We start from the raw sequence: 72,089 nt of genomic DNA on the forward strand, positions 1-72,089 counted from the left end.
CTGAAATGCAGTACTTGGATGCAATCTCAAAAACAACAGAATGATCTCTGTTCATTTCCAAGGAAAACCATTCAACATTACAGTAATCCAAGTCTATGCCCCAACCAGTAATGCTAAAGAAGCTGAAGTTGAATGGATCTATGAAGACCTACAAGACCTTCTAGAAGTAACAACAAAAAAAGATGTCATTTTCATTACAGGGGACTGGAATGCAAAAGTAGGAAGTCAAGAAATACCTGGAGTAATAGGCAAATTTCAGAGAAGGCAATGGCAACCCACTCCAGTACTCTTGGCTGGAAAATCCCAGGGACGGGGGAGCCTGGTGGGCTGCTGTCTATGGGACTGCACAGAGTCGGACACGACTGAAGCGACTTAGCAGCAGCAGCATAGGGAAATTTGGCCTTGGAGGACAGAATGAAGCAAGGCAAAGGCTAACAGAGTTTTGCCAAGAGAATGCACTGGTCGTAGCAAACACCATCTTCCAAAAACACAAGAGACAACTCTACACATGAACATCCGCAGATGGTCAATACTGAAATCAGATTGATTATGTTCTTTGCAGCCAAAGATGGAGAAGTTCTATACAGTCAGCAAAAACAAGACTGGTAACTGACTGTGGCTCAGATCATGAACTCCTTATTGCCAAATTCAGACTTATATTGAAGAAAGTAGGGAAACCACTAGACCATTCGAGTACATCCTAAATCAAATCCCTATGATTATACAGTGGAAGTGACAAATAGATTCAAGGGATTAGATCTGATAGACAGAGCGCCTGAAGAACCATGGATAGAGATTCTTGACATTGTACAGGAGGCAGGGATCAAGACCATCCCTAAGGAAAAGAAATGCAAAAAGGCCAAGTGGTTGTCTGAGGAGGCCTTACAAATAGTTGTAAATAGAAGAGAAACAAAAGGCAAAGGAGAAAAGGAAAGACATGCCCATTTGAATACAGAGTTCCACAGAATAGCAAAGAGAGATGAGAAAGCCTTCCTCAGCACTCAGTGCAACGAAATAGAGGAAAACAATAGACTGGGAAAGACTAGAGATCTCTTCAAGAAAATTAGAAATACCAAGGGAACATTTCATGCAAAGATGGGCACAATAAAGGACAGAAATGTCATGGACCTAACAGAAGCAGAAGATATTAAGAAAAGGAGACAAGAATACACAGAAGAACTATACACAAACCAGAAAATCACGATGGTGTGATCACCAACCTAGAGCCAGACATCATGGAATGCTAAGTCAAGTGGGCCTTAGGAAGAATCACTATGAACAAAGCTAGTGGAGGTGATGGAATTCCAGTTGAACTATTTCAAATAATAAAAGATGATGCTGTGAAAGTGCTGCTCTCAATACGCCAGCAAATTTGGAAAGCTCAGCAGTGGCCACAGGACTGGAAAAGGTCCGTTTTCCTTCCAATCTCAAAGAAAGGCAATGCCAAAAAATGCTCAAACTATCACGCAATTGCACTCATCTCACACACTAGTAAAGTAATGCTCAAAATTCTCCAAGCCAGGCTTTAACAGTACATGAACCATGAAGCTCCAGATGTTCAAGCTGGATTTAGAAAAGGCAGAGGAACCAGAGATCAAATTGCTAACATCCACTGGATCATCAAAAAAGCAAGAGCATTCCAGAAAAACATCTACTTCTGATTTATTTACTATGTCAAAGCCTTTGACTATATGGACCACAACAAACTCTGGAAAATTCTGAAAGAGACAAGAATACCAGAGCACCTGTCCTGCCTCTTGAGAAATCTGTATGCAGGTCAGGAAACAATAGATAGAACTGGACATGGAAAGACAGACTGGTTCCAAATCGGGAAAGGAGTACATTAAGGCTGTATATTGTCACTCTGCTTATTTAACTTATATGCAGAGTACATCATGAGAAACGCTGGGCTGGATGAAGCACAAGCTGTAATCAAGATTCCCAGGAGAAATAACAATAACCTCAGATATGTAGATGACACGACCTTTATGGCAGAAGGTGAAGAATAAAAGAGCCTCTTGATGAAAGTGAAAGAGGAGACTGAAAAAATTGGCTTAAAACTCAACATTCAGAAAACTAAGATCATGTCATCTGGTCACATGACTTCATGGCAAATAGATTGGGAAACAGTGGAAACAGTGACAGACTATTTACTTGGGCTCCAAAATTACTGCAGATGGTGACTGCAGCCATGAAATTAAAAATGCTTACTCCTTGGAAGAAAAGTTATGACCAACTTAGACAGCATATTAAAAAGCAGAGACATTACTTTGCCAACAAAGGTCCATCTAGTCAAGGCTATGGTTTTTCAGTAGTCATGTATGGATGTGAGAGTTGGATTATGAAGAAAGCTGAGCACCGAAGATGATCCTTTTGAAGTGTGGTGTTGGAGAAGACTCTTGAGAGTCCCTTGGACTACAAGACCCAACCAGTCCATCCTAAAGGAAATCAGTCCTGAATATTCCTTGGAAGGACTGACCCTGAAGCTTAAACTCCAATACTTTGGTCACCTGATGTGAATAACTGACTCATTTGAGAAGACCCTGATGCTGGGAAAGTTTGAAGGTGGAAGGAGAAGAGGACGACAGAAGATGAGATGGTTGGATGGCATCACCGACTCATAGACGTGAGTTTGAGTAAACCCCAGGAGTTGGTGATGGACAGGGTGGCCTGGTGTGCTGCAATCCATGGGGTCTCAAATAGTTGGACATGACTGAGCCACTGAACTGAAGTGAATTTATGTGGTACTAGTGGTAAAGAACCCACCTGCCAATGCAGGAGACATAAAAGTTGCCAATTTGATCCCTAGGTCAGGAAGATCCCCTGAAGGAGGGCATGGCAAACCACTTCAGTATTCTTGTCTGGACAGAGGAGCTTGGTGGGCTACAGACCATAGTTCCACAAAGAGTTGACCACAAGTGAATCAGCTTAGCACACACACACACGCACACACACACACACACACACACACATATATATATATATATACACACACACATGTATATATGTATTTGTCCTTATGTATATGCATCTATGTTTTTATATGATATTTATGGGTTTATGGGTTTGTATGTATGCATGTTCTTGAGCAGGACCTGTGTGGATTTCCTTTTTGCACCACTGCTTCCTTCCAGCTTGGTCAAACCCAAGGTACTCGTGCACACTGTGCTTAACAACATCATTTTTGGAGACATACAGATATGCATTTGAATCTTATTTAGGTAGCTCTACACAGGTAACTGATTTCACTATTCTGGGCTTCCGTCTCATTTTTAAAATGGTGACTTGTGCAATTCATTCACAAAAAATCTTTATTGAGTATCTATTATATGCTAGTCACTGTCCTAGGCACTGGGGACATTGTAGCAAACATGTCTTCATAGTGTTTACATTCTAGATTGGAGGACAGACAACAGATTATAAATATACAATCTGCCAAGTATTGGCAAGTTCTACAAAGAAAAAGAATAATAGCATGAGGAGGAATAGAGTTACAAAAGAGACACGAGAGTGAGTACAATAATACCAAAATACCTACCTAGGAGATTGTAGATACCCAAAGAAATAGTCTGCACTAAGTGCTTAGTACAGTGCCTGGAAAAGCAAATGATTAAGAAACAGGGAATAAGTGTAAATCTATGGCTGATTCATATCAATGTATGACAAAACCCACTGAAATGTTGTGAAGTAATTAGCCTCCAACTAATAAAAAAATTAAAAAAATAAAAGAAACAGTAGCTGTCATTATTATACTTGTTACTGTAAGTATATTATAGTTTGATTTTTGAAGATCAGAAAAGATACAAATATCAAGTTTAGCAGTGCTTATGTTATAGTTGGAGAAGTTGAGGCGCAGAAAGATTTAACTTGTCTAAAGTCTCAGAAAGATGCAGAGTCAGGTTTGTCTCGAATTTCTAACTTCACCTTCAATGGAATTTCTAAGTTCCCTTCAATGTCCTTCTTTCTCAACAGAGTTACTGAGCCTACTGCAGGACTGGAAGTCTTCCCCAGAGAAATGTTGTGCATGCTCTTGAGGACATTTATTTATGTTCAGATCTAGGAGATCCTAACAAGAGGCAAGAGGCAATTCAATAATGCAATCACCAGGCCATACAGAAATTGACACCAGTCCAAGGGGGCATGGGGTTTCAGCTCTTCATCAGGAAAAGACTGTGTAGGTGAAGAGGTGTGTGTGTGTGTGTGTATGTGTGTGAATAGTGGTGATGGTAGTAGGATGTTGGTTGGAAAATACAAAAGCAGGTTTCTCCAAAGTTCAGGGTTCCCTGAGTGAGGACCTGATGGGAAAGAATGACTAAAAGTTCCAGTGAGGTAGACTAAAGGAAGTAACCAAAAAGCAAGGGACAGCCAGACAAGGGGGACTGAATTTGGAAGCCAGGAGGGGTGGGGGGGGGACTTAACAGAATCCCATGTGATAATGGCAGAATCTGAAATGCTAGAGTCTCCTCTTAGCCCTTGTCCAGCCTCAAATCATCTGTATGTAACCACTCCTTGACAGGCACTGGGGTGGTTACACACAGGAATGGAGACAATGTTTCTCTTTGGAGACCCACTTCAGTGTGAATTTGTTCGGTGTATTTTTCCTCTTGGAAGTGTTTATATTTTCAAAGGTTAGTGAATTGTTAGCAGTGCCAAACCTAGAGGCAAACTTCTGGTGGACTTAAAGTCACCCTGAAGTCTGTGAAGAGAAGTAATTAAGCTTCTCATAAGGCTTAATATCTCTCTTTTATGGGTCAGGTGTATGTACCAGTGTAAAACCATTAAAAAGGTCAATCTAATAGAGCATACCACTGTCAAATCAATTGACAAGTACACTGGATGCCAGACCTAACTTTTCAACTAAATAAATAAATAAAAGGTTCCTTATGAGCAGTAATGGAAACTTTACCCTTACCACCAAAGAGGCAGAGCTATCAGAGAAAGCTTTCCCTATAGGAGATGCAGGGGTGTATTCCCCCATAACAGCATTATTCATGAGCTTACAAATTATGTAAGCACTGATGTATACAAATATCTTTCATAAACTTAATCTCCTGCATTCTGAGGCCCATAAATACCCATCTCCAACCCTTTGTTTATTTGCATAGACTGAGTAGACAGGGGTTAACAGTATGACTGCTAAATATTGCATAGGCCAGCAAAGTTGACCTATTCTACCTGGGCACATCAGAAAGGAAAATACTCCCATAGTGGAGGGAGCACACTCATCCCAGATGTTATTCCTCAACCTCATCTTGTTGAAGAAACACAAAATAAACACAGCTTGGGAAATCAAAGACCAGAAACTCCTATTGGCTCCAGGGAAAGTCAAGTCAATACTTTAGCAAGGGGAAGAATTGCTTCACTCACAGTTAAAACTCCACCCCCAGGTAGGGTAGGGAGGGGGTGCTCATGTGACTGGTACTGAAATAGGGAAGGACTGGTACTGAAATAGGGAAGGAAGGGGAATGTTAGATGAGACTGGGAGTCCGTGTGAGAAATATAAGGAAGAAAAGGAAGTAAGCAAGCACAGACTCTGGAAGCCATCAGGAGTTCATCTTTTTAATATCAGGAGACCAGAAGAAAGGACAGAAGTGGCTCTGGCTGTGATGGGGCTGTTACTGGGCCTGCTGCTCCTGAGCCACCTACTGGTGGTCATATATGGTAAAGTAGCAAAAGGGGGGGCTGGCTGCCACTTTTGGCACAGGCAAAAATGGGGGAGTGGGGAGAGGTGGGACTGAATGCCTACTGAGGAAAGCCTACTCCTGCTAAATGAGTGACTGTTCTCAGCCAATGCTCCAGATTCTCTCAGTTTTGGGCAGAAGGGAGGGAGGTGGTTGGAGGTTATTGAAGAAGCCAGGAGATAAGTTTGGGTAGAAACTGGAAAGGATCCTCTCCTATAAAACATACATGTTATTTTCTAGTATTTGTTGTATCTCAGGGACATTAAAAATGTTCCCAACACCACTCATTTCCCTTCCCCATTTATTGCCCTTCACCTGAAATTCTACCACTATACGTTTACCTCTATGTGCCCCGGTTTGGATCTTTGTTAAGATATACCGCCTCTGGATAAGTAATGTTGTTAGGAGCTAGATGGGACCTTAGAAGTAACCTAGATCCACCATTCAGTGTTATGAACAAGTACTCAGAATATTTGTTCACATACTTGCAGTGACTAAGAATCCACTACCTGTCCAGACCATATAGTCTATCCAATCAACTGTTAGAAAATACTTCGTTGTGTTGAACTAAATCAATTCCCTTGTGGCTTCTATCAAAGAATCCCAGCCCTATTTCTTGGAGACACAAAGAATATATCTTCTTCATATTGTGACAGGTCTTTAGAATGCTATGGACATAAACCATGTTCCTTTGATTCATCTCTTCTCCAAGTTAAACAGCTTTAGCTCCTTCAACTGTTCTTCATGGGACTTGGATTCTTACCATTTCCTGGGATGACTCACTTCCCTGTGGACATGGCCCAATTTGTCTAGGGTAATGTGTCCAGCTTAATGCTGGACTTATACACCAAAAGAGGATTGACTGTCTCATAACAGCATTATTTTGTGAAATCCTACTGTATCCTCATTTATACCCTTGAGAACTGAAATAGCCTTTTAGGAAACTGCTGCTGCTGCTAAGTCACTTCAGTCATGTCCAACTCTGTGTGAACCCATAGATGGCAGCCCACCAGACTCCTCTGTCCCTGGGATTCTCCAGGCAAGAATACTGGAGTGGGTTACCATTTCCCTCTCCAATGCATGCTAAGTCTCTTCAGTCATACCTGACTCTGTGCGACCCCATGGACAGCAGCCCACCGGGCTCATCTGTCCACAGGATTCTCTTAACAAGAATACTGCAGTGGGTTGCCATTTCCTTCTCCCTTTAGGAAACTAAGCCTGAGTAATAGCTAAGTGAAGGTAAATAAGGTAAAAGTATCCTTGATTCATCCCTGCTTATTCCATATCCTTAGAGGGAGAGACTAGATGAGTGCTAACTTGGTGCTATTTGTGCGGTTAGAAAGAATTCAACTTTCCATAAATGACTCAGATTAAATCACCTTGTCCTGGAGCTCCGTCATCCATCAAATTCTAGAATCTCAGAGTTAGAAGAGACACTGAATTAAGTCACTGAAGAAGGAAAATAACTTGCTCCAGGCCACAGAGCATTAGCAGCAGAGTTAATGCTCCTAAAAATTAGTGTTCTTTCTACAAATACAATATTTTCACTCTCTAATACATTTTAGAGTGCACCTCTCTACTTTCTCCAAATCAGTTGATTTGATCTGGGAATTAAAGAGACAGGACTAGAGCTCAGAGGACCATTTTGTAAATGTTAAATGTAAATCATGTGTGTGTGTGTGTGTGTGTGTGTGTGTGTGTGTGTATTGTTCCCTCCACAGCTTGTGGAGGTCATTTAGACCTAGAAGCAGGTCTCTCATTTGTGTTGAGAGTCTTACACTACAGACCTGAGACTGGGAACAAACTGAATGGCCAATAACACCTTCCTTCTCCCTTAATCTCAGTGTCCCCTGCTCATCTATATAGTGAGGAGATCAGTTTGGCTGATCTCAAAACACCCTGCCAAGTGGACAGCTCTGGAGGACTGTGGCTTCATTTCTAAAAAGCCGCTTGATTTAAAACATATGTTGAAAAAATAAAAATAAATCCTAACATTTGCATTTTATAAACACTATAAACATTTTTCAAATATCTGTTATGTAAGCTAATCCTCTATTGAGTGGGCATTCTAATAGGGGGAGAGAGGCCAGGCACAGATGTTCAGGGTCATCAGAAGATCTCACTGCCTGTTTGATGATATGAGGAAGAAAATTTTAAATGGAGCCCATAATGGAACTCATAAAGGGGCTTAACCTCCCACCCAAACCAGGCCTTTCCTTGCTTTAGGATCATCACACAAGCCACAGCTCTCTTTACTTCTTAAATCCAGGTCCCAGGACTAGTGTGGGCCCCAGTACTAGCCTTTCTCTCTCAAGTCAAAACATTTTCCCACAAAGCCCTTTGAGTCAATGCCCAGCCCTTTTCTTTCTTCTGAAGGGATGAAATATTTGAATAATATTCAGTCTCCTGAGGGAGGAGAGCTAAGCTCTGAAGTTCTGGAAAAGATTTCTCAGAAAGCAGATGGCAGATGAGAGAATTATTTTTTAGGCTGTCAGGAGGATATTTTCCAGCCCTAGGATAGCACTGTTAAACCATATCAAATAGGCCCAGATAAGGTTCTGGCTTCAGTTGGGACTATAGATTAATCAGTTTAAAAAGTAAGGAGGCAGTGTGGCATCTGAAAGACTTCATTCTAGTCCTCCAGGCCTGGCTGTGCCCCTACTTTCTGTATAACTTTGAGTAAGCATCTTTCTTTCACTGAGCCTCAGCTTGTGCATATGTACCATGAGGGAATATGACTAGATGGATTCCAAAAGCCCTTCGAGCTATGCCATACTGGAAGTCTCCAAATTCCATCCTGCCTGGTACTTCAAACCCTGTTGTACCAAATACCTCACCATTTGGTGGTTTGCAAGGATACACAATGGGCAAAGTGTTTCCCCAAGAGTTGGGAATTTCCTGAAACAGATTTTCCCCTACCCAACTTTCCAGGAAAGTGATGAGTATTTATTAATTTGACCTACATTTCACATTGGCTGACAAGCTGTCTTGTTGCTAAAGTGTCCTCTCTAGTTTCCCTACAACCAAGGGATGACCTATTACCTGTCTATAACTTGGTAGGTCCCAGCAGGTTTTAAAGGAGTTGTACTAGAGTCTCTTTTGAGGGCACAGACCAAAGGCTAGACTTTAGCATTCCCATTGATAGAAGCCCTGGTATTTGGTAATACATTCTGGGAGCTAGAACACATGCCCCCACTCTCTCTTTCATCTGCTTGATTAAAGCCTGGGAATCTTAGGTTATATAAAAATCTTTTATTTGTTGAGGGTTTCCCTGGTGTCTCAGACAGTAAAGAATCTATCTGCAATGCAGGAGACTTGGGTTTGATCCCTGGGTCAGGAGCATCCCCTGGAAAAGGGAATGGCTACCCACTCCAAGTTCCTTATCTGGAGAATTCTATGGACCAAGGAGCGTGGTGGGCTACACTCCATGGAGTTGCAAAGAGTCAGATATAACTGAGTGACTAACTCTTTTACTTTCTACACTTTGAAACTACCTCTCCTAAGAGAGATATAAAGACATATCTAAATGCAATCCCTCGTTCCTGACTCCAGTTAAATAAAACACAAAATCTTCAAGATATGAGCTTATGGATGGAAATTGTTGATGGAATGTGGTGTCTCTCTCAACACCCCCAACATTTCCCTCTTAGTTTCCTTTCCCAGCAAGCCAAGAAAAAAATCACCCTTTGGCCCTACCTCCATTCCTACCAGTCAACTCTAGGATTATATTCAGAACCTTTTCCCTTCCAGATAGTTTCCTCTCCATTCCTCCTCAGAATAAAATTTTCCAATGTACTTTTTCTGAGATCTCAGAGAAACCAAAAGGAAGATAAAGAAAGGATAGAAATCAGAAAAAATGTCAAGCTTACAAATTGCATGTTTTTAACATTTAACAATAATGATTTCGCTAAACAGAAATGCATCTTATACAAGTTTCCACCCTGAGAATTGTCCTTTGCCTACCTCTTTCTTCCCTTCCAGAAAATAATTTTAATGCAAGGACCCAATCACTGAGCATTTCTGAGGGAGCAGTGAGGAATAAGCAGGGTAGATAGTCCTTTCTTTCTGAACCCTGAAGCCACCGCTTTTCTCCAAGTGCATAATTACATGCAGTAAAATAGCTCAGACCTGATTGCTCAGCGTTTGCTCCCATACTTCTTTTGGAAAATGTTGAAAGAGATTTTTTTCGTGGATTTACAGAATATTAGAGTTTGTAGGATACTTAGCGATCATTCCAATCAGAATTTCTATATAATACATGAAAAAAATAGGTCTACCATGGTGTAAATTGACTTACACAGGGTCACTTCAAAGCAAGGCAGTGACAGGAAAAGAACTTGAAACTCACAAGTGCTAAAAAAACGTTAGGGCTTTCCTTCTAAGGACTGGTTCTGATTGATGAGAGAGCTGGCAGAGAACAAAAGATCATGGGAAATCTGAATGTATGAGTTAAGGGTGTGTTTCTCAGAACCCTCTTGAAGCCTGTCACTGCCATCTTAGTTCTCAGATGAGTGTACCATCTGTGTCTTCTTCCTTCTTCTCTTCCCCGTTCTTCAGGACATCCCATCCTGGAAGTGCCTCAGAGTGTGACAGGGCCTTGGAAAGGGGATGTAAATATTCCCTGTACCTATGGTCCTCTGCAAGGCTATACACAAGTCTTAGTAAAGTGGCTGGTAGAACGTGGATCTGACTCAGTCACCATTTTTCTACGTGACCCCTCCGGAGACCATATCCTGCAAGCAAAGTACCGGGGCCGCCTGCGTGTAAATCATGAGGTTCCAGGAGATGTGTCCCTCCAACTGAATACCCTGGAGATGGATGACCGGAGCCACTACACATGTGAAGTCACTTGGCAGACCCGTGATGGCAACCGAGTTGTGAAAGATAAGATCATTGAACTCCGGGTCCAGAAACGTGAGTCACTGTGGGTGTTAAGAAAGTACTGGTAAGCAAAGACTCAATAAAGGACTATAATCCTAGAAAATCCTGAGAAACCCAGAGTCCTTAGTTTACCTCTACATAGTCTCTCTTCAATGATATGTGCTAATCAGAGGTAGTGAACAGGATATTCTCAGGGTTATCACTCTCGTGGCAGAATTTAATAAATGTTGGGAAGGTTTTCTGGCCTTCAGATCTCTACTCCTTCAAGTGTCCCAGAAATTCCAGCACCCATAGCCTGATTGTATCCTTGGACTCTCTTAAAACTCATAAAAATAAGTATATCTGATAAGGTTATCAGAGAATGGATAAATGTTGGCAGAGAAATTCTGCGGAAGGTTATGCATGGATTAGTCAAGATAAGCTTAGCCAGCTTGACAATTTTACAAAATATGACCCCTGCTAATCCAAAACTTCAGATAAACCAAAAACTCTGAACAAAAACAAGCAAACAGAGCAAAATGAAAAACCAAACCAAAACAAAAAAACTGTTTGGGCTTTGTTTTAGTCAGTTGATTTTTTTAACTCCAGATAGCACAAATCCCCAGATAATACAAAATGATACCTACTCTTTCCAAGGAAATTCTTTTTATTTAAGTTGTCTTATTCCCTTTTGTTCCCCACATCAGCAGCCCTTTTTAGTTCCCTTTGCAGAGATATTCATAACCCTAGACTCAACATGGATGACAGCCTTGTGTTCTCATATCCTTGTAACTTCCCAGAGCCTCCTCTTTTGTCTTCCCTTTGCAGTATCTGTTTCTAAACCCACACTGATGACTGGCAGTGGCTATGGCTTCACAGTACCCAAAGGAATGAGGATTAGCCTTCAATGCCAGGCTTGGGGTTCTCCCCCGATCATGTTTTATATGTTTATACAAGGAATGTTTTATGTTTTATACGTAATGTTTTATACAAGGAATAGACTAGCAACCAAGTACCCATCAAAGTAGGAATCTTCAGTATCTTACTTTTGAAGTCTGCAGTGGTAGATGACTCAGGTTCCTATTTCTGTACTGTCAAGGGCTGGTTAGGCTTTGAGCAGCACAGTAACACTGTGAAATTTGTGGTCAAATGTGAGCAACATTCTTTCTTGGTGAGAATCTCAGTGGACTAAATTGTTCCAGAGATATATCAACATAATGTACTTATCCCAGAGAAAATCGATTGGGGCAGAGTGGGGAGGGAGTCCTGGGTTGTTCAATTACTAAAGAAAAATTCTGGACTGGCACAATAACACTGGAGACTTTGCCTGTCATGATATAGGTTAAGTAGATGAAGATGGTAAAGGGAAAAGTAATATTTACTAAGTACCCTTATTTGCCCTATACAATGCACAAGAAGTTGGCACATGTTTTCTCATTGAATCCCACAATTATCTCATGAGATAGCTATCTTTACCCTTATTTTACAGAAGAAGAAACTACAAGTCAGAAAGGGAAATCTACTTGTCCAGGGGCTTACTGCTTGGAAGTTCAAGGAAGGATTTGTACTCAGATTTCATGTTCTTCCACTATGTCTGATTGCCTTTTGTGATTGAACCTATACCAGTTCCTGGGCACCTTTTGGGATAATTTTTATTGGTTTGTTTTTGCTGTGCTTTGATGGGGTTTTTTGCTGTTGTTGTTTTTATTTTGTTGGTTGGTTATTCAGTTTTGCTTTATGAAATAAAGCCCTCATCTCTGCATAGTTTCTTTAAATCTCCCCTCTTTTTCCCTAAAGCCAAATGCAAGTTCTGGTTGACGTCTAATCAAGACTTAAATGTTTATTACAGAATTATTTGGAAACCTGCAAACTGTGTACATAAAGATTGTAGACTGGGATTTAAATGAACAGCCCAGCAGTGATATGGCCAAATGAATCTTGTTGCCCTTCAAGAAATCTCCTTGGAAGGGAAGATACTTATTCCAAGAAGGTTTTTATTTCCCAAAACACATTGAGGGCTAACTTCCTTTAGGAGATTATCCTCAGAGCCTCCTGAAATTTTTATCCTCCAAGGATATCTCGGTGTAACAAAAGTAAGCACTTGGGTCCCCTTCCACTTGGGTTAGGAGGCTGATATTGGTTTGAGACTCCTGTTTGGCCTGCAGGGATTTGTTTGCCAAAGTTTAGATGTAGTAAGGACGTGTGTGCTGTAAGTTATGGTCTGTTAGTTTAGGAAGGAATAAGGGCAGCCTCATCCTGAGAGACATTTATGGACACTGGTCCAGTTCTTTGAGAGATGACAATCTGGTCAAGCAGAGAAAGACATGGCCAGAAAGTAAAAAAAAAAAAAAAAGTGTGTGCTTCATAAAGAGACAAGTTGAACATTCTCACCTTTCTATAAGTGCATTTCTAGCCCATTTGGGCATGACCTTGCTAACAACCAATCAACCTGTCTATTCCTTTTCCAGTCCATGTTTACAGGCAATAAAACTCTTAGGCAGTGCTCACAACTGACCTCTACTGACGGATAAGGAAATTGAGGACCAGAGAAGTTATGTCCTTTCCTGCTCTCTGTTCCAAGTTACTTTCTCTTGGCTTCTTCTACCTGCCTTCTCTTCCACCTCAACATGGTTCCTTGAGTCTGGTCACCTGATTCATCTCTGTCCTACATATGCTTCACATTCTGTGTTATTCTCCAATTCTAGAAAAAGTACAACTTTGCTGAATATAGAACTACTGATTGATAGAATATGTACTTTGAATGGGGCTTCTCATTTGGCACTAGTGGTAAAGAACCTGCCTGCCAATGCAGGAGACATAAGACATGAGAGTTATATCCCTGGGTGGGGAAGATCTCCTGGAGGAGAGCATTGCAACCCACTCCAGTATTTCTGCCTGTAGACTCCCATGGACAGAAAAGCCTGGTGGGCTACTGTCCACTGGGTTGCAAAAAACTGGACACAACTGAAGCAACTTAGCATGCACATACTTTGAATATGTAAGCCCTCTGCCTCATGACCTCCATTGTTTTCAATAAGAAATCAGCTACCTTTTTTTTAATGGTTGCTAATATTTTATTTAGGATTTTTGCATTGATTTTATTGTGGTATAGTTGGTGTACAATATTAAGCTTCTGGTGTACAATGTAGTGATTCACAAATATTAAAGGTTATACACCCTTTACAGTTGCTATGAAATAGTGGCTATATATTTTGGGGTTCTACCATATATCCTTGTAGCTTATTCATTTTATACATAATAGCTTGTAACTCTTAATTATCTACCCCTTCTTGCCTGTTCCTCTCCCCATTCACACATTCTTTAATCCATTTATCCAATAATGGTCATTTAGGTTCTTTCCATGTCTTGGCAATTGTAAATGGTGCTGCAATAAAAATTGGAGTGCATTTTTTTTCTTCAAATAAATGCACAGGAGTGGAATTGTTGGGTCATATGATAGTTTTATTTTTAGTTTTTTTTTTTTTTTTTTTGAGAAACGTCCATGCAGTTTTCCACAGTGGCTGTAACACTTTTACGTTCCCTTCAAGAGTGTGCTACAGTTCCCCTTTCTCCATATCATCATCAACACTTGCTATTTGTGATTTTCTTCATAATACCCATTCTGATAGGTGTGAAGTGGCATCAAATTGTGGTTCTAATTTCCATTTCTTGGATGATTAAAGATGCTTAGCAACTTTTCATGGGACTGTTAGCCCTCTGTGTACTTCTTTGGGAAAAAGAAAAATGACCATTCAGATCTTCTGAAGGGAATGGCAACCACTAGTACTCTTGCCATGAGAAAGCCATTAAATAGTATGAAAAGGCAAAAAGATAGGACACTGAAAGATGAACTCCCCAGGTTGGTAGGTGCCAAATATGCTACGGGAGAAGAGTGGAGAAACAACTCCAGAAAGAATGAAGAGATGGAGCCAAAGCAAAAACAACACCCAGTTGTGGATGTGACTGGTGATGGAAGTAAAGTCTGATGCTGTAAAGACTAATATTGCATAGGAACCTGGAATGTTAGACCCATGGATCAAGGCAAATTGGAAGTGGTCAAACACGAGATGGCAAGAGTGAGCATTAACATTTTAGAATCAGCAAACTAAAATGGACTGGAATGGGTGAATTTAACTCAGATGACCATTATATCTACTACTGTGGGCAAGAATCCCTTAGAAGAAATGGAATAGCCATGACAGTCAACAGAGGAGTCTGAAATTCAGTACTTGGATGCAATCTCAAAAACAACAGAATGATCTCTTTTCATTTCCAAGGCAAACCATTCAATGTCACAGTAATCCAACTCTATGCTCTGATCAGTAATGCTAAAGAAGCTGAAGTTGAATGAATCTATGAAGACGTACAAGACCTTCTAGAACTAATACCCAAAAAAGACGTCTTTTTCATTATAGGGGACTGGAATGCAAATGTAGGAAGTCAAGACATACCTGGAGTAATAGGCAAATTTGGCTTTGGGTGAAAGAATAAAGCAGGGCAAAGGATAATAGAGTTTTGCCAAGATAACTCACCTGTCATAGCAAACACAGAGAAGACTCTACACATGGACATCACCAGATGGTCAATACCGAAATCAGATTGACTATATTCTTTGCAGCCAAAGATGGAGAAATTCTATACAGTCAGCAAAAACAAGACCAGGAATTTACTGTGGCTAAGACCATGCTCTCTTTATTGACAAATTCAGACTTACATTGAAGAAAGTAGGGAAAACCATTAGACCATTCAGGTATGACCTAAATCAAATCCCTTACGATTATACAGTGGAAGTGACAAATAGATTCAATGGGTTAGATCTGCTAGACAGAATGCCTGAAGACCTATGGATGGAGGTTCATTACATTGTACAAGAGGCAGTGATCAAGATCAACCCCAAGGAAAAGAAATACAAAAAGGCAAAGCGGTTGTCTGAGGAGGCCGTACAAATAGCTGTGAAGAGAAGAGAAGTGAAAGGCAAAGGAGAAAAGGGAAGATGTACCTATTTGAATTCAGAGTTCCGAAGAATAGCAGGGAGAGATAAGAAAGCCTTACTCAGTGATCAGTGCAAAGAAATAGAGGAAAACAATAGAATGGGAAAGACTAGAGATCTCTTCAAGAAAATTAGAAATACCAAGGGAACATTTCAAACAAAGATGGGCACAATAAAGGACAAAACTGTCATGGACCTAATAGAAGCAGAATATATTAAGAAGAGGTAGCAAGTATACACAGAAGAACTATACAAAAAGGATCTTCATGTCCCAGATAATCACAATAGTGTGATCACTCACCTAGAGCCAGACATCCTGGAATGTGAAGTCAAGTGGGCCTTAGGAAGCATCACTATGAACAAAGCTAGTGGAGTTCATGGAATTACAGTTGAGCTATTTCTAATCCTAAAAGATGATGCTGTACAAGTGCTGCAATCAATATACCAGCAAATTTGGAAAGCTCAGCAGTGGCCACAGGACTGGACAAGGTCAGTTTTCATTCCAATCGCAATGAAAGGTAATGCCAAAGAATGCTCAAACTACCACACAATTGCACTCATTTCACATCCTAGTAAAGTAATGCTCAAAATTCTCCAAACCAGGCTTCAACAGTACATGAATGATGAATTTCCAGATGTTCAAGCTTGATTTAGAAAAGGCAGAGGAACCAGAGATCAAATTTCCAACATCCGCTGAATCATTGAAAAAGCAAGAATTCCAGAAAAACTTCTACTTCTGCTTTATTGACTATGCCAAAGCCTTTGACTGTGTGGACCACAACAAACCCTGGAAAATTCTGAAAGAGACAGGAATACCAGAGCTCCTGTCCTGCCTCTTGAGAAATCTGTATGCAGGTCAGGAAGCAACAGTTAGAATTGGACATGGAACAAGGGACTAGTTCCAAATCGGGAAAGGAGTACGTCAAGGCTGTATATTGTCACCCTGCTTATTTAACTTATATGCAGAGTACAACATGAGAAACGCTGGGCTCGATGAAGCACAAGCTGGAATCAAGATTGCCGGGAGAAATATCAATAAGCTCTGATATGCAGATGGCTCCACCAGTATGGCAGAAAGTGAAGAACTAAAGAGCCTCTTGGTGAAAGTGAAAGAGGAGACTGAAAAAGTTGACTTAAAGCTCAACATTTAGAAAACTAAGATCATTTCATCTGGTTCCATCACTTTATGGCAAACAGATTGTGAAACAGTGGAAACAGTGAGAGACTTTATTTTTGTGGGCTCCAAAATCACTGCAGATGGTGACTGCAGCCATGAAATTAAAAAATGCTTGCTCCTTGGAAGAAAAGTTATGACCAACCTAGACAGCATATTAAAAAGCAGAGACATTACTTTGCCAACAAAGTTCCATGTAGCCAAAGCTACGGTTTTTCCAGTAGTCGTGTATGGATATGAAATTCGTACTACAAAGCAAGCTGAGCACTGAAGAATTTATGCTTTTGAACTGTGGTGTTGGAGAAGACTCTTGAGAATCCCTTGGACTGCAAGGAGTTCCAACCAGTCCATCCTAAAGGAAATCAGTCCTGAATATTCATTGGAAGGACTGATCCTGAAGCTGAAACTCCAATACTTTGGCCACCTGATTCCAAGAACTGACTCATTTGAAAAGACCCTGATGCTGGGAGAGATTGAAGGCGGAAGGAGAAGGGGACAACAGAAGAAGAGATGTTTGGATGGCATCACTGACGTAAAGGATATGAGTTTGAGTGAACTCCAGGGATTGGTGATGGACAAGGAGGTCTGGCGTGCTTCAGTTCATGGGGTTGCACAGAGTCGGACATAACTGAGAGACTGAACTGAACTGACCATTTTCCAATTGAGTTATTTTTTGCTGTTGTTGTTTTATTGAGTTATATGAGCTCTCTATATATTTTGGGCATTAACACTTTATCATTCTTAGTTGCAAATATTTTCTCTCATTCAGTAGGCAGTCTTTTGTTTCATTGATTTTTTTTTCTGTACAAAAGGATTTAATTAGGTCCCATTTGTTTATTTTTGTTTCTTTTGTTTTAGGAGACAGATGGAAAATAATACTGCTATGTTGTTATTCAGTTGCTAAGTCATGTCTGAATCTTTACGATGAGACCCCATGAACTGCAGACTACCAATCTCCCCTGTCCTTCACTATCACCTGGAGTTTGCTCAAACTCATGTCCATCGGATCGATGATGCTATCTAACCATCTCATCCTCAGCCACTCGCTTCTGTTTTTGCCTTCAATCTTTCCCAGCATCAGAGTCTTTTCCAATGAGTTGTCTTTTCACATGGGGTGGCCAAAGTATTGTAGCTTCAGTTTAAGCATCAGTCATTCCAATGAATATTCAGAGCCAATTTCCTTTAAGATTGACTTTTTGATCACCTTGCAGTCCTAGGGATTCTCAAGAGTCTTCTCCAGTACCACAATTTGAAAGCATCGATTTTTCAGCACTCAGCATTCTTTATGGTTCAATTTTCATATTTGTACATGACTACAGGAAAAACAATAGTTTTGACTATACAGAAACTTGTCTGCAAACTGACGTCTCTACTTTTTTATATGCTCTCTTGGTTTGTCACAGCTTGCCTTCCAAGGAGCTAGTGTTTTTTAATTTCATGATTGCAGTCACCATCACCAGTAATTTTGGAACCCAAGACAATAAAATCTGCAACTGCTTCTACTTTTTTCCCTTCTAATTGCCATGAAGTATGGGACCAGATGCCATGATCTTTGTTTTTTGAATGTTGAGTATTAAGCCAGCTTTTTTATTCTTCTCTTTCACCTTCATCAAGAGGCCTTTTAGTTCCTCTTTGGTTTCTGCCATTACAGTGGTATCACCTTTGTCAGTATAGTGATGTCTCTGCATTTTAACACATTGTATGTGTATTTATTTAACTTCTATGCAGAGTACATCATGTGAAATGCCGGGCTGGATGAATAACAAACTAGAATCAAGATTGCCAGGAGAAATATCAACAACCTCAAATATGCAGGCAATATCACCCTAATGGCAGAAACCAAAGAGGAAATAAAGAGCCTCTTTATGAAGATGAAAGAGGAGAGTGAAAAAGCTAGCCCAAAACTCAGTATTTAAAAAAAATGAAAATCATGACATCCAGTCCCACTCTTTCATGGCAAAGAGATGGGGAAACAATGGAAACAGTGACAGATTTTAATTTCTTGGGCTCCAAAATCACTGTGGATGGTGACTGCTGTCATGAAATTAAGACATTCTATCCTTTGAAGGAAAGCTCTGACAAACCTAGACAGTGTATTAAAAAGCAGAGACATTACTTTGCCTGCAAAAGTCTTTTTAGTCAAAGCTATCCTTTTTCCAATAGTCATGTACAGATGTGAAAGTTGGACCATTAAGAAGACTGAGCACCAAAGAATTCATGCTTTTGAATGATTGTGTTGTAAAAGACTCTTGAGAATTCTTTAGACAGCAAGGAGATCAAACCAGTCAATCCTAAAGGAAATCCGTCCCAAATATTCATTGGAAGGACTGGTGCTGAAGCTGAAGTTCCAATACTTTGGCCAAGAAGACTCATTGGAAAAGACCCTGAAGCTGAGAAAGGTTGAGAGCAGGAGGAGAAAGGGGTGACAGAGGGTGAGATGTTTGGATGACATCATGGACTCAATGGACAAGAGTTTGAGCTAGCTCAGGGAGATAGTGAAGGTCAGGGAAGCCTTGTGTGCTACAGTCAATGGGGTAGCAAAGAGTCAGATGGGGCTGCAGTCAATGGGGTTGCAAAGAGTCAGACACAATTGAACAAGAATAAAAAAGTAACAAAAATAAAAATGTCAATAAAAAATTGAAATGTCAAAAGTTTTGACATTACATAGCATTTTAAAATATTTTGTCTATACTTTTCTATCCTCTTCTATAACTTCCATTATGTGTATATTGGTGCATTTGATGGTGCCCTGCAGTTCTCTGAGGTGCTGGTCATTTTCTTTATTCACTTTCCTTTCTGTTTCTCTAATCTGCTAATTTCAACTGTCACCAGTTTTACTTATTCTTTCTTCTGCCTGTTTAAATCTATTTTAGTGAATTCTTCTTTTTAGTGGGTTTTATTCTTTCAGCTGGGGCTTCCAGGTGTCGGAAGCGGTAAAGAATTCAACTGTTAAGTCAGGAAACATAAGAGATGCCAGTTTGATTCCTGGATCAGGAAGAGCCCCTGGAGGAGGGCATGCCTACCCACTCCAGTATTCTTGCATGGAAAATCTCATGGAGGGAGGAATCTGACAGGCTACAGTCCATAGGATTGCAAAGAGTCATACATGACTGAAGCAACTTAGCATGCATGTTTTCAGTTATTGTATCTTTCATCTCCAAGATTTCTAGTTTGTTCCTGTTTTACAATTTTTGTTTAATAACATTTTCTACTTGGTTTGAAGTTTGTAACATTGCACAGGGGGAAGTGACCAAAACTACCCCAAAGAAAAATAAATGCAAGAAGGCAAAATGTTTGTCTGAAGAGGCTTTCCAAATAGCTGAGGGAAGAAGAGAACTGAAAGGCATGGGAGAAAGGGAAAAATATACCCAACTGAATGCAGAGTTCCAGAGAATAGCAAGGAGAGATAAAAAGGCTTCTTAAATGAACAATGCAAAGAAGTATAAGATGACAGTAGAATGGAAAGACTAGAGATTTCTTCAAGAAAATTGGAGAGGTCAAGGGAAAATTTCTTGCAAGGTTTGTCATGATAGATGACATAAACGGTAGGGAATTAACAGAAGCAGAAAAAGTTAAGAAGTGGCAGAACTCTACAAAAGAGGTCTTAATGACCAAGATAACTATGATGGTGTGGTCACTCACCTAGAGCCAGACATTCTGGAGTGTGAAGTCAAGCGGGCCTTAAGAACATGACCACAGACACAGCTAATGAATATGACGGGATTCTAGCTGAGTTATTTAAAATCCTAAAAGATGATGCTGTAAAAGTTCTGCACTCAATATGTCAGCAAGTATAGAAAACTCAGCAGTGGCCACAGGACAGGAAAGGCCAGTTTTCATTCCAATCCTAAAGAAGGGCAATACCAAAGGATGTTCAAACTACCATACAGTTGCACTCATTTCACATCCTAGTAAGGTTATGCTCAAAACCCTTCAAGCTAGACTTCAGCAGTACATGAATTGATACTGTCCAGATGTACAAGCTGGGTTTAGAAGAGGCAGAGTAACCAGAGATCAAATTGCCAACATTTGTTGGATCACAGAGAAAGCAAAGGAATTCCATGAAAATATCTACTTCTGCTTCATTGACTACACTAAAGCCTTTCACTGTGTGCATTAACACCCACAAAGTATGGAAAATTCTTAAGGTAATGGGAATATTCATTGGAAGAACTGATGCTGAAGCTCCAGTACTTTGGCTATTTGATGGGAAGAGCAGACTCATTGGAAAGGACCCTGATCCTAGGGAAAATTTGAAGAGAAAAGGAGAAGAACATTTCAGCAGATGAGATGGTTAGATAGCATCACTGACTCAATGGACATGAATTTGAGCAAACTCTGGGAGATAATGAAGGACAGGGAAATCTGGTGTGCTGCAGCCCATGGGGTCACAAAGAGTCAGACACAACTAAGTGACAGAACAACAACTTGGTTTGAATTGCCCTCACTATTTTAGTTTTTGGACACAGTTTCCTTTATTTTTTTTTTTAAATAACAAATTTAGTTGATTTAAAGTGTTTTATTCTAATAAGTCCAGTATCTGTACTTCCTCAGAGAAAGTTTCTATTCATTGCTTTTTTCCTTAACATGTTGATGGACTATATTTTCTAGTTTCTTTTTTTTTAATTTTAATAACTTCATTTATTTTTAAATTAAACAAAGATGAATATTTTTAAAGATAAAAAGCAAAATTCACAAAGATTGATATCATAAACCATGAGATACCTAACAGCAAAGAAACAAAGATACATAAAGCAAAAACCTCAGAAGAAATATAAGAGAAAAGAAAAATATATATAATCATGTGAGAAATATTAACATATCTCTGAGAATATTTTATCAAATGCAGAAAATATAAGAATAGGAGCATATTGATGATGTAGTCAATAATTTAAATACAGTTGATTTCTATTTATATAAATTTACATGAATTTTATATCCTGCAAAATGTATTTAAAATTTTATATCTCATATGCTGCTATTAGATATCCATAGGACATTTAGAAAAACTGGCAAACAATACTAAATTTCAAAATGTAGAATTTTTGTGTGTGATTCAGTTATACATACATGCATATATTATCTTTGAAATTATTTTCCATTATAGGATAATATAAGATATTGACTATATTTCCCCATGCTACACAGTAAACCTTTGCCACGTCTTGCCTGTTTTTTTTTTAATTATAAATCTAGCATTCTATTCATACTAAGTCAAATAAGTGGAATCAAACTGTCAAAATTTTTTTTTAGTTAGGCAAAAGTTCATAAGTTTTCTAAAATATATATATATATTATACATATTATTTACAGTTGTGTAAGCTTCCTGATGGGAGGGACTGGTGGTGGGAAAAACTGAATACTCTACCTGGCAAGACTCTCTCCTTAAGATTTGATGGAGAAATCAAAAGCTTTCCAGACAAGCAAAAGTTAAGAGAATTCAGCACCACCAAACCAGCTTTACAACAAATGCTAAAGGAATTTCTCCAAGCAGGAAGCAAGAGAAGGAAAAGATCTACCTACAGAAAATGAACCCAAAACACGAAAATTGTAAAGGGTAAATACCTTAAATGCAAACAAATTAAATGCACCAAACAATAGACATAAACTGGCTGAGTAGATGAAAATATGTGCATGTATGCACTTCCACTTATCACTCTGCTTGATCCTCCCCCTGAGTTGTGTGTAATAATTTTATATTATTAGGCTAATCATGTTCCCATTATGGCTTGCAATTGCAATTATCTTTTATTTTTTTATCTGGCTATCTTCATTTCTTTTCATTCTTTCCTCTATATTCTGTTCTGCTGCAGTGATTTTCAACTTTCTGTCCTCCAGGTCAGTTATCTGTTCTTCTGCCTCCATTATTCTGCTATGGATTTCTTCTAGTGTATTATTCATCTGTTTGTTCTTTAGTTCTTGTAGGTCTTTGGTAAACATTTCTTGCATCTTCTCAATCTTTGCCTCTGTTATTTTTCTGAGATCCTGAATCGTCTTCACTATCATTACTCTGAATTCTTTTCCTGGAAGTTTGCCTATCTCCACTTCATTTAGCTGTTTTTCTCGGATTTTGTCTTATCCTTTCATCTGGGACATAACTTTCTATTTTTTCATGATGATTAACTTCCCATAATTTGGTCACCATCAGACTGTGCCTCTTCTCTCTTCTCTGTTTGCCTTCTGATGGAGCAGTCTAAGAGGCTTGTGTAAGCCTCCTGATGGGAGGGACTGGTGGTGGGAAAAACTGGGTCCTGCTCTGGTGGGCAAAGCCTTGCTCAGTGAAGCTTTAATCCAATTATCTGCTGATGGGTGGGGTTGCATTCCCTTCCTGGTAGTTTTTTGGCCAGAGGTGACCCAGCCCTTGTGTCTACAGGCTCTGTGGTCTGGTTAATGGCAACCCAAGAGAATTTACACCAAGGGGGGCCTTCCCAGACTGATGTTGCCAGTGACCCCATCCCTGTGTGATCTCCTGCAGACCAACACCTCCACAGGAGACCCTCCAACACTAGCAAGTAGTTTTGATTCAGTCTCCTGTGGGCTCACTGCTCCCTTCCTCTGAGTCTTAGTGCACATAAGCTTTTGTTTGTGCCCTCTAAGACTGGAGTCTCTGTTTCTCCCAGTCCTGTGGAAGTCTTATAATCAAATACTACTGGCCTTCAAGGTCAGATTCCCTGGGTATTCCCAATCTGTTTGTTGGGTCCCCAGGCTGGGGAGCCTGATTTGGGGTTCAGAGCCTTCAGAACAGTGGGAAAACTTCTTTGGTATGATTTTTCTCCAGATTGTGGGTCACCCACCCGGTGGGTAAGGGATTTGATTTTATTGTGATTGTTTCCCTCCTCCCATCTTGCTATGGCTTCTTTGTCTTTGGATGTGGGGTCTTTTTTTGGTAGGTTCCAGCACCCTACTGTCGATGATTGTTCAACAGCTAGTTTTGATTTTGGTTCTGTTGCAGAAGGAGATGGTGCTGTACTCTGTCATCTTGAACCAGAAGCTCCATACTTTCTAGTTTCTTTGCATGTCTCATATTTGTTGAAAATATAATGTGACAAATCTAGAATTCTGAGTCTCTCTCTCTCTCTCCAGGGCTTGCTTTTGTCACTGCTTTCTGTACTAATTGCTATTTGTTTGTTCAATGACTGTCTGAGCTAATTCTATGTAGTCTCTTGTATTCTTTGTCATGGATTACCACTGAAGCCTCTGATCAATTTAGTGGTCAACTATTGATTGGACAGATATTTCTTTAAATACTTGAAATCATTAAAACTCCAAGGGTTCTGTTGCCTGTTTAACTGTTTTCAATGCTTACCCAGTAAGTTTATAACTGTGCTGTAGCCTTCATTTCCTGCTAATGCAGAGCCTCAAGGCTAGTCAGAGATAAGAACATATGACATTCTCATGTCTTTCCTGAGCATGCACACAACCCTATGCATGTCTTGGCTTTCCAGATTCCAGGAATGTGTGAGAGATTTTCAAAGTCTCTGAACATTTAATTACATTTTTTTTTCTTTTAAGCTTTTTGGCAAGTCTCTTGTTTACCTCAGTTGTTGTCTAATGCTCCAGGCATCTGTCTGACAAATACACCCTTTCCCTGGAAAGAGTTTTAGCACTGGATGACCAATAAAGACAAGCTTTTTGAATCAGGCCTTTCAGGGAATTGTCACAGAAGTCAAATAATGACAATTTTGGGGGGAATTAAATCTGTTTTGTTCAGTCTAGTATCTTGAACAAGGCTTATTTTCAAGGCTACTACTGGCCTGGGACAGGGTAATAGAGCTGGGATAAATTAAAATGCAACAATACTTGCTGTACTTAACAAGACTGGAGTGTTTTTCTTCCATAAATGCTACCTGGGTTGATTCAAATTTTTGGCTATTTTCCCAAAATCTTAAAGAAAAAAAAGTTATGAAAAATTTTGTCAGTCATTTCACTGCTTTTGTGAAGTAAGTATTTGAAGGTTATTATTCTGTTATCTTTACTAACTCACCACAGCCATCTTCTTTGCAATACTTCTAAGACCCTCTCAAGAGAATATGTAGCTAAATTTCAACTGGAAGTTAGTTAAAACAAAAATATTTTCCCCATCCAGATTAATTAAGTATCTGACTGGCCATTACTTATTTCCCATTTTTTTCCTAAAGCATTCAACTGTTCACTCAGGGGTGCCAGGACCCTTGAATGGACTCCCTTTTCCTTGCAGATTCCTCAAAGCCACCTGATACCAAGACTAAGTCACTTCCAACCACGCAAACCCCCTTGGAAGGTGAGTTTTACTGGGGTTCTGTGGGAACAGGGAAGGTCTGAAATGGTGTCATGGAAGCCAAGGGAGGAGGCTCAATGCCATTAGACAGGTAATAAGAGGTCATTGGGTTCTTCATAAGGAACATAGTAATAAAGACATGGAAATAAAAAGACTTAAGGGTCATGAAGAAGTGAATCATACATATATATATGTAAATATATATAAATATATAATAACTATTTATATATAATAAATTTATATTTATATAAATATAATAAATAATAATTAATAAATTATTATTATTTTAAAATAAATTATATATATATATATATCTTTGTAAAAATGTCTGAGGCAAAAAGAATAACCCTATAGGAAAAGTGGAAAAAGAAAACTGACTTCTGCTCTGCTCCTAGTCTGAATTGCTATGGGACTTTAGGTATATTTTCTCTCCTCTATGGCCCTTCTTCCCACCAGCAGTAAAAAAAAAAAAAAAAAAAAGTAAGCTATCACATTATTGTATTTAATTGGCCAAAAAGTTCAATCAAGTTTTTCTCTAAGGTATTATGGAAAAACCCAAATGAACTTTTTGGCCAACCCAATAATAGTGGTCAATGACATGGCCAGGAATTCTGGAAATCTTAGCACAGATACCCAAGGAAGAACTGCAATCTTTGTAGCCACCCTCCATCTTAAAATTTGCTATCTGGAAGAGAGGTCTCTGACCCTAATAATCCTGTTGTTATAGCAACATCCACAGTGAATACATCCTGGGGCAGAATAACTGAAGTGGATGGTTATATTGGAAAGACAAGTGCTGAACCAGGTAAGGGAAATGTTAACACTTCTATTATTCCTTTTTGGCTCTTAACTTTGAAACAAAAACCTTCCACTATACACACTATTCTATGTCATTCTACTCCACAAACTGTTACCTCCTATATGCCAGGCTATGATCAAAGGTCCTAGAGACAGATGAGGTGGATAAAATGGAGAATGGAGAGGGAAAGATACAGATACAGGGATGGTCAAAGTCAGAATAGGTTTAAGGGTAGTGATAGATGTGTTCTTAGTTCTCTGTTGGCATAATAATATACTTCCTAAACATTCTATGTAAAATTTGAATGGGACTATGGCTTCAGCCAGCTCTCCTAGGGAAGCGGGCATTGGACCAGGTAAGGGTAGTGGCAAGGCTTCACTACTTGAGTTATTCTTCAGAGGTCACCAAGCAGCTTGTAGCTGATTTCTGATTCCTTCAAAGTTTCAAGGATTGCTAAGTCAAAGTCTCAGAGATGCAAACCCCAAAGATAAGTTCTTTGGGTTTTCACCTGGAGCTAATAGCTAGTATGCAGTGGTATGACTACATTGATTATTAAAACAATGAAATACTTGTATTTTATATCATTTTATTTCATCAACAATACTAGTTGATGCTAGATGTTTCCTTTAACCACTGTTTCCCATTATCACCTTGACTGCCTTGGCCCATCCCTCAGAACTCTCTAGACCACCCCCATGGTCCTGCAACAAAAGTATTGATGCCTGGATACCTCTAAGACTCCCGGTCTAGAGTAGGTATCTGTTTTGATTGATAGGTACATAATAGTTTTTTTTTTTTTTTACCCATAATAGTTTGATTACTATCACTCCTGGTCTTATCCTCTGGTTGTGTGTCATTGATGGTGGACTTAATGCCTCTGTACTTCTGCCCTCCTGGTTGCAGAGTTTCTTGGTTGTCTCAGGTCACAGCTTAAACTTGTTTTGTGTTCCATTTTTGTGGTGTCACTTTTGGCTTGAAGACTTCCATAGTTCCATGTCTCTTTTGGCAATATCCATAGAAGAAGGGGGTCTAGAAGATACTTCTTAAGGCAGTTGATTTGAGAACATGAGAAAATAACTTTTGGAGGAATGGATACTCTAATATTTGGGGTTTATGTCCTACATCCTCTATTAATTATTTTAAAACTTGACTCTCTCCCATGAGGAACCTTCCCTTGATCTGTATCATTTCATAGCTTGGGTTCTCTCAACTCCAATCAGAGCTCTAAGGACCACAAATACCAGATTTCTAAGATATAATATTTTGGGATCTAAAGAAAACAAAGTCAGTTGCAGCAGTAAATCCTAAGGATACTTGGATTCCTTTCCCTCTCCATCCATATCCCCTGACCTCACTCCCTAGATTCAGAATATTATAGCTACAAGTGCATTAGACATCATCCAATCTTTTCATTGAACTTATGGGGAAACTAAGGTATTAGTCAAAAATCCGATTAAAGTCACTGTATTTATTCTTCTATGACTTTTATGTATTTAGCCTTCTAGGACTGCTGAAAAAGTACCCCATACTTAGCACCTTAAAATAACGCAAATGTATTATCCTATACTTCTGGACATCAGAAGTCTGACACACTGGGATAAAATTAAGGTATAATTGGGCTTTTTGGAGACTGGGGATAATCAGTTTCTTTGTCCTCCTTTCAGTTCCTAGAGGCTACCTTCTTTCCTTGGTTTCTGGTTACCTTCCACCATTTTCAAAACTAGCAATGTAGCACTTTCAAATATCTCACTATCATTTCCTCTTCTTTTTCCTTCTACCACTTTTGGAAGACCCTTGAGATTCCATTGAGCCCACCCAGATATTTCAAGATAATCTCCTCACTTCAAAGTCAATGAGTTAACAACCCTAAATATATCTATAACCTTAATTCTTCCCTACAATGTAAACTAATATACTGGGGATATGAATATGAACGTCTTTGGAGGACCCTTGTTTTGCCTACCACAGTCATACAGCAAATAAATAACAGATCCAGGACCAAAAGCCTAGTCCAGGGGTTTCCTCCAACTTGTAGGCATGATTTAGATAGGTAACCCAGGAGACTCAGTGAAAATATGTTTTGAGGATTAAGAAATCTGAATACTAGGGCAGAGTGTTTGAATAAAAGAAGCATTGTGACTAGAAGTAATTGATCATAATCTCAATAAGGTAGTGTTTTTGTGAATCTGGGAAACACTTTCTCCTAAGAAAATGTGAAAAACCTCTTGGCCCCATGGAAAGCATGGAGTACTGGTTCAAATGCCCAGGCCAATCAGCCAACAATGAGTGGATCTGAAATAACTTGCACATACGTGGAGTCTCTAGCTTTTCTCAAGTCTTTCTCATGGATCCAAGGTTTTGTTTGTCTCTCTGGCTAGCTAAGAAAGTTAGGAGAAGATGGAAAAGAAAGAACTGTGAGCTAGTCTGGACTGATCCTTGGAGTCTCTGTTTCTGGACTGTTTTCAACCAGATACCATTTGGTCTTGTTTTGCCCCCTAGGAAAAGGCCTGTCTATCTTTGCCATAATTCTCATCATCTCCTTGTGCTGTATAGTGTTCATCACCATGACTTATATCATGGTCTGCCGGAAGACATCCCAACAGGGTGAGTGATGAATATGAATGGGTGGCTTTTGCTTATTCTTTCATTCAGCAGTACAGTTGAGCATAAACTCTGTATCAAGCACTATGTTAGGCATTTCAAAGGGTCCCCAGCCTATCCTGAAAGTGAGGATAGGGAATCCATGGAGACAGACATGCAATAAGAGTACAACATATGAAAGTTAATTCACAAATCTTTTTACTCAACCTGGCACAGCATCTACATAGTGGATTTTTAATGAGGAGAAGAAGTCACAATTACTTGCCTCAAGTTATTTACAGTTTAATTAATGGAATCAAGGTAGAGTCATGGAGTTTATAAATAACAATACATAGCTATAAAGGCTATGAAGTTAAAGTTTGGAGAAGATAATCAATGCTAAAGGGATCCAAAGGATAGGAGAATGAGTTAGGGGTAGAATAATTATCAAGGGCTTTCAGAAGGAGGCGGACTTAGATCATGACTTGGGGGATGAAAGCCATTGAAAGGGGACAATATTCTACAAATACATGAAATTACATGAATAAAGGGGTGAAATTGTAAAAGATAAATGTGACTGGAGTCATTAATAGAGAAACTTCATGTAGCCAAGCAATAGACAAATACAAAGGAAATGATAAATTCATTTCTGACTCTAGAAAGTCTTGAATGACAGGTTAAGGAATTTTGAATTTCTTCTCTAAGCCTTGCATTAAAAATCACTTAAAATTTTAAGCCAGGCAGTGATATGATTACAGTGTAGTTGTCAGGGTCATTTAACATCTGTTTGCCAACAGAGGAAAAAGAGAATCTTAATGTTCATTTTTAAGTAAAGCCTAACTACACCTCAATTCCTTTTGCACTAGTCATTTTAACTAGCATTTGTGTGTCTCTTCCTTTGAAGTATCTCCTACTCCTTAATAGTCTGATTTCTACCAGAGGTCTCTCCAACCCAAAAAGAGGAGGAAGCCTTGAGTTTTTCCTTCTCCTGGGTTTGAAGTAAAAACTCTTGTCTTGGCCAATTACCATGGCTATGATCCGTGAGGCTAAACTTGGAAGTGGAGATATCTTAAGTTGCCACAAATCCTAGGAGTACTAAAAGGAAAACATTCATCATAGCCTCAATGAGACTGAGTATAAACTGTAACCATATTAGATTATTTCCCTTTCAAAAACAGTCCAGGGTTCACCATGACTCAGAGGACAGAGGTCAAAATGTAGCACCCCATTGAAGGCCTCTGTAATGTGGCTCTGGCCTATCTTGTCAACCCCCACCATTCTCTTAGACCTAATTTCATTCCCAGTCACTGGAGTCAAACAGGCAAATAGGTGACACACCTCATGTCTTTATACTTTTTCCTTCCTGGATTGCCTTTCCAGAATTCCTGTATTCTATCTCTCTAGAAGGGAGAGAGCCTCAGGGCATCATCTCAATTTAACATGTAGCTTCTGAGTACCTACTATGTACCATGCACTAGGCATATAAAAATGAAAAAGATCCTACAGTATGAAAGCTGCCGGGCCAATCAGGGAGGTAAGACATGGAAATGTAAGGCTTTATCACAAAACAAAAGACCTGCAGCATTCTGTTTTTGCTTTATTGTGGTTTAATGTATACATTCCCAGTTGCATCTCTGAAAGATTACAAGCACCTAGAGGGCGGTACTGAGACATCCATCTTTGTACCAGATTACAGAGTTTTTAAGCCTGCATGGAATGTAGATACTTCTCCTCCACAGACACTAGGGGGCAATGGTGACTTATTCCAAGATCTTTCCTGGATGCAGGATGGGAATAAGTGCACTTGAGAATGACTGAAGCTATAGTCTGGGCATCAGACTGATAATTCAGGCCCTTTTGTCTGGGCTCTGAATGGCTGCCAAGTTTTTCATAAGGACTCCCTAAAGGATATTTGACAAGACTCCTGGGTGGAGAGTGGATCCAGTTCCAGTGTCCCTCCCCCCATCTCACCAAGCTCTAGCCAAATGTCCAGATTGTGCCAAAGATGACAGTGATCAAGTGTGCTTCCTCTTCCTTTCCCGAATAAATCTGCATCTGTTGGAAAACAGGTAAATCTGTATTTCAACCCACCTTCTTAACAGCTCCTATTTGTTGGAAGGCTGAGACATATTGAGATCCCCCTTTCTGTCTCCTCTTCCCTTTTCTTTTCACAAGGACTCGTGTTTGGCCCTTACCCATGCCCTGTGGAGACTTCTGACTTGATTCTTCTTTTTTTTTTTTTTTTCTAGATCATGTCTATGAAGTGGCCAGGTAAGATAGCTTCTCATCTTCTATCTTTTGGCCTGTTCCTTGTTCTCAAGTTTGTTGGTTATTGGCATAGAGGCAAGGGGGTTTGGTACAGACCAAACATTAAGCCCAGAGGCCTTCAAGGTCAGGGAACAACTTTCTTCCCTCTCAAAAGCACCTCCTGTGGTACTGTCCTGACCCAGTGAACATACAAAATAATCCAAGTCCACTAGCCTTCTGTTCCTAGAATCCTTGGGTGGCAGGTGCCTGATGGTCAGTTGTCAATAACTGGGGCAGAAATGCGGGAAACCAAGGTACCAGATTCAAGTTTCTTCTCATGGGTGGTGGGCTCTTGGACCACAGGTTTCGTGCCAGGAAGGCCAGTGGCTCTGGTGAAACAATGAGGGTGGCCCTCTTCGCAAGTGGCTGTTCCAATGAAGAACCAGCTTCCCAGACTCTGGGCAATGACTACTCTGATGAGCCTTGCCTGGGCCAGGAGTACCAGATCATCACCCAGATCAACAGTGACTATGCTTGTCTGCTGCATACAGATCCCCTGGACTATGAGCTTCTAGCCACCAAGGGCAAGATTGTCTGCTAAAAATGTCCTACTGGGCTGGTGTCTATTGATATTCAGCCCAGACATTCTACACGGCCCCTTTCCCTGCTGTTCCTTCCTGGTTAGTCCAACATGTCTTCTTTGCCAACAATGGGGTTGCTAAGAGTAACTGGTTTTGCCTAAGAAATTGCCATATGTACCTCAAGCAAGCCTGCTGCTGGGTCATGCCCTAGACCCTTCTAGTATTGCTACCTACAGCTTCCCTTGCTTTTCTCCAAACACAAGAAGAAAGTATCCATAGCACTAGGACTTGGTCACCATGTCTCCAGATGCCCCTCAACTTTGGCCTCTTACCACTGAACGACCAGAGGGAGGCTCAGCTCTGCCAGCTCAAAGGATGAGTTGGGTTCAGGGTCACTTCCCTTTCTCTAGTGCCAGAGAGCTTTGAATCAAGATTATCGTGGAACAGACCAGGGTTCAGTTCTGCTCCTGTACTGTGTGCCTAGTGTTCTGGTATTCTTTTGATGCTCAGTAAATATCTAAGCATAATAACATCATTGGTCATATTGGCCCTCTCTCAAGTACCTACCAAGAGTTATTAAAGTGAGACTAGTTGAGATGGTTGAGGCCCTGGGAGTATGGATAGAACCTTTGCTTTTTTGGTTTTTCTTCCCTCACACCCACGCTATCCTTACATCACTTCAGCAGTGAGCTCACTGAAACACAATAAATCTTTGGTAAAAGAGTACTCAATTGTCTTCTATTCTCCTCTTAATCATCCTGCCAGCTCCACCTGGGTGACTCTTCCCAGGTTAATTGGAAATCATAAAAAAAGGAGTCTTTATTCTGTCTCAGGGTCTGTGGGTGCAAAGATAAAGAGCTCACCTTCTTTCCAAAGCATGGATGCATCACCCTCAGGGATTTTTACTTTCTAGATTCCTGAAATCTTTGGGAAAGTTATACTTTTCATAGGTCATCTTTATCTCCTGACACCTTCTTACAATGTGGGGTGAAAGTCACAGCATGGAAGTCTTTCTTCTCAAGCAGGAATAGATACTAGGAGTGTGAGCGTGTGTGTGTGTGTGTGTGTGTGTGTGTGCGTTTATCTTTCTGAATATGTGCACATGCAATGTACTTTTAAAATCATTCTCCTCAGTGAAGACCTGTTCTGGGCAAGTTCAACTTTTCCTCAGGTAATTCATGTCAAATCAACTTCTTCACCCTCTATGGAAGCTGACATGCACCACTTTTCATTACAATGTAACTCCAAGGTCATTTCAGATTTAACCAACAGCTGCCTCCCATACACTGATTACAAAAGTCAGAATTATACACAAAAGTGAACAAGGAGCCCTTTGTTTTACAGTAATAAAAGTAATGAATCAAGGAGTAGTTCCATCCCCAGGGCCTGTATGCCTTTTGTTGTCGCTACATAAATTGTTCCAGAGTAGAAAAAAAAGAAAGCAAACATCTAAATTATTTTAATGATGCCAGTTAACATGGATATTACAAAAGATAAATGTCACACAAAAGATAAAATTACAGACCTAGGATCATATCTATATTACAGCAGGAAACTTCCAGAGATCATCTCTGTCCAAAACCTGATAATATTTTACATACAAAATAAGTCAGTAAGAAAGTCCTAAGTATAGACCTAGTCCATATATACAGTATAGACTAAACAAAAATGATGTGATAACATTGGACCTGTCTTAGGCAAGTAACTGGTTGGGAAAAAGACAAGATCTCCAGAAGAGAGGAAAAATATAAAGTTCCTCTAAGGTAGTTTCTCAGATTTTATTCCATGAAATACAAGATCCAGGAAATGGCCCACAGAAAAAAATTTCCATAATCAGATAGGTATGGGAAATGTTTTACTCTATCGCTCTCTCTTGGAGATTTACAAAGCAATATTTCAATACTAAAGTTTCTGAAAAATCCTGCAATGAAGTATCTATATACCTTTTTGCTACCAAGTGATTCCAAAACTTACTTGCTCTCTGAGTCTACTTTTTTGCCCTCCTCCTCTGACTCTTGACCCTGTTTCTCAGGGATAAAACCCTCCATGTTGGCAATTACCTCACACACCCTTTAGCATTGTGGTTACCAAAATTTAATTGCTTTTTCACAAAATTCCTGGGTAGCATTTGACCCAAAGGCCCAAAGCTAAGGGACTAGTGGAAAGCATTTTAATCAATAAGCACTTATTAAGTATTTTCTGTAACTAAAGTACTGTGCTGAGGTTGGAGTAGGGATGGAATGGGGAGAGAGCAATCACACAAAAAGTATTGTTCTCTAGGAGTTCACAATCTAGTGGGGGATTAAAAATTACCTCCCTTAGAAGTTCACTAACAGTTCAAAAGGTACCATTGGGCAGTAAGAGATAAATGGGTACATACAAGCAACCAGGCAAGGAGTGTGTTGAAGAACAAAGCAGGAAAGAATATAAGTTAACTTTCAAAAGTCTTTGGAGGTAAGGACTTTGGCTGGACCAGGAAGTATGGGAAAGAATTGGAAGAGAAGAGAGAAATAAAGAAGGTGTTCCCAGTAGGAGAAAGACCATAAGGAAAAGGAGAGAGATAAGTAAGGTCAAAGCGTGTTTAGAAGTCAAGATTAAGTGTCAAGAAACTGGGTGCCTAAGTCCTGATGTCCTTGCTAGGTGGCTCAGGAAGGGGAATGTGAAGGAAGAAAGTATGAATCAAAGAACACTTACATCCCTTGAACATGCCCAAATGCCTTTTCAAGACTATTGTGTCCCCCTAGGGCTCCCACCGTGTGTAGCAGAGCTGCTTCATTTTTCTCCCACACCTTCACATATAATGGTTTATTTCCCTCAAAGTCACCGAAAATAACTTCTGAGAACTTAGTTGGTATTTGCTGAGTGTTCTTGTATCCAACTGTCTCTCTTCTGTTGTATCTCAAGTGTCCCAGCCTGGAGTTGCTAGGCATATGCCACACTTGGGGTATTTGACAAACTGACACTACTACATGGAGTGTCCAACTCAGCTTGTCAAATACACGGAGCATGGCACTGCAGGAGGTTGGGCCAGGGTCTTCGGTGGAGAGACAAGATCTTCCTGGAAGATGTGACCTTGGAGGGAAAGAGAGAGAAAGGAGTCACACCCTGAGCACCAGGGAAACTGCAGAGGCTGTAGGGACTAGGTGAATCACCAGAACAAGGAAGTGAATGAAATAGGCAATAAGGCTTTTAACCAGAAGAAGGATCTTTATGGTATATGTGGAAGGCCCAGTTGATACTGCAGGTGAAGTCCCAGTGCCCAGTTGGGAGGTTCTCAGGCCTGAGTCCTACAGCTATGGCATTTCTAGGGGTCCTGAGCTACAGTGAGGTTCTCTGTGCAGGACAGGACCAGGTCCCAGAGTTAATGTCCATGTCCCACCTTCCTATGGTTCTCACAGTGTTCTCACAGTTTGCACAGTGTTCTATGCTACGTGTGCTACATGTGCTACTCAGTGCGTTATGTTCTCACAGTGTTATGGCTATGAACAAAGGCTTTTAGGCTAAGTGTGGGCATGAATTCTGGCTTTTCCATTAGGTAGTTGAGAAATCTTGGGTAAATCTTTTCATCTCTCTGAACTCTAGTTTTCCACATCCACAAAATGGGTATAAGTATTGTTGGCAGTGGACTTGGCAGTCAGGTACTGGGATCATTCAATACAGTCATCAGAAAAATAAAGAAGCTACCAGGAGCATGATCATGCATGCCTGGAACTTCTGAGAGAATTCCCTTAGCAATGCCCAAATCCTATTGCTAAAAGTTCTGGGTTGTCTGTGTCAAATTCTTCCCCTTCCCAGGTGTGGTAGTTGATCTATGAGAAAATAACTCGCTTATATTAAATACTGGCATGAAAATTGCAAACATTCCAAGGAATATAAAACTGCCCAATGAGATGAGAGGGTCTTATCCCAGATAAGACAAGGCAGAGGGACTTCTTTGTCAATAAAACAGCAGAGTGCATTTTTGTTTAAAAAAATAAACCTTAACTCTTTCAGCTGAATATATGTTGGTAAGGGAGTGATGTGTGTGCATGCATGCTATGTTGCTTTAGTTGAGTCTGACTCTTTGCAATCCTGTGGACTGTAACCTACCAGGCTCCTCTGTCCTCTTGTCTCCAGGCAAGAATACTGGAGTGGGTTGCCATGCCCTCCTCCAGAGGATCATCCCACCCCATGGATTGAACCCGCATTTCATGTCTCCTGCATTGGCAGGCAGGTTCTTTACCACTAGCCCCAGCAGGAAGACTCAAAAGGGTGACATGCTCCTCCAATTTGATATCTGAGAGTGACTTCAAACTTAAAGCTCTAAACAGTATTTTCCACTCTCTACCTCTCTACCTATCCAATCATTTCCCTCTCTACCTACCCAATCCATTCCAAGTGACCCAGAAGTGTGGCTTTTTCAGCCAAAGCAACAGTCATGATCACCAGATATGCCATAGTGGAAAGAATCAGACAAACTTTGATTCTAATGCTGCTGTGGGCACCAATTAGCCAACCATGGCTTTGGGAAAGTTTTCCCTTAGGTTTCAGTTGTCCTTTGAGCTTCAGTTGTCTCCCCTGGAAATGGTAACAAGAAAACTTACCTGGCAAAATTGTTGTAAAAGTGTCTGGCGACCTTTCCAGAGCCTTTCATATAGGAGCTCATGGACACCTTAGCTCAGTCCCTGGAGAAGCCAGCAAAGGAAGCTTATTAACAGAGTTTGAGTTCAGGGTGGCCCGAGAGAGAGAGAACTGTACTGATGCATTTCTTCTATTATCATCCTTATTGACTACCAGCTTCTGTGAGAAGACCTGGATAAACTGGAGGTGCCCACAGCCTTCTGAACACCCTTTCTGACTTCATCCAAAAGGAAGACAGATATGAAGAGATATAAAGATTCTTTTTAGTACATAAAATTTAGGAGCCTTATAGACCATTTTGTCCCAGTATTAATGGAAAGGGTCAGTAGTTGAGCTAAAACTATGTTGGTTTTATTTCCACTTTTGATGTTCTAGCCCATGTCTCTCCCATAGAGTATAATGAAAGCAAGTTTAGCTGAGAAAGGCTGGCCAACCCCATAGGAAGAAGAGGTGGATATCTACATGGGGTGGTATTGAGGGACACTGAAAGCTTTTCTGTTGGTCTGTTACACTACATAAAATATCATCTGTTCTCTGCCTACCCTGGGAGGTCTAACACACCAAATAGTTAAGACTTGCCCTGCAACTGACCCAGTTGGGCCTCCTCATACTGGGAGCAGTATGGATTTTTTTTTTCAGGCATAGTTAAACCCGCTGCTCAACCTCACCCAGAGATATTTATTCAGCATCACTTTCACATCCCTTCTCAACAGAGGGCTGACAACCTTCAAAATAAGAAATATGAAAACTAAAAGTCTCTGGACACAATTCATCTAATCCTCCCCCTCCTCTTTTTTGCAGAAGAGGTCAAAAATATGTGTCCTGGAATAGAGAAAGGACTTGTTCAAAGATACATAATGGGTAAACAGCAAAACCAGAACTGCTATTCAAATATCCTGACTCCTGGTTCCAGAGAACTTTCCACTTCCATTTGGCTGTCTTCTAAACTGTCTGTTATTACCATTATAGGATTCAGGACAGAAGGGGACCAATGGGACCCTTTTTCTCCCCCACCCTTGATCCAGGGTTCATGAGAAGTGTCCAAAGAGAATGAGATGAGTAGATCCAAGCCACCTTTAGTAGCCATGGACACTGCCCCAGTTTGGGAACCCAAACAGAGAGGGCAAGTGGATACTATACCTGTTTCTGAACTGGTGCCTTCATCTTGTAGGAGCCATAGGTTCCCTGGTGATGAGCCATCCTGCAGAAGTCAGAGGGAACTGGGCTTTATGCTTTGAGCAGGGAGGTCCTATGTTTTGAAGGGCCTTTGGTGTCTTCAAGAGGAAACAGAAATGAGGAAGATAAGGCTGAGGTTAGCCAACGGAAATCTGAGTGCAAAATGACAAAACAGTGCCGTTGTGAAAGGGTCTACTGCAGCAACAGTCCCCACTGCCATGTTCTTGCCTACCGCCACTGAACTCCACCAGGTACTAATTCCCCAAGCTTCAGAAAGTCAGAGTAGAGAGCTCTGGCTGCCTTAGGTTCTGCCTATGGCCAGAGAGGTTTTCTCAGAATTATTGAAGGAGTCCTGAAATGTAAAAGCTAAGACATTATCAAATGAAAATGTCCATTGTCAAAATTGAGAAACTGATCCTCTGAAGGATAAAAGGAAATGCCTGATATAAAAAAGCAAATTAGTGGCATACATAGAATTTGAATCTATTTCTGTCAATTCCGAATTCATACATTCTCTCACTCTGTTGGAATGTTTCCCGTTCCTAAAACATTCATTTTAACTCCATTGGCACAAAACATAATTTACAAGGGTAAATTTACAGGCACAAAATGAAGGGCTCCTTTAGGAAAAATCAAGATGGTGACAGCAGAACATTAAGCTAGGTTTGGGGTCTTTTTAAGCATGAGGCCCTGTGAAACTTTACAGATCACATACATTTGAAGCTGGCCTTGCTAGCACAGTTCTGCCCACAGCTTGCATTCTGGCATCTAGGGAACTTAAGATAGAATGAAAAAAGAAAATTCACACCCACAAAGCATTTATTATATGTTTTGCATAATGCTTTTATTATGTATTTTACATGTGTTATTTAATCAACAACCATCTGGTATAGTATTATCATTATTCCTATTTATAGGTGAGGAAACTGAGACACATAGAAGTAAAGTGGCTTGCCTAAAGAAACAAAACTGGGAAATAATTGAGAAGGCAGAATTTGCACTCAGGTCTTTCTGATTCCAAATATTAGGCTTTTTCTACTCTCTCATGTTGATTACAAAGAAAGCAATTGACCTTGAGAAGGAAAGGATAATATCAGACCCTTAAATTCAACTGTGACCTTCAGGATTCATGAGGAACATGACAGTTACGAGAAGAAAGTAAACGATTTCCTAGATCCTCTTGTTTGCAATCCTTGGGCAGTCCCCATTCACAGCCAGGAAGACTGAATTCCCATTATGCAGGACACTACATCATGAAACCTGATGACATGGCAGATGGCATGTCATAGAGGCAATTCCTGCTGTATTTTCAGGCTATATTTGCATGATCACTCTCAATGATTGCAGTGCCCAAGTTTCAGTCCTTAGTCTACAGAACAGAAATAGGACTCTTTGCAGTACTCAAGGCTCAGTGAATAATCTATCCAAGCCACATACAGTAGTATAAATTCAGGTTCAAGAGAGAGAAAAAAAAAAAAAAACACATCCTGGGAGCCAGGAGTTTTGTGTCCTACTCCCAGATCTGCCAGCTCTGTTCCCTCCCTTAGTTTCCTATTTAACCAACAGAAATTGAACTAGATGATCTTGGTGGCCTCTCCAACTCAAACATTCCCTGGTTCCTTTATAACCCCTTCGATCACTGCCCCTCTCTCACTATGGTCTTCTCTGCATATGCAGGGCCTAGAGGCTCTAGGGGATAGCTTGAATAGGGATTCACTCACATTCACACTGCTCTGTAGAAAACTTTTTTCTACTGGAATAATTTATTGGCTTAGTCCTTGAGACTAGTTTCCCCAGATCTATCTTCTAGAAAGATTCAGTTCCTTTTTTGTTGTTGTTGTTGTTTCTTACTAAAACTTGGGGTGGAGTCAGGGTTGTCCCTTGAGCACCATCCTAGGGAGGGACCCTTCTTCTCTACTTATATCCTAGAGATTGAGTAATTTCAGCTACCCACTCTTTTTCTTTTCTTTTCTTTTTTTTCTCATTTATCAGTTAAGGTACTCTCCTAGATTTTTAACAGGGACCCTCTGGAAACAACATCTTCAATTAAAGTAGCAATTGTTGTTATTGAGTTGCTAACTCATGTTTGACTCTTTCTGTCCCATGGACTGCAGCATGACAGGCTTTCTGGTCCTTCACTATCTCTTGTAGTTTGCTCAGATTCATGTCCATTGAGTCGGTGATGCTATCTAACCATCTCATTCTCTACTGCCCCCTTCTTCTTATGCCTTCATTCTTTCCCATCAGAGTCTTTTCCAGTAAGTCAACTCTTCACATCAGGTGGTCAAAGTATTAGAGCTTCAGTTTCAGCATCAGCCTTTCCAATGAATATTCAGGGTTGATTTTCTTTATGATTAACTGGTTTGATCTCCTTGCTGCCCAAGGGACTCTAGAGAGTCTTCTCCAGCACCACAATTTGAAAGCATCAGTTCTTCAGCACTCAACATTATTTATGGTCCAACTCTCACTTCCATACATGACTATTGGGAAAACCATAGCTTTGACTATACAGACCTTTGTTGGCAAAGAGTTGTCTCTGCTTTTTAATGCTGTCTAGGTTGAAGAAGACTCTTGAGAGTCCCTTGGACTGCAAGGAGATCCAACCAGTCCATCCTGAAGGAGATCAGTCCTGGGTGTTCATTGGAAGGACTGATGCTGAAGCTGAAACTCCAATACTTTGGCCACCTCATGCAAAGAGTTGACTCATTGGAAAAGACCCTGATGCTGGGAGGGATTAGGGGCAGGAGGAGAAGGGGATGACAGAGGATGAGATGGCTGGATGGCATCACCAACTCGATGGGCATGAGTTTGAGTAAGCTCCGGGAGTTGTTGATGGACAGGGAGGCCTGGCATGCTGCGATTCATGGGGTCACAAGGAGTCGGACATGACTGAGTGACTGAACTGAACTGAACTGAACTGAGGTTTATCATAGCTTTCTTTCCAAGGAGCAAATGTCTTTTAATTTCCTGGTTGTAGTCACCATCCACAGTAATTTTGGAGGCTAAGAAAATAAAATCTGTCACTACTTCCACATTTATCCCTTATATTTGCCATGAAGTAATAGGACTGGATGCGCTATTTTTATTTTTTTTTTTGAATGTTGAGTTTTAAGCCAACTTTTTCACTCTCCTCTTTCACCCTCATCAAGAGGCTCTTTGGCTCCTCTTCACTTTCTGCCATTAGAGTGATATCATCTACATGTCTGAGGTTGTTGATATTTCTCCCAGCAATCTTGATTCCAGTTTTGATTCATCCAGCCTGGAATTTCATATGATGTACTCTGCATGATGGCAAATTTGAGCTTCATAGTAGGTCCATGAAAAAAGAGTGTTCAGAGTCAGGAAGATCTACAACTCATGCCTACTGTGCAAAAGGTCTGAATTACAGCAAATAACATGGGGCTCCTCAGAGCCTCTTTTTACCTCACAAACACAAAGCATGCTGGGAAGGGCCAAATTTGCAGCAGTACACAAAAGGGACTTTTCCTTTAGGTCTGTTGTCCAACCAAAAGACAGAATTCTTTCATTCTGGATGTTCTTTGGCTTGACTGTACTTATGAGCCAAGATATGGGGAAAGAGAGGTGGATAAGGGGAGCAGGCAGAAGGTGCTGTAGTCTCACACTGGAGGCACATTCATTTATTCACTCAGTGCTGGAATGAAAAAGTAAAAAACACTGAGTTTTGAGTCAGAATTCCTATGTCTTAGATGCTGTGTTATAGCCCCTGGGTTATAGATCTAGCTCTGAAACTCATTAATTATATGTCCTTGAAAAATAATGCACAGCTTGTTTTAGCACCAGCCACCACATCATATTAAGGAATTCTCAAGCTAGAGAGGAGAGGGTTGTAGGCATGCATCCAAGGAAATAAATATTTCTACTTGTGAGACAAGCGATTTGATGAAGGTACACAGTGCTATCAGAAAAGTGAGTGAGAAAGCCATGATTCTTCCAGAGCAGGGAGTGAGAAGGTGGTGGTGATTAGAAAGTTTCTTAGAAAGGAAGGATTTTACCTATATTTTTAAAGATGGATAGAGAAAATGATGATGATTACTGTCCTTGGAAAGCCTTCTGTGACCACCCATCTCTTGACAAAATTAATTGTTCCTGGCTTTGCCTGCCTCTTTGCCAGACCAAGAACTGCTAAATAGAGACTATGTCTGATCCCCTCCTTTCTTCACAGGACCAAGAACGAAATAGTTGCTCTATAACTGTGAGTTGAATAAGTGAATGCATCAGTGCATAAGCAAATGAAGGATCCCAAGACCCCCACATTCCTTAGCCTACATCACCCCCATAAAAGAAATGAGAAGCCCCTCTCAACACTGAGTTCAACTCCCTGCTCATTTACCCCCACCCACTATAGGAAGCCTGTCAAGAAAAGGCCCCAGGGACAGTTGCAATGCTGAGGCCACTTCTTGTGCAAGAAGCCAGTGTCCACACACTCCACCTCAACCTTGGTGATTATTGTGTATATGATTGCACTGGGGCTTCCTCCGAAAGGAAACCCAAAGGCTGATGCAATGCATAGGACACCCTCAGGCCAAGATTGAAGAACTTCATGTACTCATAAGCTTGAGGGCAGAGGGTTCACTGTGAGGTTCCCCAAAACCCAGTGAGAGTGACAAGAAACATGGTAGCAATTAATACCAACTATAGCTCAAGTTTATTCAACATGCGTGTGTTAAGTACTTATCAGCTGCAAAGCTCTATAGTTGGTACCAAGGGCAATACACACACACACACCAGAGCAGTAGTATACATATAATAGAAATATAACATAAGCCACACATTTCTTTCTTTTTTTTTAAATAACCACATTAGAAATTTGAAAAAAAGATTAAGCAATTTTGATAGTATATTTTATTTAACCCAGTGCATCCAAGATGTTTTCTTAACCAGTAAGCAATGAAAACATGTTTTAATGAGGTATTCTACACTCTAAAATGTTGTGTGCATTTTAAACTTACAGTTCATGGCAATATTCAATCACCACATGTAGTTAGTAGCTATCACATTTGGACAGCAAAAGTACAAGATGTAGTCCCTGCTCTCAAGGAATTTACAGCCTATCCTAGGATCCAGATTCATACCAAGAACAAGTATTATAGTGGAGTGAATATAAGGAAAAGAGCACTGCACCTGAAGTCAGGAGGTGTAGACTACAGTCTTCTCTGCCACTGATTCTTTATGTGATCTTGAGTAAAACCCTCTCTCTCTATGAGCCTTATCTAATATGAGGCTGGACTATATTCTTTCACTCAACAACTATGCTTTTTTTTTAATATCAAGCATGATGCGAGGCACTCAGAATACAGAGAACAAGACACATAACACACCTCCCTTCTTGGCATTGTCAGTGTGGTGAAAAATAGTTGTTGAACAAATAGTTACAGGTAAATATGACAAGAAATGGGGAATCTCAGAAAGTTAGGACACATGGAACCTAATGCACAAGGCTTGGATAGGTCAAGAAAATCTCTCAGAAGAAGTAACTTTTGAAGTGAGACTGAAGAATAAGAAGGAATGAGCCAAGCAAATAATTGTGAAAAGCTATTCTAGACAGAAGAAACAGCTTATGTAAAATCTCTAAGGTGGGAAAATATGTGGCATATTCCAAGAAGATAAGGAGGTTGATGTGGTCAAGAATAGAGTAAGGGAAGGAAATACTAGCTCAGAGCAGTGTAAGAGAAGCAAAGAGGAGATCAAACTGAAGAAGCCCTTATATACTGTTGAGAGTTTGAAACTTATCTAATGAAGCATGAGAAACCAGAGAAGGTACAGGTGGTGCAGTACTCTTTCATTTTCAAGACAAGGAACTCTGGAGTCAAGGGTGTGGAAAGAAAAATTAATTCCAACTGCTTGGACTAGAGACTTCACAGAAGAGGCAGCATTTTAAAAGAGCCTTGATGTACAGAACAGACTTTTGGACTCTGTGGGAAAAGGCGAGGGTGGGATGTTTCAAGAGAACAACATCGAAACATGTATATTATCAAGGGTGAAACAGATCACCAGCCCAGGTTGGATGCATGAGACAAGTGCTTGGGGCTGGTGCACTGGGAAAACCCAGAGGGATCAGGTGGTGAGGGAGGTGGGAGGGGGGATCGGGATGGGGAATACATGTAAATCCATGGCTGATTCATGTCAATGTATGACAAAAACCACTACAATATTGTAAAGTAATTAGCCTCCAACTAATAAAAATAAATGGAAAAAAGAAAAAATATTCTGAACAGTAAAAATAAAATAAAAATAAAAGAGCCTTGAAAGATAACTAAGATCAATAGTCAGAGAAGGACATTCCAGGCAGAAAGAAGAACACAAGCAAAATTGCAGAGGTAAAAAAGAACATGGTGAGCTTGTATGAACGGAGGGACCACTGATATAACAGGGTAAATATAGCCCAAGAATATCCTTGAATATCTATAGATGTACTAGAATAAGAGCAGCCGCAAAGCCTGTCCAACTGTCAAACATGTTCTGGGAGAAACAAGGCAAAGGCCTTGTACTTACCAAGAAAATTCACTAAGTGCCAGGCACTGTCTAAAGCCCTTTGTATGTATTAGTTTATGCAATATCCTAACAACCTTATGAGGAAGACACTAAAATTAACTTCATATGACATATGAAGAGCTGAAGTTCAAGGTCATGTCACTTGCCCAAAGGCTATGTGACAATTTATGAAGGGTGAGATTTTTAAAGAAATCTACAAAAATATTTAATATGGCTCTGGTTGACAAACAGCAAACTCAAGTCAGTTATCATCTCAGTCTACAAGGTAGTCTTATCCAGAAAAATCTCAATTAATTTCCAATTTATGACTATTAAAGGGTCTGAGCTGACCTTTGCTTAGCTTCTTGGAAAGGAAAAACTAAATGTATGAATGGGAATTCCCTGGTGGTTTGGTGGTTAGGACTCCATGCTTTCACTGACTAGGGCACAGGTTCAATGCCTGAAAAGGAAACTAAGACTCCACAAGTCAAGCAGTGCAGCCAAAAAAATAAATAATATAAGAGTTCTAGAGAGTTGTTTAAGACTTAGAAAAGCAAGTTGGTTGTACTCTTCACTTCTTCTTCTTAAAATTAATTAATTAATTTAATTGGTGGATAATTACTTTACATTATTGTGATGATACCTTACCACCAATCAGAGTTCTTCAGAAGCTTCCATTTATGACAAAACTATCTGAAGAAACTAGCCAAATACCCCTATTTCCTACAATGGTTCACCTAAAGGTAAAATCCCATAGGCAACAGTTGTGGACAGTGAAGGAAGGAAGGAGAAAAAACTTGTCATAGCCCATTGCATATATTTGGAAGGAATAAAATTGCATTTCTTTAAAATATATATTCCCTAAATTCAGACTGGGATGGGTGCCCCTGGTATCACTGACTTGGCATGCAAACCATGTTCATCCCATTTTCATCTTCCTAGTGTTTCCTCTGACTAAACAAAGGGCAAGAATGGTGCATTTGTGGGGGGAAAAAAAGAATTTAGGCCAAACCTTTGTGCTTACACCACAGCTAATAATCACCATGAACCCTTTTCCTTATTGTTCCTGTCCTATATTGGCATGTTAGTTTCCACAGGCTCATCTAAGGAGAGTCAGCAATTAGTATGGCAATAGGTAGTTCAGAATCTACAAATTTTCTAACCCCTACAAAGGTGCTATAATGTAGATGGTCAAATGTCTCTTGCTGATAGTGTTACAGTTAGATTAAGTGACAAATAACAAAGATGCTAAAAGTGGGCACTCGATTGGTGGCAGGCATTGCAGATTGTCACCCAAAGCTTTGTACTATAGTGACAAGAGCATTGAGTTTGAAGTTCAAAGACCTGGATTTGAACTTCAGTTTGCCACTTTACAGCTGTGGGTAAATTACTAATGTTTCTGACTATGCATTTCCCCATCTCAAAATGGAACTAATAAATAGGTACTTCATGGGACTCAGTAGAATGACATAGCTGAGAATTACTTCAAGGCCAGACATTACAAGGTAAGAAGAAAAAGAAACTAAATATTCGTGGAAGAAAAGGCACTGCTCCTCTATTCTCAGTTCTAGGCAGAATGAGATGTGGGAAATGGAAGGAAAAAAGTATTGTTGAGTGCTTATTATATACTTCATACTCTCACATCTATTTTATCATTCCTGTCAACAAACTTGTAGAATTAGAATCATTCCCTGTTCACAAAATGAGGACACAGAAGCTCAAAAAAAAATTAAGCAATTTTCCTTAGAGTCACATATTTAGTAAGTGACAGAGCTGAGGTTTAGAGTCTTATTAGATGTGCACCTAAGAAAACATGAGAAGGGCTACTCAAAGCTCACCATCTCCTTTGGTCTCTTAAAACCATGCAGTCCAGCCACTCTACCTAACCTTTAAGAAAAGAGGGTTCTCTCACTAGATTACAAGTTCCCTGAGGTCAAGAACCGTCTCTGTAATACCCAGTTTTCTATAAAGTTGCTGACTTATTTTTCCTGTGGTTGAGAGTTCTTTGTATATTAGATAGATTTCTCCCTTTGTATGTAATAAGAATTGCAGATGCTTTCAATAGTTTACCATTTGTCTTTTGACCTTGCTTCTAACATTTTATATTTTTGTTCATTGTATGTGTCTTCTACCAAACTCTAGGAGGGCAGTGATTTTAACTTATTCACAGCTATAGCTCTAGTGTCTTGGTTATAGTAAATGCTCAATAAATATTTGTTAATGGAAAATAATTATTTCTGTTGCACAAGCCTGAAAATGAGGTGACATGTAAATACTGAATGTCTTGACCATCCCTTGACCCTAATGACCTGGGATTTTAATCAAGATTAAAGAGTCGTTGAAGAAAGCCCTGGACACAGTGGCAAGAGAGTTGAGTTCCAGGCTCAACCATGCTACGGCTTCTAGTATGAACTTGGGGAATTCCCTTCTTTACTCTTGTTTATAAATTTGGTAGACTAGATAATCTTCAGGGTTTCCCTGGTGGCTCAGTCAGTAAAGAATCTGCCTGCAGTGCTGGAGACCTGGGTTTGATCCCTGGGTTGGGAAGATCCCCTGGAGGAGGGCATGGCCACCCAATTCAGTATTCTTGCTTGGAGAATTCCCATGAACAAAGGAGCCTGGCAGGCTACAGTCCACAGGGTCGCAAAAAGTCTGGCGTGACTGAGCAACTAAGCACATATGGTCTTCAAGAACCCTCTTTTCTCATTTGTGAGTTTGTCAAATGGTCTGAGTGATAGAGATATCAAAGATAATACAATTGACCAGGGCACTACACTCCCAGAATTCTTGCTCTAGTGAGAGAAAAAGGCACTCACCAAACAACCTCACAGTAAAAAATCAAGATTTATGTAGGATAAATATAGAGCCTTATAAGAGAAAATAATAGTAAATCTCATTCTGCATGAGTTTAGGTAAGTCTTCCTTCCAAACTGTCTAAAACTGAGATCTCGAGGATGACCCAGACTAAGTAAAGTTCTCTGGGTTTTGTTTATTTAATATACATGTGTGTATGTGTTCAGCTGCTCAGTCATATCTGACTCTTTGCAACCCTGTGGACTGTAGCCTGCCAGACTCCTCTGTCCATGAGATTCTCCAGGCAAGAATACTGGAGTGGATTGCCATTTCCTCCACTAGGGGATTTTCCTGACCCAGGGATCAAACTGGAATCTCTTGTGTCTCCTGCATTGGCAGGATTCTTTTACCACTGAGCCCCCTGGGAAGTCCTTATTTAATATACACATATACATTAAAATGAATTATCTCATGTATATATTCTTTACTATATATATTATATATATATTACATAATTTACAATTTTATTATAAACAATATTTATATTAAACACAAACCTATACACATAAATCCTAACCTAACATGTGAAATAAGTTTTCTAAACTGTAAAATGATACTAAGAATGTGAGGGATGACATTTTTCATGTGGCTGGAGATTTCTCTGGACCTGTTTTGGAACTTTACTCTAGGACCCTTTGAGGCTCAACCTGAGCCTCCATGAGACTTGTAGGGGGATCTGCTGTTACTTTTAGTAGTGTAAAGCAAATGCCATCTGTCTGACAGGCAAAGACCTATTCAGAAGCCTGAGAGTCTCTAACTACTAATTAGGCCCTCTTCTCTGACCCACTAATGCTTTCAGATATCTTGGAAAGCTGCCTGGTTTGTCTCAATGCTTGGTAAAGGAGGTGGGATGAGGGGTGCTCTGTGGGTCCCTCTGGATAGTTTGACTCTATCCAAGACATCTCAGCTCTTGTACATTGTGGCATGGATTCCCAGCATCCACAGGTTTTCTCATGTTTTCATTATCTATCAAATATAAATAGGGAGAAGAAAGGGGGAGCAGCATCTGGAGACTCCAGCGCTGTGTTGATAGGACTAGGGAAACAGAAGAAGTGGGGGAGGGGAGCTAACAGTTGGGTAATGGCTATTATGTCTGAGGCACTGTGCTGGATATTTTATGCGCATCCTCTCATGTAAACTTCACAATCATTCTAGGAGGTAGGAATTGTTCTTCCTTTCCCATAAATGAGAAAAATGAAGTTCAGAGTGCTCAAAATGATTCATGTCAAGTCTCAGTTAGCAGCTGAGTACTTGAAGATCAAACCAATTCTCTTACTTTCTTCTATACCAAATGCCTCTTGGAAGAGTCATTTTAGTAACTTCTGTAACTTCCACTGCCTCCCGGTTGGATAGTAACAATTTTTATTGCAAAGTATAGGGAGAATTATTTATAAATTTGGGGAGGGGACTGGAAATATATAGTTTCTCTCACTTCTTTTGCCATGAGCCATGCTCCACTGGCAGGAAGTTGATCCTCTCATCTCATCTGAACCATGCCTGTTGTGGTTTAAGTCAACTTCCTCTCCCCTTATCCTACTTCTCCTCCAAATATTTGTCCCTGTGTTGCAAGTCTCCAACTTCTTATGCCCTTTTGAACCTCCCACTTTGACTCTTAAGCCAAACAAAGTGGTTTCTGAACTCAGATTAAGGCCACTCTCACTTTACCTGCTTCCATTACTCCACTGACTTTGCTTACACAAAGCTTACCAACCCAATGGCCTCTTCTCAGATGCCATTCTATTTGGTGTTTCATATGCTGATCACAGTCAACTTTTAAAAAATGCTCACCTCATCATTATTCACTTTACATAAAGTTTTTTTTAAGTAGTTTAAAAAAATTGTCTCATTGTTTACCTTCCTAATTCACTATAACTTAGCTTTTTCTTTTCCATCCCCATTTCTGCACTGACCCTGTTATCTGGTGTCACCAAATTACCACAAATGCTTTCTCAACAAAGCCAAAAGCCTCTCTACTAGCTCCCATTCCCTTCAATGTCTTTGCAATTGATGATGCTGTCAGCCATTCCTTTCTTCTCAAATTCCTGTGGTTTATAAGTTAACCTCCCTCTTCAAAATGAATTCTGTCATCAAAGTCACACAAGCATGGTTCAGATGAGATATAAAGATCAACTTTCTGCCAGAAGATCATAGCTTATGGCAGGTACTGTCCTCTTCATTTGTTTCCCTGCTGCCTAACCCAGCACCCAATCCAGAGTAGTATCCAATGAGAATAGTTGAATTGGCATGCCTACCTTTCTCTGACTTGTTTATCTTCCTGACCACTCTTTTTGGTTTTCTTTATGAATTCCTTTATTTTCCTGCTCCTTATTACATGTTAAGTGTTTCCTTGAGTGCTGTATCTTTCTCTGTGTGTATGTGCCTGTGTCTACAGCTTGCCCACTCTAAATCTCCCCCACTTCTACATTAGTAGATTCAATTGAATATTGAGCATATCCCCCTGAATGCCAAAGTCCTCATATCCCTGACCCTATACCTCAAACCTTTTCATAATCCTGAAGGGAATCCATATCCCTATGAAAGGGAATCCAAGATAGAGAGATCAGTCTTCTTTGACTATAATTATAAATTTTTATTAATACTCATTGAGCACTTCTTTTTATCATGACATTTCATGCCCCTGCCTTTCTCTCATTATAGCCTGGAGTTCCCTCAAGGATAAGGGTCTCTTGGATAATTTCTGTATCCTCAGTTTGAGGCACAAAGTAAGTTACTATTTAGGAAATGATACCTGGTAATGAGGTCAGCTCCCATAGTGCCTGTTTAAGGGGGAGGATAATCTTGTTCTTAATGATTAAGATGAAAACAAAAATATACATATGAATATGATGCTTATTTTCAGTCAATGATGTGTTTCTCCTTAAAGTTTGGAATTTATTGTCAGGATGGTCTTTTATTCCAGTGCTTAAAAAGGATCAGTGGCTTTCCATTGCCTGAAGCTAAAAGTTGAAAATTACTCAACCAGTTAGCCAGGACCCTTCACAACTTGTCCACAACCTATGTCTTCATCCTTATCCACCTATCCTGTAGTCTAACTACAACATCACATCCCCTATACTCTAGCAGTACATCTCTGACCTTTCTACATGCCTCTCTATAGACCTGAAAAGTTTCCTGGCCCCCTCACATATATCCTGGAAGGTAGCCTTGTGTTTATTCTTCAGGCTTATCTCAATTATTATCTTTAGGAAACCACTCTTGGCTCCATAGACGAAGTCTCCTATACTACATATTGTTGTTCAGTCACTAAGTCATGTCTGACTCTTTGCAACCCCATGAACTGCATTACATCAGGGTCTCCTGTCCCTCATTATCTCCCAGAGTTTGCCTGCTGCCTCTTCTCCTTTTGCCTTCAAACTTTCCCAGCATCAGAATTTTTTTCCAATGAGTCAGCTCTTTGCATCTTGTGGCCGTGGTATTGGAGCTTCAACCTCAGCATCAGTCCTTCCAAAGAATATTCAAGGTTGTGTTCCTTTAGGATTGACTGGTTTGATCTTGCAGTTATTGCCTGATCACATTACATTTAAGTTATCTGTTAACATACCTAAGATTAAATCACGCAGGGACCTTGATTTATTTGCTTCGGGATTCCCAGAACCTTAGGGTAAGTCTGCATGAAGCAGACTTTCTGTAAATTTTTGCTAAATCTGATTAAAATAACTATTGAAAGATCCTTTCCACACATGTTCAGTTTCCAACTCCAATCCTACCCCAGTCAAAAATCTCTTCAAATAGCAGGGTTATCTCTTTTCTTAGGCTCCACATCTAACACACTGTAGGCTGTTAATGAAAGACCTAGAATCAGATTCTGGCTGAAGGTGAAGATAAGATTATACAGCAATTAGGTTTTCTTGCAAATCTCTACTTTCTTCCTATGGACATACTGATAGAAAATTTGAAAAGAATTGAACAAAGTTTCAATCAGGGTTACATTTCTGTCACCTTAAGTAAGGAAGAGAAGGAAATTAAAATCCAAGAGAAAGGGAAACCCCAGTAGAGAGGAGAAGGAAGATATCTATCATATAAAGACAAAGGAGAAAATCTATAAATAAACTTCTCTCTCCTGGCCACTTAACAGAAAAGTAACTAGGTTCAATTAATTCAATGATTACTTTTCTGAGATTTCACAGAACTCCTGATTCTTATTTACAGGGTAAGAGAGAGATTACAGAATGCAGACATAGAGTGGTATAGGACAAGAGCCAAGGTAGAACAAGGTTATGACCTAAACCTAGATCCTGGCTCTGTCATTGACCCATTTGGGCAAGATTCTTAGCCTGTCTGGGCTCCATTTTCCTTATCTGCAAAACAATTATCTTTCCTTATTTGCAAAACAAATAAATTGGTTTCTTGACATTATAGAATGAGGTAAAAATGCTTTCCAAGGATAAGGTCTTTCTTCTTATTAGGTTACACTCCACAGGCCTACAAGCCTCTGTGCATGCACAGCTTCAAGACCAAATAAAGAGCCCAAAGTCAACGACAGAGACATCAATGGTTTAATAGATGAAAGATCTTACATGTCTGAAGTAAGGTGCTGGAGCAGCACCCCACCATGTGGAGTGGAAGGTAGGCAGGTCAGAGTCTCAGGCTCAGCCCTAGTGGGGAAGAGAGACTGTCAGTTGTAGGAGGCATTTATGTCAGGTCCGCTCATCATTTACCGGGGAAACTAGAACATGGGCACATACTTCTCTGCCTCTTTGATAAGAATAATCACTAACTGGGACATGGGGCAAGTATATAGGAAGGTCAATCATATGAGTAGGGTGTAGCTAGAGCAGGCAGTGGTCAAGCTGGGGATGTATAGAGAGCAAGAGAACAGCCACTTTGAGTGGCCTGACCATACACTTCTTAAGCAGAGACCTATCATTTTGGGGCACAAGGTTCGGTTTTGCCTGACCTCTAAAAACCATTTTTGAGAAAACACCTGGAGTTGACTTGACTATAGTCTATAACTACCTCATGCAAGCCAAACTCACAGAGAATGGATGTAATAAAAAGGGGTTTGTGTTTGCTTGTTTGTTATATTTTTAATTCTAGAGCAAATATAATCCCTAAATAGCTGATTTCCCCCTCATCAACAAGATTAACTCATCTGCAGAAATAACCCAGAGGGGTAAGTGGAGATTCTGTATGAACACTGGGGAAAAAAACAAAACAAAACACAACAGAACCAAGAGCTTAAAGTGGTCATTTTATCCATAGTAATGTCTAAGGGACAGAGAAAAGAAATGAGTAACCATGATCCTCCTTTTAATATCCCATCAGACCTCTTAGGGCTTCCTTGATAGCTCAGTTTGTAAAGAATCCACCTGCAATGCAGGAGACCCTGGTTCAACTCCTGAGTTGGGAAGATCTGCTGGAGAAGGGATAGGATACCTACTCCAGCATTCTTGGGATTCCCTTGTGGCTCAGCTGGTAAAGAATCCACCTGCAATGCAGGAAACCTGGGTTTGATCCCTGGGTTGGGAAGATCCCATGGAGAAGGGAAAGGCTACCCACTCAGCATTCTAGCCTGGAGAATTCCATGGACTAAATGGGGTTCGTGAGGTCTCAAAGTGTAGGACACGGCTGAGCGACTTTCACTTTTCAGACCTCTTAAGATTCCACCTTAGTTAGGTTCTGTTAGGCACTGTTCTTTCCCACATGGATTGGTGAGAGCCTCTCTCCCCTGAAAGACTTTTCCATGTAATCTACTACATGCTGATTTTACTGTGACCTATTACATGCTGATTTTACTGGGCAAAATCCCAGAGGAGCAGAGATTTTCCTTTGGGCAGAGGGAAAGAGGAAGAGGATCTCACTTTGTCCATATTCCTATGTACAAAGAGATACACCCTCTCCTATGATAGAAATTGGAGGGAGTTCAAGGGACTCTGGAAGAGAGAATTTTCAGATGCACTTTATTTCTGTTGAGGTTATTGATTTGAGAAGTTTGGTAACCAAAGTGTTGCATTGTTATCAAGTTTATTTTTCGGTCACTCAGTCATGTCTGACTCTTTTGCAACCCATGGACTGTAGCCTGGAAGTCTCCTCTATCCATGGGATTTTCCAAGCAAGAATATTGGAGTGCATTGCCATTTCCTTCTTCAGGGGATCTTCCTGACCCAGGGAAGAACCTATGTCTCCTGCAAGTCTCTTGTATTGCAGGCAGATTCTTTGCCACCAGGGAAGCCCATTGTTATCGAGATGAAATACTATTTCATGGGGAAAGCCCTAAGCTTCACTGACATTACTTTCATGATGAGACAGGATCGGTGGGCATACTAGTCAAAGAGAAGAAGTTATCCTCTTCTTCTTTCTCCTGCACTGCTCTCCTCTACTTTACTTTTTTGTTTCTACTCATTTCTTTCCCATCTTCTCATCCTTTTTTCTTTTTCCTTCTTCTTCCCTCTTCTTTATCTTTTTCTATCCTCTCCTTCAATCTGGGAGTTGGGATAAATAGAGGGGGAGGGGAAGGCAATAAGGAGGAGAAGCAGAAGCATGATGGGGAGGAGGAGAAAGAAAAAAAGAGAGCTATAGAAAAGAAATGAAAATACATTTGAAATTTTCATCAGATCTCTTTTCACGAAAGCATAAAGGTTTTGGACTTAATATCTAACCTTCTTCCAATACGTCTGCCACAACCAGGATAAGTTTTATCTACACAAAACACTGAACTGCAGTTTCTGCTCTTACTGGAAATATCTGACACTAAGAAAAGCTTTGCTGTCATTCAAAGCTAAAACCATACTGTAAATGGACTCACAGATGACTTCCTCCCTCTGCATCCAAGTTGGAGTTCCCCCATGCACAAATTTTTCCTGGGCAGTGTCAAGAGCCTGAAGTGCCCTTTTAGCTTTTATTTCAGATAAAACTGTCTCAGCCCAAGTTGATCAGACCTAGGGTTGAAGAATGATGTACTTATCCATCAGACAACCTGAGGCAAAAGTGGTCCATATCAACAGGTTTCACTTTCTAGCAGAAAGATGGGATCACGGACTAGTTAATATCTCCGATCTTTAAGAGTCCTTAAGGTAATGCTCAAAATTCTCCAAGCCAGGCTTCAACAATACGTGAACAGTGAACTTCCAGATATTCAAGCTGGTTTTAGAAAAGGCAGAGGAAGCAAAGATCAAATTGCCAATATTCGCTGGATCATCGAAAAAGCAAGAGAGTTCCAAAAAACATCTATTTCTGCTTTATTGACTATGCCAAAACCTTTGACTGTGTGGATCACAATAAACTGTGGAAAATTCTGAAGGAGATGGGAATACCAGACCACCTGACCTGCCTCTTGAGAAACCTGTATGCAGGTCAGGAAGCAACAGTTAGAACTGGACATGGAACAACAGACTGGTTCCAAATAGGAAAAGGAGTATATCAAGGCTGTATATCATCATCCTGCTTATTTAACTTATATGCAGAGTACATCATGAGAAACGCTGGGCTGGAGGAAACACAAGCTGGAATCAAGATTGCCAGGAGAAATATCAATAACCTCAGATATGCAGATGACACCACCCTTATGGCAGAAAGTGAAGAGTAACTAAAAAGCCTCTTGATGAAAGTGAAAGAGGAGAGTGAAAAAGTTGGCTTAAAGCTTAACATTTAGAAAACCAAGATTATGGCATCTGATCCCATCACCTCATGGGAAATAGATGGGGAGACAGTGGAAACAGTGTCAGACTTTATTTTTTGGGCTCCAAAATCACTGCAGATCGTGACTGCAGCCATGAAATTAAAAGACACTTACTCCTTGGAAGGAAAGTTATAACCAAACTGGATAGCATATTAAAAAGCAGAGACATTACTTTGCCAACAAAGGTCCATCTGGTCAAGGCTATGGTTTTTCCAGTGGTCATGTATGGATGTGAGAGTTGGGCTGTGAAGAAAGCTGAGTGCCAAACAATTGATGCTTTTGAACTGTGGTGTTGGAGAAGACTCTTGAGAGTCCCTTGGACTGCAAGGAGATCCAACCAGTCCATCCTGAAGGAGATCAGTCCTGGGTGTTCATTGGAAGGACTGATACTGAAGCTGAAACCCCAATACTTTGGCCACCTCATGTGAAGAGTTGACTCATTGGAAAAGACCCTGATGCTGGGAGGGATTGGGGGCAGGAGGAGAAGGGGATGACAGAGGATGAGATGGCTGGATGGCATCACCAACTCGATGGGCATGAGTTTGAGTAAACTCCAGGAGTTGGTGATGGACAGGGAGGCCAGGCGTGCTGCGATTCATGGGGTCGCAAAGAGTGGGACACGACTGAGCGGCTGAACTGAACTGAACTGAGAGGACAAATATCTTCACTTCCTTTTTATACAGATGAGAATGCTGAGACTGAACAAAATTAAAAAGAATCATATGGGAAAGAGATTAGCTCCTGCCTGGCTCATAGTAGACACTTAGTACATGCCAGTTCCTCTCTGTGCCATTTAAAAGGGATTCCTCAGGTTGCATCTAGTGCCATTCCTGCATACTATTTTGCCTCCAGATGGCTATTAACCCTAGTCAGATGAACTATATACACCTCTGGCTCTAAGGTATTAACTTGAAATAACCTCTTCATGGAATATCCTCCCTTCCAATCCAAGCTAAAGTAGCTGTCCTTATGCTTTTGCTCTCACACCTTAAAAATCTTACTGATTTCCTTCATAGTGTCTGCATGCATGCTAAATTGCTTCACTCGTGTCTGATTTTCCTGACACTATGGGCTGTAGCCTGCCTGGCTCCTCTGTCCATTCGATTCTCTGGGCAGGAATACTGGTGTGCTTTGCCATGCCCTCCTCCAGGAGATCTTCCCCACTCAGGGATCAAACTGGCATCTCCTGTGTCTCCTGCATTGACAGGAGGGTTCTTTACCACTAGAACTATCTGGAAAGCCCTTCCTTCACAGTTGTTGCTGTTGCTGTTGTTATTCAGTTGCTAAGTCATGTCCAGCTCTTTGCAACCCCATGGACTGCAGCACATCAGGCTTCCCTGTCCACCACCATCTCCCTGAGTTTGCTCAAGTTCATGTCCATTGAGTGGATGATGCCATCCAACCATATCATCTTCTGTCATCTCCATATTCTCATGCTTTCAATCTTTCCCAGCATCAGGGTCTTTTCCAGTGAGTGGGTTCTTCACATGAGGTGGAAAAAATATTGGAACTTCAGTTCCAGCATCAGTTCTTCCAATGAATATTCAGAGTTGATTGCCTTTAGGATTGACTAGTTTGATCTCTTGCTGTCCAAGAGACTCTCAAGACTCTTCTACAGCACCACAGGTTGAAGACACCAAATCTTCAGTGCTCAACTTTTTTTATCGTCCAGCTCTCACATCCATACACGACTATTGGAAAAACCATAGTTTTGACTATACAGACCTTTGTAGGCAAAGTAATTTCTTTGCTTTTCAATACACTGTCTAGGTTTGTCATAGCTTTTCTTCCAAGAAACAAGTGTCTTTTAATTTCCTGACTGCAGTCAACATCTGCAATGATTTTGGAGCCCCAAAAATAAAGTATCTCACTGTTTCCATTGTTTCCCGTCAATTTTCCATGAAGTGATGAGACTGGAAGCCATGCTATTTGTTTTTTGAATGTTGAGTTTTAAGCCACCTTTTTCATTCTCCCCTTTCACCTTCATCAAAAGGCTTTTTAGTTCCTCTTCACTTTCTAGCATAAGGGTGGGGTCATCTGCATATCTGAGGTTATTGATATTTCTTCCAGTTATCTTGATTCCAGTCCATGCTTCATCCAGCCCAGCACTTTGCATGATGTACTCTGCATATAAGTTAAATAAGTGGGGTGACAATATAGAGACTTGACATACCCCTTTCCAAATTTGGAACCAGTCCATTGTTTCACATCCAGCTCTAACTGTTGCTTCTTGACCTGAATACAGGTTTCACAGGAGGCAGATGAGGTAGTCTGGGATTCCCATCTTTTGAAAAATTTTCAACAGTTGGTTGTGATCCACACAGTCAAAGGCTTTAGTGTAGTCAATGAAGCAGAAGTAGATGTTTTTCTGGAATTCTCTTGCTTTTTCTATGATTCAACAGATGTTGGAAATTAGATCTCTGGTTTTCCACTCCAGTATTCTTGCCTGGAAAATCCCATGGATGGCAGAGCCTGGTAGGCTACCTTCCACGGGGTCGTAAAGAGTCGGACATGACTGAGTGACTTCACTTTCACTTTTGTGCATCTGGAAGTTCTTGGTTCACACACTGTTGAAGTCTAGCTTGGAGGATTTTAAGCATTACTTAGTTAGCATGTGAAATGAGTGCAATTGTGTGGTAGTTTGAACATTCTTTGGCATTGCCCTTCTTTGAGATTAAAAGGAAAATTGACTTTTTCCAGTCCTGTGGAGACTGCTGTTTTCCAAATTTGCTGGCATATTGAGTGCAGCACTTTAACAGCATCATCTTTAGCTTTTGAAATAGTTCAGCTGGATTTCAATCACCCCCACTAGCTTTGTTCATAGTGATGCTTCCTAAGGTCCCCTTGACTTCACACTCTAACATGTCTAGCTCTAGGTGACTGATTTGGAATAATTTAATATTTGGTCAATTTACATATTTACTGTTGATCACCTCCCTGGTTCTGGATACTGCATTTTGTGACTATAAGCTCTGTAATAAAAAAGAAACAGTGTTTTATTCACTAATATATTAAGTAGTGCTTAGTACCTGGCATATGGTGTGTGTGCTGAGTCACACAGTTGTGCCTGACTCTTTGTGACCACATAGACTGCATGTTGCCAGGCTCCTTTGTTCATGAGGATTCTCCAGACAAGAATACTGAAGTGGTTTGCCATGCCCTTCTGCAGAGGATCTTCCCAACCTAGGGATCAAACCAAGGTCTCTTGCATTGCAGGCAGATTCTTTATTGACTGAGCCACCAGGAAAGTCTTGGCATATGGTCAGTCAGCTCAGTCACTCAGTTGTGCCCGACAGTTTGTGACCCCATAGACTGGAGAACGTCAGGCTTCCTTGTCTATCACCAACTCCTGGAGCTTGCTCAAACTCATGTCCTTCACATCGGTGATGCCATCCAACCATCCTCTGTCATCTCCTTCTCCCGCCTTCAATCTTTCCCAGCATCAGGGTCTTTTCAAATGAGTCCATTCTTCACATCAGGTGGCCAAATTATTGGAGCTTCATCTTCAGCACCAGTCCTTCCAATGAATATTCAGGACTGATTTCCTTTAGGATGGACTGGTTGGATTTCCTTGCAGTCCAAGGAACTCTCAAGAGTATTCTCCAATACCACAGTTCAAAAGCATCAATTCATTGGCGTTCAACTTTCTTTATGGTCCAACTCTCACATCCATACTTGACTACTGGAAAAACTGTAGCTTTGACTATATGGACCTTTGTCAGTAAAATAATGTCTCTGCTTTTTAATATGCTGGTTAGATTGGTCATAACTTTTCTTAAAGGAGCAAACATCATTTAATTTCATGACTGCAGTAACCTTCTTCAGTGATTTTGGAACCCAAGAAAATAAAGTCTGTCACTGTTTCCATCGTTTTCCCATATATCTGCCATGAAGTGATGAGACTGGAAGCCATGATCTTAGTTTTCTGAATGTTGAGCTTTAAGACAGCGTTTTCACTCTCTTCTTTCACTTTAATCAAGAAGCTCTTTAGTTCCTCTTCACTTTCTGCCATAAGGGTGGTGTCATCTGCATACCTGAGGTTATTGAAATTTCTCCCAGTGGTCTTGATTCCAGCTTGGGCTTTATCCTTCCCAGCATTTCACATAATGTATTCTGCATATAATAAGTTAAATAAGCAGGGTGACAATATAGAGCCTTGGTGTACTCTTTTCCCAATTTGGAACCAGTCCATTTCTCCATGTCCTGTTCTAACTGTTTCTTCTTGACCTGCATAAATTTTTCTCAGGAGTCAAGTAAGGTGGTCTGGTATTCCCATCTCTTGAAGAATTTTCAACAGTTTTTTTTTTTTTTTTTTTTTTGTGATCCACACAGTCAAAGGCTTTAACGTAGTCAATAAAGCAGTAGATGTTTTTTTCTGGAATTTTATTGCTTTTTCTATGATCCAGTGGATGTTGACAATTTGATCTCTGGTTCCTCTGCCTTTTCTGAGTCCAGATTGAATATCTGGAAGTTTATGGTTCATATACTTTTGAAGCCTAGCTTGGAGGATTTTAAGCATTATCTTGCTAGTATGTGAAATGAGGGCAACTGTGTGGTAGTTTGAGCATTCTTTGGCATTGCCTTTCTTTGGGATTGGAAAGAAAACTGACTTTTTCCAGTCTTGTGGCCGCTGCTGAGTTTTCCAAATTTGCTGGCATATTGAGTGATTAACAGCCTCATCTTTCAGGATTTGAAATAGCTCAACTGGAGTCCCATCACCTCCAGTAGCTTTGTTCATAGTGATATTTCCTAAGGCCCGCTTGACTTCACACTCCAAGATGTCTGGCTCTAGGTATGTGATCACACCATCTTGGTTATCTGGGTATTTAAGATCTTTTTTGTATAGTTTTTCTGTTTATTCTTACCACTCCTTCTTATCATCTTCTGCTTATGCTAGGTCCATATTATTTCTGCCCTTCATTATGTCCATCTTGGCATGAATTATTCCCTTGTTATCTCTAATTTTCTTGAAGAGATCTCTAGTCTTTCTCATTCTAATATTTTCCTCTATTTCTTTGCACTGATCACTTAGCAGGACTTCCTTATCTCTCCTTGCTATTCTTTGAAACTCTGCATTCAGACGGATATGTCTTTGCTTTTCTCCTTTGTCTTTCATTTCTCTTCTTTCCTCAGCTATTTGTAAGGCTTTCTCAGACAACCACTTTTCCCTTTTGCATTTCTTCTTCTTGGGGATGGTTTTGATCACTGCTTCCTGTACAATGTTACAAACCTCTGCCCATAGTTCTTCAGGCACTCTATCATATTTAATCCCTTGGATGTATTTGTCACTTCCACTGTATAATTGTAAGGGATTTGATTTAGGTCATACCTAAATGGTCTAGTGATTTTCTCTACTTTCTTCAATTTAAGTCTGAATTTGGCAATACAGAGTTCATGATTTGAGCCATAGCCAGCTCCTGGTCTTGTTTCTGCTAACCGTATAGAGCTTCTCCATCTTTGTCTGCAAAGAATATATATATATATTTTATCTGCAAAATCAATTTGATTTTGCTATTGACCATCTGGTGATGTCCATGTATAGAGCCATCTCTTCTGTTGTTGGAAGAGGGTGTTTTCTGGCATGTGGTAGGAAATATCAAATAATACTTGGTGAATAAATGGCTGCTGTCCCTGACACAACGTAAGTCAAGATGAGAGAAGTTGACATTACTGGGGTTAGTGTTATGGTTATGTTGAATAGGAGACGTTGAAGGCAAGAAATTCCAAAGAACTATTAAATTGGATAGGCTCCGGCAAGAGCAGAGCTCAAGCTATTGGATGGAGGAGCCATCAGGTGAATGTAGATTAGCAATTTAATAGGGAAAGAGGCTACCTAATGGACCACTTCTCTGGTGCTCATTAATACAATATGTATAAACTATAGTAGAGTATGTATAATGTAATATGTAATATAATATATACATACACCAATGGCAACATCCTCAAATGTAAAACAAAGGTCATAATCTTTGCCCTGCCTACATTGCAGGACTGTTGTCAGATCTGATATAATAATAGATGTGAAGGAGGAAAGTAGGATGGGGTGGGAACTTAAAAGTGGGTGGCTTATCAGTCACCACCCCTAGTCTAGGCTTTGCCTGGGGTGGCCTCTGTAACTGCCTCCCCAGCGGTTACTCATTGCAGAGTCATTGTGAAAGGGAAGTCCCAGAAACAACAGTCTGGACTTCTAACCCATACCTCCTCAGTTGCTCAAGAATGGCAGTTGGCTTTTGCATCAGTCCCTCTCTACCATTCTTCCTCCACCCTAACCCCTATACTACCTCCCCAAAGCCTATGTGTGGCAATTTCCAAGCTAGTATTTCCCCACTACTGTGGCAATATTCTGGTTTCTCAGAGTCTTAGGGACCCTGGATTGGGGACCTCAGAAGATGGAGGTAGAAGGAATCAGGTTTTCTGAACCCCTCAGCATGACACCTGGTCTGTCAGGGAACATATATGTCAGGCCATCCTGCTTTCTCCTCAACTACTTATACCTTTTGGAGTTTAGGTTAATTTGACAACTTGGATTGGCCTTCTTAGGGCCCAAAACTGGTAATTAAGCTTAGATCAGAGCAGATCCCATAACTGGTAAACAGGTTAAAAGCCTAAGTTAAGCTATTCCTAGTTCTATCTCACTCCAATATCATTATCTTAATTACAAAAATCATACTGATCACGTTGGAGGGTGGGAAAGTGTAGACACACATCCTTGGCAATGTCCTTTTCATATTTTTTATTCACTAATTTAACAAACACATGAGTACTTACTCTGAGTCAGGTATCTGTCTAGTGAGAAAGATAGCCAAATAAACAAACTGACTCGATTAGACAAAAGTGCTCATCACTATGATATATAGCATAGTTTTTACATGTGATATAATACATATGAGCTATACTATAGTATACACAATATAATAAGTAATTTAGTATGTATAAACTACAATGGCAAAACATGAGTGACCAACTTTCTGAGGAGGGCAAAAGCAGTTTCACAGAGAAGAATTTAAATGAGACTTGAAAGATAAGTAAGATGATAGCAGGAAGCTTACAGATAGTGGTAGAAATAAGGGCATCATAAGCATTCTAGAAAACTATCCTAAAATACATGTGCAGACATATATATAAAACAGGTAATTTGGAGTGATTAAAATTCTGTGTGGTTTTATCACAGAATTTATGTTGAGGAGTGGCAGGAGATGAAACTGGATAGATGTGCCAGTCCACATCACTGGGGACCTAGAATGTTATGCTGAGTTTAGAATCTGTTCCCCAAATAATGGAAACTTATTGAAGGGAATATGAAAATTTATTTAGCAACTCCTTGAAGTATACTTTCTGAATGCAGATTCAAACAGTCTAACAAATGAACATGTAATTATGTGATCAATAAGACCAGAGTTTTAAATCTTAAACTATGCTGGAAAATATGAAATCTATGTCTACCACATTTATGATTATCAGTGCCTAAAGATAGAATGTCCATTTTTGGTCTATCAAAGGTTTACAAATAGAGACCAAATTTTAATTTTGTATACTTGTTTCCAGAAAGCCAAGAGCCAAAACTTTTTGAAAGGATCAAATATTAGCCAAAAAAGGGAAACGAGTTCAGCAAGAAAAATAAGATTCTGCCAGCAAAAGAACAATAAGGGGTTGCCAAGAAACCTTGAAATTCTAGGCCTGGGGTGAAATAATTGGAACCTGGGAAAATAGATACAGATACTAAATGACAATCAATATCTTGACCCCTCTCACCACACATCCTTCTTCTCAAGAATATCCTATTTATGTGTCACTTTTTGCAGCTGTTCTCTATTTATTGAAAACTAAAAGGAGAACTAGATTCAGTCCAAGCTCTGAAAAACAGAGTATAATGTCAAGGGCTTAGCTGCATCCGCCAAAAATTCATATGTTGAACTCTCAGCACCTCAGAATGTGATAATTGTATTTGTATATAAGACCTCTAATGAGGCAATTAACTTAAAATTTGGTCATTAGGATGGGCCCTAATCCAAACTGACTGCTCTCCTTATAAGAAGAGGAAATGTAGACACTAAAAGAGACACCAGGAATGTGTGCATGTGGAATAAAGAACATGTGAGGACACAGTGAGAAGGTAGCCACCTACAAGTCAAGAGAGAGGCCTCAGGAGAAACCAAATCTGCTGACATCTTTAAGTTCTAGCTTTCTGAACTGTAAGAAAAAACTTTTTTTTAGTCACCCAGTCTGAGCTATTATGGCAACTCCAGAAAACTAATCTGCAGAGACTGATTTTATTTTATTTTTTGCGGGTCCACTGTCCACTGATGCCTTTCTCATGGAATTATGAGTCCCTGGAAAAGGAAGTCCTTCTTAGTAGTCTTCTTAGTAGTCTGCCTTTTCCTCTTTTAACTACTATGGGAGCACTACTACTCATCATTTCTCTATTGCAGCCTACCCAGTGGCCCACCAGCTTGGGTTCCTCAATCGTTTTAGACAAGGTACTTTTATTTCATAGCACTTATAATTATTTGAAACTATTTACATGAAGGTCCATATAGTCAAAGCTATGGTTTTTCCAGTAGTCATGTATGGACATGAAAGTTGGACCATAAAGAAGACTGGGTGTCAAAGAATGGATACTTTTGAATTGTGGTGGAGAAGACTCTTGAGAGTCCCTTGGAAAGCAAAGAGATCAAACCTGTCAATCCTAAAGGAAATCAACCCTGAATATTCATTGGAAGGACAGATGCTGAAGCTGAAGCTCCAATACTTTGGCCACTTGATGCTAAGAGCTGACTCATTGGAAAAGACCCTGATGCTGGGGAACATTGAAGGCAGGAGGAGAAGGGGACAATGGACAGATGACATCACTGACTCAATGGACATGAGTTTGAGCAAACTCTGGGAGATGGTGAAGGACAGGGAAGCCTGGAATGATGCAGTCCATGGGGTTGCAAAGAGTCAGACAATGAATTAGGGAACAACAACAATATATATAGACAAATCTCCCCTGGTGGCTCAGATGGTAAAGAATCGACTTGCAATGCGGGAGACCTGGGTTTGATCCCTGGGTTGGGAAGATCCCCTGGAGAAGGGAATGGCAAACCACTCCAGTATTTTTGCCTGGAGAATCCCCATGGACAGAGGAGCCTGATGAGCTACAGTCCACGGGATCTCAAAGAGTCAGACACAACTGAGCAACTGAGCACATAAGCAGATGGACAGAGGAGCCTGGCAGGCTATAGTCCATGGGGTTGCAAAAAGTCAGACACAACTGAAGCAACTTACAATGCATGCATGTATGGTCATTTAATTAATATTTATCTATCCCATTTAACTGATCATAATTTTCACGAGGGCAGGAATTATCTCTTTTGTTGCTGCTGTTCAGTCACTAAGTCCTGTTCAACTCTTTGCAACTCCACAGACTACAGCAGACCAGGTTCCCATGTCCTCTTTTGTTCAACATTATATATTCTAGAGACTGGAAGATAACAGGTTCTCAAAAAATAGCTGAAATAGTTGAAAAAAAGAATCAACAGATGCTAAGAAAAGTTTACTTGCCTCTTAACATTCAAAATGCTAACATGTTAGCTATTTATTCAGTGGTATTTTATATTTAAACTTTAAATGTGATTAAAACAAAGAGAGAAATCCAAATGCAAATATCAACAAAGGGTTTGACTAGATATTTCACAGAAAGGGAAAAACAATTGTTTGCTAAATATATAGAATATACAGAAGATCTGCTGGGGCTGCTATGGCTTGGACCTGAGGATGGGTGCCTCTCCAAGACTGTGACCTTGGTATCAGGATCAGTCTTGACTGCACCCCATGGAGACCCATGATCAGCAGGATGGTGCTGTCCTGGGTAAGAGAGATTAGGTTGGGATGCCAGGTCTGAGGACAATATGGTGGAGTAGAAAAACCTGAGCTCACCTTCTCTCACAAAAACATCAAAATCACAATTACCTGCAGAAAAACCTTCAGCAAAAAATATTTGAACCTACCAAAAATGATATTCTACTTTCAAAGACAAAGAAGAAGCTACAATGAGATGGTAGGAGAGATGCATTTGTGAAACAATCAAATCTTATACCCACTGAGTGGGTGACCTACAACCTGGAAAAGAACTTTATTGCAGAATTTCTCCCACAGGAATGAGTTCTAAGCCCCACATCAGGCTACACAACCTGGGAGTCTGAAATCAAGAGGAGGAGCTTCCAAAGCACTTGGCTTTGAAGGTCAGTGAAGCTTGGTAGCAGGAACTCAACAGGACTGGGCAAGTAGAAACTCCACTCTTGGAGAGTGCACACAATGTCTCATGTGCACTGAAACCCAGGGGGAAAGTAGTGACTTCATAAAATCCTTGGCCAGACCTCCATGGTGAACTTGGAGGATTTTCTAGGGAGTAGGGGGTAGCTGTGGCTCACTGCAGGGACAAGGACACTGGTGGCAGAGATACCGGAGGGCACTTGCTGCCACGACCTATCCTGGAGGCTGCCATTTTTATTCCTAGACCTGGCCCCACCCAAAAGCCTATAGGTTCCAGTGCTGAGGGCTTCCCTGGTGGCTCAGATGGTAAAGAATCTGCTTGCAATGCAGGAGACCTGCTTCAATCCCTGGGTCGGGGAGATCCACTGGAGAAGCAAATGGCAACCCACTCCAGTATTCTTGCCTGGAGAATCCCATGGACAGAGAAGCCTGGTGGGTTACAGTCCCTGGGGTCACAAAGAGTCAGGCATGACTGAGCAACTAACACTAGACATTAGGCTCCAGTGCCGGGATGCCTCAGGCCAAACAATCAACAGGGCAGGGATATAGCCCCACTCATCATCAGACAGGCTGCTTAAAGTTTTCCTGAGCCCATAGCTGTCTCTATCTAAACACCACTTGACGTGGCCCTGCCCACCAGAGGGACAAGACCCAGCTCCACTCACCAATGGGAAGGCACCAGTCACTCCCAACTAGGATGTGTGCACAAGCCTCTTAGACCAGTCTCATCCACTGGAGTGAAGACACCCAGGTGCAAGAGGAACTATTATCCTGAAGCCTGGGACTGAAAACTCAGGAAGTTAGACAAAATGAGATAGCAGAGGAATACGTTACAGATGAAGGAACAAGATAAAACCCCAGAAGAATATCTAGAGATAGGCAATCTACCTGAAAAATAATTCAGAGTAATTATAGTAAAGATGATTCAAGATCTTGGAAAATGATGGAGACACAGACTGAGAAGATACAAGAAATGTTTAACAAAGAGCTAGAAGACATAAAGAACAAACAAAGAGAGCTGAAGAATACAATAACTAAAATGAAAAATACCCTAAAAGGAATGATAGCTAAATAAATGAGAAACAAGCTGGGAGACAAAATAGGAGAAATCACTGCAGATGAACAGATTTTTTTTTGCAAAAAGAGTATACACCGATGGTTAATTCATGCTGATGTATGACAGAAATCAAACCAATATTGTAAAGCAATCGTCAATCAATTAAAAATAAGTAATTTTTTAAAAATAAAAAAAATGTAAAGAAATGATGATAGTTCAAGAGTCCTCTAGGAAAACATTAAATACACCAACAAATATATGAAAAGATATTTCATATTAAAACTTGAAATTGGGCAATTTTACTACTAATTGGGGAAATACAAATTAAAACAACAATAAAATATTACTTCTGATCACCGAAAGTTAAAGTTTGATAATTTCAAGTTTGACAAAGTTGTTGAAAATAATCTCAAGCACTGCTGATGAGACTCTAAATTGGTTCAGTCATTTTGGAGGGAATTTTTCAGCATATACTAAATGTTAAAATAGGCACCCAAATTATATAATTCACTTTAAAATAATCTAATATATATGGGGAAGTGGAGTATAAATGAAACAAATTTAGCCATGTGTTAATTATTGAAGCTGAGGGCTATGCATCTCATGACATGCTAATTACTCTCCTCATATCTATCCTAAAGGAACATTTGTACACATGTGCACAAGGAGTCTTGCCAAGCATATTTATTTCAGTGCTGTTTGTAATAGTGAAAGATTGAAAACAACTTAAACTTACATCAATAAGTGACATAGTTGAATAAACAATGGTGCATCTCTACTACATGATACCACACATCAGCTTAATGAAATGAGATGTGTTTAGATATCCAAGTCATGATTTTGAGTGAAAAAAGTAAATTGCAGACTGATTTGTACAGTCTGTCACAATTTATGTAGATCATAAACACCATGTATATCACCAAAATAACGTCTTACATATAAATCTTTAGAGAACCGCCTGTAAGAACATATACGTACTATGATAATAGTGGTTATTTCTGAGGGGTGGGGGAGGGGACCAAGAGTAAGATAAGATGGGACTGCTGGTTAAAGAAGATATTAATCTTACCTGTAAATTTTATATACTTAACTTTTTAGAAGAACAATACATTAAGATATTACATGAGTAGCTAAAAACCATTTTTAAAAGATCCAAAAATAAAAATAATAACCTGAAAAGTTGTTTGTGTTAAATTGCTAAGTGAAAAGACATGGTTACAAAACACATAATTGAATTATAAGGGTAGATATACACAGAGAAGAATGTCTGAAAGGATGTATGCTGAAATGTTTGTAGGGTTATCTTTAGGTGGTGGTGGTGGAATTTTAGGTAGTTTTATTTTACCTCTTCTGTGGGTTTGCTTACCTGTATTTTTTCATTTGTCTATAATAAATATATAATATTTATATAATAAAAAATAAGCTAAAAATAAAGTATGATAACCACTGAATTTGCCTTTATAAAGATACAGGCTCCCTTAAAACAAAAGGAGTCAGTGATGTAAAAGAAAAGCTTAGATGAAAATCTTTAGGTAGAAGGGCCTCGGTCTCTGCCACTAAAAAGTCCAGTCAAAAAACACTGAAACACTGAGCAGTTTATTCAGTATCAGGCCTATTGCAGGGCCATGGGATTGGGAGTGGGAGTGGAATGACTAAAACCAAATTCATGCTCTAAGGTTGAATTTGTACTTGAGACTACTTCACTGTACTTCCCACTGCTACTGCTCTGCACATGACCCCTCTCCTCCAACTGTCACCATTATAAAACATATCAACATAGAAAATTTGCTTCCAATACAGACACTTCAGGTTCTAATTTCCTTCTGAAAACCAACAAAGGAGCACCAATTCTTCTAAGTAGCGACACTCAGCTGTCAATAGGCTATCCTAAATTTGACTTCATTCCTTCTCATCTAGCTCCTTGCCCCCCTAGCTGAAAGAACCATTTATTTTCCTTGTCTCCCATTGGTGTTCGTCTATCCCCACTCCCAAACAAACATACACATACAAACCTTCTTTTTTGTAAAGTACTTTGTCTTTGTTATTATAAAAGTAAAACATGTTCAGAATAGAAAACTTTAAAAGTGCAGAGAATTAAATATATGCAAAGGAAAAAAATCCACAATTTTAGAATCAAGAGGTAAACACAGCTAACTTTTTAAATACATTTTTTTGCTTTTCCTTTTCTTGTGTGTGTGCAATGGTTGTTTTTCTTAATTGGGATTATAAGCTTCATACTGTATTGTGTCTTCTTTTATTCACTTAACACCAAAAAAGTGACATTTTCCCATCTAACTAAATATTCCTTAAAGTAATGACTTTTAATGGTTGCATAGCATCTCTTATAGCTATACCATATTTATTTAGACACTCTCTGGAACATTTAACGTGGCCCATTATAAACATTCATCTCTATCTATAGATATCTAGATATAGATATCTACATGTCTATCTATAAATCTATCAAGTACCCATTCAAACATGAATTTCAGTAAATCCCCAAATGTGTGTGAGCAGGAAAAATAACTTTATTTTTTTATAACTGAATTTCTATTTCCAGTACCCAGTCTGCTGAATTGGCAAAAATATAACCTCTGCAGCAATGAATAATCTTGTACATACATTTTTGTCAGATTAGTTCCTTAGGATAGAATCCTTGAAATGAAAATATAGATTCAAAGGGAATGAACTTCATATTTAAGGATCTTCATCTCTATATAGGTTAGCTATAAATATGGATATGGATGTAAATATAGATATATATGACCTCCCTGGTCTCTTCTCTGGTGGCTCAGGGAGTAAAGAATCTGCCTGTAATGCAGGTGACCTGGGTTTGATCCCTGGGTCGGGAAGATCCCCTGGAGAAGGGAATGGTAATCCACTTCAGTATTCTTACTTGAAGAATACCATGAACAAAGGATCCTGGTGAGCTACAGTCTATTGGGGTTGCAAAGAGTCAGACAAGACTGAGTGAATAAGACACACATAGATATATATAGTATATATTCTTATACATACAAGTATAGCTAGCTAATTGACTATAAAACACTTTTCTTAAAAACCCAAGCCCTTTTACTGATTTCACATTGAAGAGATTATCCTAAGGTTCCCTACCTATCTTTGTTCTAATTTATAATAAAGCACTGACTAAGCCTGTAGAACTTTTGGAAGAAAAGGGCACAAAACCCTGGCACTACTCAGAGAATTCAACTCTGCCCTGCTTTGGATATTTCTCATCAAAGATTGATCCTTGGTGAGACCCTCCTCCTTGGGAAGTGCTCTGGCATGTAACAGCGATTTTGTATGAAAGTCTTAAGGATTATCTCATTCTGTAAGTGGGAAGTTATTCTCAGGGCTGCTGTGAAAGTTATATGAAAAGGGTATGTGACATTTCCCAGTTCAGTACTTGGCACATAGCATGTACTCAATACCATAGCTCAGTCTGTTCCAGTGAATTTTAGGTTCTTGCCCTGTCACAGAAATAACTAAGAGACCAGACAGGAAGGTCAAGAAAGTAAAGTGAGGATTTATTTAAGCAAGAATATGCTCTCAGAGAGAGAACAGGCAGACAGGGAGTAGCTGCCCTGGATTTCTTTGGTAAGCTGATTGTGTGAGCCTGTGTGCATGCTCAGTCACTGAGTTGTTTTCAACTCTTTGTGCCCCATGGATTGTAGCCCACCAGGCTTCCCTGTGTTGGTGCACAATTGGTAGGTACTTCTTATATGCAAGCCTAATTTTATTGTAATGAGAGCATAATGAGCAACAGATTACATTCTGACACAGGAGATCCCTGACTTTCTTCTAGGACACTTGCCACCCAAAATGTATGGCTTCTTGTCAGTATGAAGTTTCCCACTTCTGTCTGCCCATGGATCCCTGCTATTTACAAGATGCATGCTTTCCTTCTACCTGTCCCCTGACCCCCTTTCTCTGCTCATATCTAGCTACCTGCCTACTGTAACAGATCTGCTAATATTCTGATAAACATGAGCTGATTACCTGATAAGGCAATTGATATTTAGTTGACCATCGAGTCAATTATTTATTTCACAAGCTAAAGTCTACCTTGTGGGCTGGCATCATTCATTCCAGTTTCAAGTAATTTGACCTGTTGTCAAACAGGTATTTGCTTAGATTTGGAAAATCAGTTCACTAGAAGTGTATATCTAAGTGTTGTGCTAAAACTGTGTGACTACCACCAGAGAAGTGTATCTGCTCTTAAAAAAAGTTAAGATAGAATTGAAATGATATCTATCTCTGAATACTAAATGATCAGTGAAAAGACATTCTAAGATTCCATGCTAACTGCAATCATGTTTTTCAGCATCCTGGAGTGCTTAAGGAAGGCTTTGTGGAGAACATAGGACTTCAAATTAATCCTCCAAATACCTGTATAGGTGCAGAGAAATGAAAAGAGGACGGTGTTAGTAGCAGGGGGAGCAGCTTAAACCAAGATATCGATGATGTTAAAAAACACATAATGTGAGAATTGTGAGTTAAGTTTTATTTGAGGCAAAATGAGGACTTCAGCTTGGGAGATAGTACCTCAGATAGCTCTGAGAAACTGCTCCAAAGAGATAGGGGGAAAGGTCAGTATATATGTGATTTTGGTGAAGAGGGACTACATGCAATCAAGCACATATTTTTCCAGAAGGTTTCTACTAGTCTCATGAAACTTTACTAGTCAGAAGGAACAGTGTCACCATGAAGGATTTTAGTGTTTTCCTAGATATGAGGAGATACAAGAACCTGGCTCATAAAATCAGCTCCTGAAAATATCTAACTATCTAAAGACCTATCCTGCCTGTTTACTGGAGCACAGAGTACCTCATTTGATGTTCTGTGGCCTCAGCCTGCAACATATTGGAGAGGGGCTTGGGTTGCCAGCCAGAGATTGGGCTGGGTCACAGCAGTGAAAGCACCAGATCCTAGCCACTAGACCAGGTCAGTGGCAAAGGCCCTGGCCCTTTGGCTTTGCAGGAAAGAATTTCCACAAAAATGAAAAGTAGTGAAGATAGTAAAGTACTTAATAAGAGGGAAAAAATTACAGTACATGTGGATAGGCACATGGGTGAACTCAGTGAGAGAAAGTCACTGAGTTGTGCCCTTGTGGCAGTTTCAATTACTTTTATGCAGCATATCTTCTGGGTTTCATTTGGCCAATCATTTTGATTTGCCTGAGTCACAGTGCATATTTGGTATATCTCAGTGTCAACTAAAAAATATAGTTATGACATGAAATTAGAGAGTTATTTTATTTGGTGGGAATGTTTAGGACTCTGAGCCCAGAAAACTGTTCCAAAGAGGAAGGAGAGGGAGTCAAGTTAGTTTGTAACAGAGGGGGCAGGCAATCTGAACATTAAAGATCAGGTATCAAGTTAAGGAATTTAGCATTCTATGTATGGGAAGATACAAGTCTCTGGGCTCACTAAATTCATTCCTTTCATATGCACCTCAGCTATCTGGGACCAAACATGTTTCCTTGCTCACCCTGCTTCTTGCATCGCCCCAGCTCCTCAGCAATCACCATGGGGTGGTGGTGGTGGCAGCATTTGCTGGATCACAGTTTTGGGAGCCCTTATTCACATTTGGAGACCAGAAATCGCTGGTGGCTGTGACATTTCTTGTTTATTAATATGGCAGGAGATATTTTCATTTCACATCAGGATCCTCTCATCTATGTGCATGCATCTCTTAGTCAACGTGAATTTTACTGAAAAGGCATCTGGGTAGAACATCCCTTGACATAATTCCCCTTTGGCTTCCAAGGAGCCTTTCTGTGTATGTGTGGTCAAGAAGGTCTCCTGACCTCAAGAACAAGAAATACATGGTCTGGGCAGGGCCTAGCCTCCTCTCATAATTATCCTGCTATTCTTGTCTTAGAGTTTTGGTCCATAAGGAATGAATCTCCAATTGCTTTACTGGGGATGGGGGGCCTTCTGTTTCCTGCCTCAGTTTCTGTTCTCCACCCTGAACTCCTTTCAGGGGTATTGAATGTCAGGAACTTCATCAGCACATGAGTTAATCCTTATAGAAGTTGAGGGCAAGTTCCCATTGCAAGTGCCAATTTGTATTTGACAAGATAAAGGTTAACCTGGGATAACATACTGGGACAAGAAGTGAAAGCAGGAGGTAAGAGGCCCCAAATGCTGAAATTAAAAGCAAGATAGCATGGATAGTGCTTTAGTATACAGTCTCTATCTACTAAATGAATGCAAATTTAGCATTTCTAGACAATTTGACTTTTGGAAAAATAACCTTAGTATTTTGTAAGTATTTATAAGAAAAGTATAAATGTTTATAGCTTGATACCACCTGAGGATATGTGGGAGTCTCAGCAGAGAGGGGAGATCTCTCTTAGAGACAGAAACACACATAGAGTGATAGAGATGCAAGACACAAAAAGAAAGAACATTTAGAGAAGAACATAGCAGATCCCTAAGTCTATGCCTAAGGTCAAGAAGTACAAACAGAGAAAGTCAGTTGTCAGAGAGAAGCATCTAAAGGCAGAAGAATGCCTAAAGGTCATTGAACAAGGAACACTTCCAAACACATTCTATGAGACCACCATTACCCTGATACCAAAACCAGACAAAGACAACACAAAAAAGAAAACTACTATGAACATAGATACAAAAAATAAATGAGCTAGATATGAAATAGATGAACATAACTGCAAAAATACATATTAAAAATATATGAACATAGATGCAAAAATCCTCAACAAAATTTTAGCAAATAGAATTCAGCAACACATCGAAAAGCTCATATACCACAATCAAGTTGGGTTTATACCAGGAATGCAAAGATTCTTCAATATATGCAAATC

At 40.0% G+C, this 72,089-nt stretch overlaps 1 protein-coding gene and 1 long non-coding RNA gene across 4 annotated transcripts; one reads left to right on the forward strand and one right to left on the reverse strand.

The window, feature by feature from the left end:
• Window positions 1-5,492: 5,492 nt before the first annotated feature.
• On the forward strand, window positions 5,493-41,698 carry VSIG4 (V-set and immunoglobulin domain containing 4). Of its 3 annotated transcripts, none has more exons than XM_043459466.1 (7): window positions 5,493-5,661; window positions 10,239-10,595; window positions 24,903-24,965; window positions 25,690-25,767; window positions 28,261-28,365; window positions 30,591-30,612; window positions 35,946-39,146. In XM_043459466.1, the coding sequence occupies exons 1-7, from the start codon at window positions 5,607-5,609 to the stop codon at window positions 36,004-36,006; spliced, it is 741 nt and encodes a 246-aa protein (XP_043315401.1). In that variant the 5' UTR covers window positions 5,493-5,606; the 3' UTR covers window positions 36,007-39,146. The 3 variants fall into 3 exon arrangements, with proteins under 3 accessions (XP_043315401.1, XP_043315402.1, XP_043315400.1); XM_043459467.1 differs by lacking the exon at window positions 35,946-39,146 and adding an exon at window positions 41,149-41,698 and having other exon boundaries at window positions 5,494-5,661; XM_043459465.1 differs by lacking the exon at window positions 35,946-39,146 and adding an exon at window positions 30,952-31,701 and having other exon boundaries at window positions 5,496-5,661.
• Window positions 34,096-37,016, reverse strand: LOC122435348. The gene is made up of 3 exons (XR_006267642.1): window positions 36,930-37,016; window positions 35,753-35,833; window positions 34,096-34,241 (listed from the first exon to the last, which is right to left on the reverse strand). It is a non-coding gene; the product is annotated as an uncharacterized LOC122435348 (long non-coding RNA).
• Window positions 41,699-72,089: the final 30,391 nt, after the last annotated feature.

This window comes from Cervus canadensis, chromosome X (assembly GCF_019320065.1).
Source record: "Cervus canadensis isolate Bull #8, Minnesota chromosome X, ASM1932006v1, whole genome shotgun sequence".
NCBI lineage: Eukaryota > Metazoa > Chordata > Mammalia > Artiodactyla > Cervidae > Cervus > Cervus canadensis.

What these genes read in the sequence shown, in the direction of transcription:
- VSIG4 (XM_043459465.1), top strand. Translation starts at nt 5,607, where the DNA reads ATGGGGCTGTTACTGGGCCTGCTGCTCCTGAGCCACCTACTGGTGGTC. An exon ending in TGAACTCCGGGTCCAGAAAC is followed by an intron (nt 10,596 to 24,902) that starts GTGAGTCACTGT and finishes TTTTCCTTGCAG; the next exon opens with ATTCCTCAAAGCCACCTGAT. An exon ending in CATGTCTATGAAGTGGCCAG is followed by an intron (nt 30,613 to 30,951) that starts GTAAGATAGCTT and finishes CTTGGACCACAG; the next exon opens with GTTTCGTGCCAGGAAGGCCA.